Below are 59,336 nucleotides of genomic sequence, written 5' to 3' on the forward strand. Positions count from 1 at the left end.
AGTGGGAGTGTGCGCGAGGGACCCACTGAGCAGGTTAGGGACCGAGCCCCGCCGGAAGCCTGGCTTCAAGCCCACCTGCTTTGGAGCCTGCCAGCGTAGAACCTGGGGCAAGTTGTCCGACGTCCCCGCGTCTCCTTTCTCTTATCGGAAGGGTGGGGACGCCAACAGTACGTGGTGACTTGATTGCTTACGTTAGATTATCGGCTCGAAGCGTCCGGCAAGTACTTGGTACCTGCCAAAGGCTCTGTAACTCCTAACAGTCCTTTGCTTCTTGCCCCGGGAAGCAGCGATATTACTGACTCCCGTGTGTCTGGGACTCCCTGCCTCCCCTGACAACATTTCCCTTCTTTGCACTGCTGGCTGAGGTTGGGACCAGCTGCACCCAAGCAGTGTGCCAGTGAGTAGAGTAAGCAGGGAGAACTTTGTGGTTGTTGTTTTTTTTTAATCTTTGAATGTTTATTTTTGAGAGAGAGAGCGGGGGAAGGGCAGAGAGAGATGGAGACACAAAACCCCAAGCAAGCTCTAGGCTCCCAGCTGTCAGCACAGAGCCCGACCCGGGGCTCGAACCCATGAACGGTGAGATCATGATCTGAGCCAAAGTCGGAGGCTTAACCGACTGAGCCACCCAGGCACCCCAAGCAGGGAGAACTCTGTCACAGAAGCGACCGGAAGTAGTGAACTCCTTGTCCCTGAGGGCTGCTTGCAGCAAGCAACTGGTTGGTAAGAATCCCAGTTGCTGTCACAGATTGAATGTATACCATGCAGCGCACCACGCTTGGCACTTCGTGTGTGTTTGATACACACTCACTGAGTACCTAGCAGAGCTGGGATTTGAACTCAGGCTGTGATTTTAGCAGTTTGTTAGGTTCCTTCCCTAATCCCGTAATAGTAATGATGATGAAGCTAATCATGGAGCTACTGTCACAGCTATTGTTCCTTGAGCGTTTTTTATTCTGAGCTAAGTGTTTTTTAAGCACCGTCTTGTTTAATCTGCCTTACAAGGCATTGTAAAGCTTGGTGCAGTAGTAATTAATCCATTTAAAGAAGAGATGTGGGGCGCCTGGGTGGCTCAGTCGACTAAGGGTCCTGAGGGGTAAGGGTCCTAAGGGTCCGGCTCTTGAGTTCAGCTCAGATATTGACCTCACAGTTTCTGAGTTTGAACACCGCTTCCGGAGTTGCGAGCCCCGCGACAGGTTCTGCAGGGAGAGCTCAGAGCCTGCTTGGGATTCTCACTCTCTCCCTGTCTCTGTGTGCCCCTCCCTCCCCTCTCAGAATAAATAAATAAACTCCAAAGAAAATAATTTTATGAGAAAGAGACAGCTGAATCTCATCATCCAGCTCTCAGGAGTTGAATTCTCTGTTGCAGTACACAGATGTCTGTTAAGGTAGTGTTTATAATTACTGCTGCCTTCAGAAGAGGTTCATGTTTTGGGAGGAAATCTAAGTTTTAGGGTCTCACCAAGTAATATAGTTCAGAAAGCATGTTCTAAAAACAATCACTCCTGGGACCGCCAAGGGTCCAGATACAACTTTCCTCAACAGCAGCAACAACAAAATAATCTGGGATCCCGGAAGATGTCCACCCAGGTTCTGAGGCAATAATAAATAGAGTAACATACGTAGGTATTTTTATGTGGTTTCTATATATATGAGTATGTGTGATGTTTTATGACATTGACTAGGACAGAGAAATAGATGCTTAAGAATCACATACATCGTTGGGACTGGTCTTTGAGAAGCCTTTTGTCCCGCCTGTTTAAATACGGATCATTTCCTAAAATATGTTTTTAATGTCTGCTTTATTGAATTGTAGCGACGATTTTAACAAGCTTTGTGTTTGGAGGACGTTCAAAGGGAGCAAGGAGCGGGGACTCAGGGAAGCCTGCTGCCGCTTCCAGAACTCACCACAAACTCCACGTGCCTTTCTTATCCCTTCCTTCAGTGACCGGCCATGTCGCTGTCCCACTTGTACCGGGACGGTGAAGGCCACATGGATGATGACGAGGACGAGCGGGAGAACTTTGAGATCACCGACTGGGATCTCCAGAATGAATTCAACCCCAACCGGCAGCGCCACTGGCAGACCAAGGAAGAGGCCACGTACGGAGTGTGGGCAGAGCGAGACTCAGATGAAGAGAGGCCCAGCTTTGGAGGCAAACGGTACTGGGCGCGTGGGGCTGCTTTCCGTTGCTTTAGGGAAGTGGGGGGTGATGGAGAGGGAGTTGGGGGGATAACCACTAAACATACTTCTCTCCTGGCCTTCCTGAGTCCTGGAGCTGCAGCATCAGCCGGGGAGGCCCAGCTTCCTCTTTGGGCTGGAGGGCGGCTCCCTGCTGACTGAACCATCGGCAGGTGTTCAGTGAGCAATTATATGTAGCGGGTCTTGGGCCGCAGGTCCATTCCTTGCCTTCTGAGAACTCAGACACCAGAGCATGGAGACAGGCTGTGACTGACGACTCACACAGTGCAAGTTTGTGATTGACTTCGGACCTGAGAGAGAGTACGTTTGAGAGGACGTTTGACGTGTTCTGGGAGTCGAGGGAAGAGGTCCCTAGAGAGGTGATCCTTGAGCATATATGACCACAGAGGGTGACGGCATGAGGATACAGAGGTCGTTGAGGGGAAGCACCAGGTATCCACGAGGTATCCGGGTCTGAGAGAGCGAGTGGCTGACGTGGGCGCGCTTATGTTTGGAGGAGACCTTTTGGCGTGCAAAGTTGGCCCGGGGCCCCGGTGGAAGAGGGAGATGTGTGGGGCCGAGACTGGGTCCCTGCAGGCGTGGTGGCGGGGAGATGAGGACTCAGGCTGACAGTCTTCCGCCTCAGCGTGAAGTCACGTGGGCACTGGCCACGAGTCGCCTGACCGGCGTGTGTAGCCAGTATGGGTTTGTCTCTTTGGCCTCGACTGTGGCCTGTAGGCTCCGGCCCTTTGAGACTGTGCCTGTTTCACACGGTCTGGGGAGCCTGGGGGGAAAGAGTATGGAGATCGGTACAGCCCCTTCTCATGTGGCAAGAAATCTAAAAGTGGATGACAGATGGCTCAGAGGTCAAGGATTACTTAACCATAAGATGATCGTAGCCAAATAGCCAACATCTGTTGGCGCTTTACTTGTTCTGTGCTTTTTACATGGTTGGTATCATTTACCTGTGAGAAGGGTCCCCTTGTTACCATCCCATTTTCCACATTAAGAAACTGAGGCCGTGATCGCACAGCCAGGCTTCAGGAATCTGGGCCTCCCTCCTGAGTTTGGGCTCTTACCTGACTGCATCTTCTAGAAAAGAATCCTCTCAGTTCTGTTACTGCCACGGGGTTGTGCAGTGACTAGGCTGGTCATCTTATAAAGGGAGCTGACGTTTATGACACTGTAAGTACTGTCCTTGTGACCGTCGTGGTCGGCATCGATACTCGCCATCTCACGGAGTTCGTTTCTTCGTTATTACTTTAGTTTTCACATACAAATGAATGTAATGAACGCGAACTTCTTCTCAGAGTTTGATATAATTGTTAATATACTTTCCATTCATAGAATTTCTTTTACTGTGATGATTTTTTACTAGAATTTTTCTCGTTTGGTTTTTGTATTTGAAATAGCCTCCAAGACACATGGTTTTTAAAATAGCTTAATTTTTAAAAATGTAAAAGGAGGGGCGCCTGGGGGCACAGTCGGTTAAGCTTCCGACTCGCGACCTCGGCTCAGGTCACGATCTCACAGTTCATGAGTTCGGGCCCTGCATCAGGTTCTGTGCTGACAGAGAGGAGCCTGCTTGAGATTCTCTCTCTCACTCTCTCTCTCAAAAATAAGCATTTTAAAAAAATGTAGAAGAAAGTTGGGTTATATCATATTTTGCATTTTTTCCTTTCACTTTTACGAAGACGTAACTGATACACATACTGTATAAGATGACACTTTGCATTTTTAATCACCCTGACACTGACATCGATAACTGCACCCGCAGAATTGACTTGAACCCAGCAGGTAACAATGTTATTGTGATTACAGGATCTGGGGCCCTTTGGGTATAAGTGAATGTATTGCTCTTTTAAAACGATCCCTGGAGGTCCACCCTAAGGGGTTCCCTGGCCAGCACAGTTTCTACAAGGGATGGCTACGGAAGGTTCTTGACAGCCCCCTGGGGACCTTGTGTTTGCTCACAGGGCCCGAGACTACTCCGCACCAGTCAACTTCATCAGCGCCGGCCTCAAGAAAGGGGCAGCAGAGGAGGCGGAGCTGGAAGATTCCGACGACGAGGAGAAGCCTGTTAAGCAGGATGACTTTCCTAAGGATTTCGGACCCAAGAAGTTAAAGACGGTAGCATCTTTGCTTCAGGCTTGTGACCTTAGTAACGTCCTCGGAAGGTCATGCGGCCAGGCATCTGCGGGCGGGGGGCTTGTGTGGGTTTCTCCTCATGGCGGCAGGTTTCTGCGAGGTGTGACGTGGGCAGCGCGGGCTCTTTGCTCTCCTGACGCACGTCACAGAGCTGGTTTTGGTTTGTGTGACACTTTTTATAATGCTCTGACTGCCAGGCCATTTCCCCATCGTCCGAGTAAGCTTTCTTAGATTTTTCTTTTTTTTTCCCTGTCAACTAAGCTTTGGTTTTGTTTTTTTTTTTCCTCCTCAGGGTGGCAATTTTAAACCCAGCCAGAAAGGCTTTGCAGGAGGAACCAAGTCTTTCATGGATTTTGGCAGCTGGGAAAGACACACCAAGGGAATTGGACAGAAGCTTCTGCAGAAGATGGGCTACGTCCCTGGAAGGGGGCTCGGGAAGAATGCACAAGGTAGGGCGCGGGCACCCTGTAGTCTTGAGGGACGGAGGCAAGGCTTGCTTTTTCTCCTCTCCGAGTCCGTGGAGTCTGCGGCCTGGCCCGCTGGCACCTAACGGCTGTGCTCCTCACGGCTGTGCTCCTCGGCTGTCTGCTTTCTCAGACCCAAACGGAAGCTTGTCTGAGCAGGAGGAAGAGGCTCAGTCAGGCTGCAGACGAGAGGCTTCTTTAAGACTGAGCCTGTTGCCAGCATTTACAAATAAGATAATTTTACCTGACATTTTTGACTTTGTCTGGCAGGAATTGGTTTTAGCTGCCACAGACAGTGCTCGTGGCCTCGGGGAAGCAGTCTCCACCCCCTGTGGTCTTTGGTCCCGATACCCCTTACTTTATGTCAGCTTTCCTGGGCCCTGGAGGCATAGGAGTTTGTAGTCCAGGAATATCCATGAAACATTGTGTGTAGCTTTTTTTTTTTTTTTTTTTTTTTTTTAAGATAAAGAGTTTAGAGCATTGGGTTGTAGGCCCCAACTTTTTTGCTATTTTAAAGTTTATTTATTTTGAGAGCACGTGAGTGAGGGAGGGGCGGAGAGAGAGGGAGAGAGAATCCCAAGCAGGCACCGCACTATCAGCGCAGAGCCTGATGCAGGGCTTGAGCTCACGAACCATGAGATCATGACCTGAACCAAAATCAAGAGTCAGACACTTAACCAGCTGAGCCACCCAGGTGCCCTTTCGTGTAGCTTTTTTATGCGCCCTTGTGTGGCCGTACACTTGGCTGAGCAAATCCCACGTGGGGCCCTCTGTCCGCGCTCAGCAGCCCTGCCTCCTGTCCCCAGGCCCCAGCCCCGTCCAGACAGCTCCTCTCACACGTCCCTGTCTCCTTGACATCAAAGCCGCACAAGCCAAGCACTTGGGTTCTTCCTGCAGGAACCTGCTTTCTCTCTCCTTGTCCTGTTTCCCGTGAGCAGGCAGCAACTGGATGGAAACAGTAATAGTCTGTAAAGTCCAGGCTCCACTCCTACGTAGTTGTTCAGGTTACACCCAGCGTTAGCTGGAGGAAAAGTCATGAATCTCACGGAGCTGGCAGTGGTGACCCGGAAGGAGAACGAGGTCTGACTTGAGATTTCAGCAGTCCTAGCTGAAGGGGAGGCTGGGCAGTTTTCACTGAAGTGCGGTAGTCCTGTCTGTTGACTCTTAGAGGAAAATACTTATTTCCAAGGCTTACGCGTGCTATAAAGCAAGCAAAGTCCAGGAGACAGGAGCTACCCAGGAAAACTGACGGGGTCTCCTACTGAACTGCTGCTTCACCTCGCCTCATTCAGTCAGTATATTCTGCGAATAATTCACTCTCCTTACCGGAACCTTCTTCCAAGGAAAGTGTAGAATTTAGTACTCCAGAGTTCCCAGTTACATGTGAATAGTTCTTTTTTCTCCCAGTATCTCAAAAAGACAAATCCAAAGCAGATACGAAAATCTGTATTTAGGACATCGATACGCTGATGTCTGCATCCTCTTGTACCATAAATGCTTAGAAATTTCACGTCACAGGGGACTCAGACAGGGTTCCAGGGGCAGAGAAGAGCCCTCCTTCCTGGGCTGTGTTATTCTGTGTCAGGACTGAGGAAGGGTGGTTTCACTGAGTGCCTTGTTCGAATACAGGAATCGCTGTGACCATCTGAAATCTTTTTACCTTTTGCTGAAATCTGTCAGGTATCATTAACCCAATCGAAGCCAGACAGAGAAAGGGCAAAGGTGCCGTGGGCGCTTACGGCTCTGAGCGTACCACTCAGTCCCTGCAAGACTTCCCCGTGGTTGACTCAGAAGAAGAAGCGGAAGAGGTAAGCAGAAGTCAGGGGTCACGGGCGGGGGGTGTCTGTGCTGTTTCCCACCGTCGCTTGCTCGCTCGCTCGCTCATTCAGTCTGTCGGCCTTCAGAGGTCTGTTGCACACGTGACGTGTCACGCTGTGCTGGAGGCCGGAGGTTCCTCCACGAGGAACGGCTTAGAGCCTGGCGCCCAGACACAGCCAACAAGCAGCTGTGGTGTGGTTGCTGAGAGCAGTAGGTGCTGAGAAGGGTCAGAGTAGGAGGTGAGGTGGGGAGTGGGGGGCTGTGGAGGGGTGACATACTTAGGTAGGGCGGTCAGGGAAGGCCTGTCAGGGAGGAGACGCTTCAGTGGATTCCCGGCAGGAGAAGGCAGCGAGCGTGGGGCCAGTCGTGAGGCCAGAGGCCACCGAGCGCGCGTCTCCGAGCCTGGTGGCGGAGAGGCCGCGGAGGGGGCTGTGGTGGGAAGGCAGCACACGGAGCAGGGAGGGGACGAGGCGCATCGACTGGGCGGGTCACGGCACCGGCCCCGAAGGCCACTTGTAGGTGCTGGGCTTTCGTCTCCAGTGTCGCGGGGAGCCAGCTGTGAGCTGGGGGTCGCTCTGCTCTGGCCCCCGAGGGGCCGGCTGTCTGGACACCGTTTTTCCCCTTTGCGTTTATGAGGGACAGCGGGATGCTGCAGAGCCTCGTATTGTCACTGCTCGTCGCCGACCCTCTCCTTTTGCTGAGGCGGGAGACGTTGGATAGTGTGGGACGGCAGGTAGCAGGTGTGTAGCAGAAGCGAGTAGGCGAGCCGGGCGTGAGGCGGACGGGCCAGGGCCTCGCTGTCTAAAGAGGTAGAAGCTACTCAGGTCCGGGCGGTTGTTGCCATCGACCTGGCCCAGTAGTGCCTGATCTTTGGTTTTCCTGGAGTAGAAGTCCAGACATTTTTGGAAAAAACGAGTACAAGTTTTAAACCAGTGTAAGAAACAAAGAAGGACATGCACAAAACCCACTTCGGTGGGCTGGACTCTACTCTCCCCGACCGCGCTTCCTTCTCTATCTACCGTAGGCCTTCCTGTGGAAGAGGCTTGCAGACCTTGCTTACAGAAGGTGTCTTGGCCTTAATACTTAGGGACCTGTTTATTTGCCTTCATCTTAGATTAGAACCAAGGTTTCATGTACTTAAATCCCGTATGTTGTTTAAGTTTTACGTGAGGTGAATTTAAAAGTAGCGTAGTGCCTGCCCGCAGTGGGGGTGGCCGTTTCCTGGGTGTCCGGAGTACCTGCTTCCTGAACCTTCTTGTTTCTACGAGGGGCTGAGTGTCAGGGGCGTGTCAGGAGATAGTTTTAGTGTCCCTCAGGCACGCCGCTTGGCGCAGAACCTTGCGTATGTCTCAGACCGTGCCTAGCGAGTGTCTGCGAACGGTCTCAGTCACCCCGCCTGCTGTGAAAAGCGGCCTGCCTTGTGTCACTGGCCGCCTCCCCCTGCTTCAGGAGTTTCAGAAGGAGCTGAGCCAGTGGAGGAAAGACCCCAGCGGAAGCAAGAAGAAGCCCAAATACTCTTACAAGACGGTGGAGGAGCTGAAAGCCAAGGGCAGGATCAGCAAGAAGCTCGCCGCCCCCCAGAAGGAGCTTTCTCAGGTCAAGGTACGGGGCGGGGAGGGGGGCGCTGGGAAACACTGCCACACCCGCGTCAAGTCAATCACCCAGCGTTCTCTCGGATCCCGTGGGGTCTTCTGGGCTTGCTCTGTTCTGTTCGTTATCGCTCGGCGGTAGCGTGTGCCCCGCGAGAGCTGTCCCGCCCCATGCTGGGCGCTCTTCGTTACGCGGCAGCGGTGCAAAACCACTTCTCTCCGAAGCGCCCGGTCCGTGAACTTAAAAACATTTCCATTATGGAAAACCTGGCATGAACGTCACGTTTAGTGAGTGTGTGATTCCAGACAATGAAGTACTAGGCCACTTGGTCCTACCTCCGTCCTAGACCTTCAGCTTTTTCCTGGCTCGGTTCGGGCTGGCCGGTTTGTGTCAAGTCTTGTTTTTGTTTCGGACGTTTTGTAAGGATAGATCCTTAGAAGTACAGTCGCCAGGTTAAACACAGGAAGCTTTCTAAGGCTCCCGACTACTGGAAAGGGTGCACGAGCTCGCCCTGACTGGGAGCGCAGGACAGAGTCCTCAGGGCATACCAGCACTGGAGTATCTTCAGTTGTAAAAATGGATGGAATTTTCAGCCGCTGTTCCGTGCATCCAGTCCTGGGTTTTCTGTTACTCCCCTGAGTAGCCAGAGAATGAGGGTGGTGACAGTTGTCTGGTGCAGTTTGGCGTAGGACAGATTGTGTGTGTTACCGCGTGGGGTTCTCAAATGTCAGGGCGTCGTGCGCCAGCTGTGGGCGGGGAGGACTGGTAAGAAATGCCAATGTGTGGGTTCTCGTCGGAGATTTGGAGTCCGTGGATCGAGGCAGGGCATGAGAACTCTGTTCATTTTTCTCCAGCTGATTCTAATGCACGTGGTTCTTGGGTCGTACTGTTACTTCAAGTGCTGATGGGTCACTGTGTTTCAGTACGGTTTATATTCCAGTATAGACCAGTTTCCCCTATTTTCTCAAAATGCTCACCTAGGTTGCCTTGGTCCGGTAACTTTTTTTGACGTTTTGTTTTCAAATCAAAATACAACTTTTGTATTATTACGGAGCAGGGTGTGGTACCTTCTAGACAATTAGAAAATACAGAGGCAAAAGTATTCTTTTCCTTCCTTCCTATAGGCGACTAGTTTTAACATCTTGATGCACGTCCTTCTAGATCTGTCTGCCTAAATATGCATTTTTCTTACAGCAAGTGTGATATTTTGATCATACGTGTTTTATTACCCGCTTTGATCAGTACAGCCTCTACTATGCATGGCAATAGATTTTCACCTCAGCTGAGTTGTCTGCACTCCAGTTTCACGGCTTTTCCTAGAAAGCCTTGTCCATCTTGTCCAGAGGGACCGAGTCTGGAGCTGCTGGTTGCGCGCGGTGCTTCCGTCCCTGACCGTCCTGTCTGTGCGGCAGGGGCTCCACTGTGGGAAACACCGCCCTCCTGGCCTTGCCGTAGCGTGTGGTTCGTGAGCACCTGCCCCGGCGCCCTGCCCTCGCCCGGCCTGGCGCGCACTGTCCCAGGGCAGCGATGGTGAGCCTTGACCCGGGTCCCCCCTGCCGCATTCCCCCAGGTCATCGACATGACCGGCCGGGAGCAGAAGGTCTACTACAGCTACAGCCAGATCAGCCACAAGCACAGCGTCCCCGACGACGGGCTGCCGCCGCAGTCCCAGCCGCTGCCGCTGCCCGGCAAAGAGGCCAAGGCGCCGGGCTTTGCGCTGCCCGAGCTGGAGCACAACCTGCAGCTGCTCATCGACCTTACGGAGCAGGAGATCATCCAGAGTGACCGGCAGCTGCAGTACGAGCGCGACATGGTGGTCAACCTGTCGCACGAGCTGGAGAAGATGTCGGAGGTCCTGGAGCACGAGGAGCGGGTCATCGCCAACCTCAGCAAGGTCCTGGAGATGGTGGAGGAGTGCGAGCGGCGCATGCAGCCCGCCTGCGGCGACCCCCTCACCCTGGACGAGTGCGCCCGCGTCTTCGAGACCCTGCAGGACAAGTACTACGAGGAGTACCGGATGTCCGACCGTGTGGACCTGGCTGTGGCCATCGTCTACCCGCTCGTGAAGGAGTACTTTAAGGAGTGGGACCCGCTCAAGGTGAGTGGCTGGCAGGATGGGCCCGGCCTGGAAGGGCCGCACGGGGCAGGGAGCTCGGCTGACGGCTGCGTCTCTCCCCAGGACTGCGCGTACGGCACGGAGGTCATCTCCAGGTGGAAGAGCCTCCTTGAGAATGACCAGCTCTTATCTCACGGTGGGCAGGACCTCTCGGCGGACGCCTTTCACAGGTACTGGGCACGGGCGGGGGGACGATCCCACTGGGGAAGGCGGGGACTGGCCTCTACCGCCTCCTCCGCGCGTGCCGGCCCCGTTCCGGGAGTCCGCTCGCTCACACCGTGCTTGTCACGTGTCTGTCAGGGCCGTGCTGTGCCAGGTGGCGGCCAGCCTCAGTGTGCGGGGAATGGGAGAGGTAGGTGGGGGTAAGGAAGCGTACAAATAAAGCCGGGACACATGCCTCCTTGGGGGCCGGGAGTAGTTGGAGGTGGAGGTCTCTGAGAGGAGGGACGTTGAAGCTGTGACCCGAGAGGTGAGGCGTCAGAGCTCCAGGTGGGAAGGCCTGCAGTCCCTGGAGAGGGGACCCTTGTGCCCCCGCAGCATCGCTGCCGAGCAGGTGAGCTCTGCCGGGGAGACAGGCCTGGGGGGTGAGCAGGCGGCTGGCAGGGCAAGGGGGAGGCAGGCGCAGGTCCGGGCAGTCTGGGGGCTGGCCTGGTGGTTTGCTGTGCCTGGACGTCCGTGCCGCTTTCTTTCTTATTCTGGAGGGCTGCTGGCGGTGGACTTTGTCTGCTTTGAAACCCCATCGGTGCCGCCATCCCGCCCTCGCCTTTCCCCCGCAGGCTGATATGGGAAGTCTGGATGCCATTTGTTCGAAATATCGTCACTCAATGGCAGCCGAGGAACTGTGACCCGATGGTGGACTTCTTGGACAGCTGGGTGCACATTATTCCCGTGTGGATCTTAGATAACATACTGGACCAGCTCATCTTCCCCAAGCTGCAGAAGGAGGTAGGGCCCAGAGCCGCGGGGGGCAGCCGTCGGCAGGGACCAGGGGCACCTCTCCAGTCCCTCAGTGCTGTCGGAGGGCCTGGGATTGACAGAATCTGCTGACACAGCTGCTGTCCTGCGGGCAACTCCGGCCCTTTTGTCGGCACTTCTCCCCCAGAGTCCCCTAGCAGGGAATTCATCTCTTTGGTTTCTCTAATTAGAATTTGTGCTGTTTGTGAGACCTCCCGCAGTTGTGTGGGTGTGTCAGTTTGGTCGTGCAGAGGGGCCCGTGGGCCTTGGCCAGGGGAGCACTCGGCCTCCGTGCCACTGACCGCACGGCGCATCGTGAACTGCTCCCGCAGGTGGAAAACTGGAACCCGCTGACGGACACCGTGCCCATCCACTCGTGGGTCCACCCGTGGCTGCCCCTCATGCAGGCGCGCCTGGAGCCGCTCTACTCCCCCATCCGCAGCAAGCTGTCCAGCGCCCTGCAGAAGTGGCACCCCAGCGACTCCTCGGCCAAGCTCATCCTCCAGCCCTGGAAAGACGTCTTCACCCCTGGCTCCTGGGAGGCATTCATGGTCAAGAACATAGTGCCCAAGCTGGGTGAGCACACGGGGAAGGTGCGTTAGGTCCAGCGGCCGTGGCACCGCGGTGTCTGTGGCCAGCGGCGACGTGATCCGTGCCCTGTAAGGCCCGCTCTTGGAGCTCTGTGAGAGAGCCCGGCACATGGTGCTGCTTACCACAAGTGCCGCTTCGTGCACAGAGCTGGGATATAAACGTGCCCGGGGTTCTTCTGGCATCAGGGACATCAGAGCCCCCGTGCCTCTTGGTTCCTAACTGGTCTCGTTTGGGCTTCTGGTAACATGAGAAACGTTGGCGTTCTGCCTTTTTTTGTGGTGTTTGATTTTAAATATACAGTATTTCTGGGTTATAGAGGAAAATGGTTTTTAAGAGTTGCCCTATCAAGAGCTTGGGATTGATGTATAGAAATGGATTAACGACCAGTGTTGTCCGCTGGAGAGTTTGCCCTTTGTGCTTCTGTGGCTTTGCCTTAAAGACCGGGCTTCTTTTGCAGGGATGTGTCTTGGGGAATTAGTCATTAACCCTCACCAGCAGCACATGGATGCTTTTTACTGGGTCATCGACTGGGAAGGGATGATCTCCGTCTCCAGCCTGGTGGGGCTTCTCGAAAAGCACTTCTTCCCCAAGTGGCTTCAGGTACACCCTGCTTTGCTGTGTCTTCTGAGGGATGGGCTGGAGGCAGAGAGGCTTCAGTTTTCTGCCAAGGTCTGACTAGGAGCTTGATCCTTGGACAACTGTCAGATGACAGAGCTGTGATATGTAACAGAAATAAGCAGGAATAGTAAAACCAGCATTTACTGGACGCTTGCCATGTGCCAGATGCAAAGTACTTGATGTGCGTCACCTCCACTCCTCACACAGAAACTCGGGGGTAGGGACTGGCGTCTTGTTTAGACGGGCGGATGCGGTTCAGGGAGTTTACGTTCAAAGCACTTAGCTGCCAAGCTGACTCCAAATTCCACCGTCTAAATGCCAGACTGTTCAGCCCCTATAAACCCCTACAAGTGTCACCAGCTTGCAGGACCACAATCAGAACAAAAGTAAAAGGTCCCTTTGAAGTTATGCCTAATGGATGCATGGTTCCTGTTGTCTTTTTGGCAGGTGCTGTGCTCTTGGCTTAGTAACAGCCCAAATTACGAGGAGATCACCAAGTGGTACCTGGGCTGGAAGTCCATGTTCTCAGATCAAGTGCTGGCACACCCATCCGTCAAGGACAAATTCAACGAAGCGCTCGATATCATGAACAGGGCAGTGTCCTCCAACGTTGGTGAGTGGAGAGTCCGCTTTGGACATCCTGGCCCTGAGCGCCGTGCTTCTGATCACGTAAATGACGCGGAATCAAGTCCCTGTGGGCGGCCCGCTCCAACGCGGACACTCGCCCAGCAGACCCTGTTACACGGTTAGCCAGCACACGCTGCCCAGCTCTCCCGGCACTGGGAGGGGCATCTGCCCCTGACCCGAGTCTGACTGTGGCTGGATTCACTGTAGGGGGGCCTACCTCTGGGGCCACCCTCGCGATCACTGCCGTGTGGCTTTTCACGTTCGCCGGCATGCCTCCGTGAACAGCTGTGTGTGCTGTTCAGGTGTGATGGCCCCCCGACCAGGAGCCGGAGCACAGCCTGACACGTAGCAGTTGCTAAGCCCGCCTGGCCCATTCTGTTTCCTTGTGAAACAGGCCGAATGCGCACTTCCAGGGATGGAGTGAGCTACAGTGTGCGTGTCGCACTTGGCGGGCGGGGTCTCTGCTGTCTCCGCAGCAGGCAGGTGCCTGTCCACTTAATATCCGTCCCCAGCTCCCGACCAGGTCCGTCAGTCCTGTGTCAGTGTGCTTGAGTCTCCACGTGAAGGCCACCAGAGGACCCAGGCCAGCGCTGCCTCCCAGATAAGCTCCTCAGGGCCGAGAGCTTGTTCAAGGTTACCCAGCCAGAGTGACAGCTAGGGTTGTAGTTTCTATTTCCTGAGCCTTTAATCCTTTGACTGAGTCTGTTCCACAAAAATTGAGTTCGTAGGTTATACGTTCTGTTTAATGAGGTGGGTGTACTTCTGTGCTCTTTACTTACCCAGGTCCTTCAGGGGGCTGTTCCCTTCTCCACCCTCTCTAGAAACTCTTCCTCAGCCACCCCAGGCCCAGGCCACCTCCCAGAGCCGTTCCCGTCCACACCCCTCTGCACCGGGCATTTGGGGCCCCGTGCTGTCCTTCAGCAGCTGTTTTGGCTCCCCAGTTGCATTCTGAATCCTTCCGGGGCCGGGCCTGTATGGAGACGTTGAAAATAGAACTAGGCTAGGCCGTGTGCTGTCAAGGTTTCCGGCCCTGGGAGGATGAATCTCTTGTGGTATTTTATGTTCAGCATCTCTCTGGTTATTACACATCATTCCAGTTTTCTTGTGGCGGCGGACAGCTGCCCGAGCTTCCCGGAAGGTGCTTAGTGTCCGTCTCAGTTCTCTGTGCCCCCAAGGCCCCGCCACCCTTCACAGAGTCACAGGCAGGTTTTGCCAAAGCAGTCTCTGTTTCTCTGTGTGTCGCAACACCTGTCCTCACTCCCCCCCTCCCCTCCCGTCTCCCAGGTGCCTACATGCAGCCCGGGGCACGGGAGAACATTGCCTACCTCACCCACACGGAGAGGAGGAAGGACTTCCAGTACGAGGCCATGCAGGAGCGACGGGAGGCTGAGAACATGGCCCAGAGGGGCATCGGTGTGGCCGCCAGCTCTGTGCCCATGAACTTCAAGGACCTCATTGAGACCAAGGCCGAGGAGCACAACATCGTCTTCATGCCGGTCATCGGGAAGCGACACGAAGGGAAGCAGCTCTACACGTTTGGCCGCATCGTCATCTACATCGACCGCGGGGTGGTGTTCGTCCAGGGCGAGAAGACCTGGGTGCCCACCTCCCTGCAGAGCCTGATTGACATGGCCAAGTAGAGGGCAGCAGGCTGGACACATGCACTGGAGACGGACGTGGTTATGAATAAACAGTGTTTGAAACCGGCCTTGAAAGAGTACTTCCTCTCCATCCGGGAGTATTCCCTATCGGGTCAGGTTGCCAGCAAAGGACATAAGACACACGCTCAGGAGGTGCATCTTTATGCCGAGCCCTTCCACAGCACGTCCTCGTCTAAGGGGGAGAACCGAATGGAATATTCCCGGTGCTCTGCAATCTGGCCCACTGCAAAGAAGGGGGCTGTCGGCACTCCCTCTGTGGAGCCTCCCCCGTCCTCTCCAGGGGCAGCTGCTTCTGCCTCGGCTGGCACCATGTCATGGCGACTTCAGGTCAGCAGCCGAAGGACCTCTTGTCTTGTTCCTGATGATTTCAAGGTCCTCACAGTCCCCATAGTCTGGTTCTTCCCGAAATGCCCACGTGTCCGTGGGGAGCTGTTCCAGCTTCTGTACAGGGAACCAGTGGACGGAGGTGTCGTTGAATACGTCCGCGTACTGTGGCGTCTCCGGCAGCCCAAGCTCCTCCAGTCCCTGCATAACCTGAGCAGGAACATTCAGATGTAAAATGTACAAACCGGACGGTCACAGTAAACCCCACGCTCCTGTGCGTGATGTTAGTCACCCCATGTTACCTTAAAAAAAATAAAAGGACTAGGATATTTTAACTCAAGTGCTTTTGGTGATGAACCGGAAGGTCCAAGGGCAGTGAGTATGTAGGGCTCGATACTGAGAACGAAGGGCAGGTCATCGCTTTCTGTGACACAGAGCGATGGAGAAAGCTCAGCGGGCGCGGTACCGTCACCGCGCCCTCCGTGAGCCCCTCGTCAGCGTTCTCCCACGCACGTCCAGGCAGAGTTCTTCACAGGAAGGGAGAAGCGGTCTGGTCCCACACCCTTTCCCATCCCCGCCCCTTTGTTTAGATACCTTTGCGACGTAGGGATAATTTTTCTGCAGAATCCTTGCCAGCAACCTAGAAATTAAAACAAAACCCGTCACGACTAGGAGGAATGAGAGCGTATTACAGGAAGGCAAGGCGGCTTAAAGGCAACAAACGTTTTAAAAAGGAGGGGGACTGTGGAACAGGTGCAGTATTCAGAGAAAGCGTGAGCCCCCCCTACCCCCCCTTTCATCAAGGGAGACGTGGCGGTGGACACCCGGGCGTGTGTAGGTGTGAGCAGCTGTGGGAGAGGTCGGTTTCCCCCACTTTCGGAAACTTGTCCGTCATAAGGGAAGGGAGGGAATCTTGGCAAAAGACTCCTTAACTCGTGCCGCAGCCCGACTTGGGGTTCACACCCCCCCCCCCTGAGCCCGTCCGGGTTCCTACGGAAAAGTGTCTCTGGGCACGAGAGTCATGGCAACGTCTCCCGCTTGCGGGTCCGTCAGGAACGGGCACGTCCCCGTTCCCCGCTCACCTTTCCTCAAGGCCCCTGAAGCTGTTCCCGATGACGACCATCTTGGAAAGGGCGTCTACCGACCAGTTGCTCCACAGGACGTTGTTGTACAGGGCCGTCCCGCAGTGGGGCATGTAAAAGACGGTGGGCTCGCCCCACACGCTGCGTCTTCCCTCCTGGGGGCGCCACACACACAGTGTAAACCCCTCCGCTCTGAGCACGAGGGGAGGGGGAGGGGAGGGCCAAGCTGAGCGTTCTCACCACAAAGTAAATAAAAGCGGACGAGTGTGAGGGGACACGTGTGGTAACGAACCTCGCTGGAGTCGCTTCACAACGGACACGTGTGTCTGATCACCCCGGATGCCTTCAACCCGTATTCCAGGTTGGGTCAGCCTCGCTGGAAAGAACAGTGAGCTGCGGGGAAGGCAGGCTGACCTATCCCCTGGAAACAGATGCCCCCCTCTCCGGAACACTTCTGTCCTAATGTAGCACGACTGAAATCTATACAGCGACATGGGGCTACAAGTCTGGAAATCACGATGTCCAGAAAGAACCTGTGTCGACTGAATAAATGTGTGTCCTGTGAACGCAGCTCTGGGTCCGCAGAGGGGCCTTTGGGTCCGTGACAGTAAGGGCAGGATGGAGGGCAACGGTTACTGTGCCCGTGGACTGTGCTTGGTGAACTCCAGGCCTCCTGTGTCCCTTTCTGCAGACCCCTATCACAGTCGGTCCTTTGCAGCTGTCCCCCGGGGGATACAACTGTCCCCTCTTTGAGAACCGTGGCTCCATAGCCAGACCCGCGGCAGGGACACAGGCCCTCCCCCTGCTGCCTGGGCCTGCCTCCCCTGGGCCTCTGCGCTCCGTCCTCTTCTCCCTTGTGTTCACGAACAGGCAGTGGCTCCCCAACAGCCGCTCTGCACAGGCGGCCTGTGCCCCTGCCTCAGTCCCTCCAGCAGACACCCCGTGGACCTCCGGTCCCGGCTCGGCCCTGACCCAGGACTCCCTCCAGCCGGCGCGGGGTGCTTTCCCCCCTCGGCTCCAGATCGTGGTGGCTCCCCCTCACTGTTCTGCTCGCCGTTTACTGGTTACAGGCCACACGCCTTGATGGGACCGTGGGCTCCCTGAAGACGGGGCCTGCATTTATCTTGGCCTCCCCCCAGATCTCGCCCAGCACGGGGCAGGCACTCAGAAAAGATGGGGTGAAGGGAGCGGCAGCGTTTCAGGGCCTCGGCAACACCGGCGAAGGATTCTCTTCTCTCAGCCGGGCCTAGCTTTCGAGTTTCGTAAAAAGCAAGGAGATGGCTGTTTTGGAACACAGGAATCAGAGGATTATTCTGTCTGCAATCCCCCAAACAAGGCAAAACTACTTGCAGAAGTCTGTGCCTGTATGCTGGCTTCTGCCCTCTGCCTAGGAAAGGACTATCTGTCCTCCAGGGCTCAGAAATTTTACATGCCAACCATTTAGGGCATGCAGGGCACAGCATCTACCTGCCACCCAGCCCGACGCTACGGGTGTGATGGCTACAGGTTCAGAGAGAGCTATTCTGTCCCCTTCCATAACCTCCCCTAGGATAGTCAATTCCAACCAGGAGGCCCTCATTGGAGGCACCGAGACTGTAGCCCTTCATTTTTTCATCCCACAGTAAATACCAATTTAGTAAATTACCATAGTTCCTGGACACACAATTCTCACAAGAATTTTGCAAACGGGCGCCTGGGTGGCCTAGTCAGTTAAGCCTTGACTGTTGCTTTCGGCTCAGGTCACGATCCCACAATTCGTGGGTTCGAGCCCTGCATTGGGCTCCATGCTGCTGGTGCAGAGCCTGCTTCGTTCTTGTTCGTTCTCTCTCTCTCTCCGCCCCTCCCCTTCTTGCACTCTCTCAAAAGAAATAAAAGGAATTTTGCAAATATAACAGGTTTCAGTTCATGCCACTTGTACGATTTTTCTGTAATGGGTACCACGTAGGCCACAACGTGGGTACTGACGGGTCCCACATTCCAGGCACCGGGAAGGCAAGTGTGTGGTGGGAAGGGATGACTGCTGTCTCCGAGCGAGGGTGTCCACATGGCACAGCCCGGGGTCCCGTCAGTTACACAGCTCCCCCCCCTCCCCTTCCCCTCCCCCACTCACCTCGTTCTCACTGAGGACAATCACACCGAGGCTATTCAGAACTGCAATTTCTAGTTGGCTAAACACAGGGTCGTACACCCAGCAGTGCCTTCTGGGAATCTGCGGGAGGGAAGAATGAGTCCCGTCAACCCGAAGATCCGTGTGCAAGACCAGCGGAGGGGCGATAAAGAAGAATCCAAAACTTTACCTGGCACTTTTCCAGGAAGAGAAGCAAAAATGTTAGCTGGTTTCTAGCCATGACGCAGGTGGCAAAGTTCCCAAGGCCGTAGCATACACACTTCAGACGGCAGGTTCCTGGCACCACGGTCTCTCCTGGGAGGGAGCCGGGGGCCGCATCCGACTCATCTGGCGAGGAGTCGAGATGCAGGTTTCCAAAGACTTCCGAGAGAGTCCCCACTGGGGCCTTCAGTTGTTCCAGATGTTTTGTCAGACAGCCGTTGATGGTTTCTGAAAGAGCAGGCCCGGAACAGTGTCAGCGGGCATGCTCTGGCCCCGTGAACCCAACCATCCACGTGAGGCCACAGCCCCAGGGAGAAAAGGAGGTCAGCAAAGGCTTCAGCTCCTCAGAAAGAAGGCTGCAGGCCTCGCTCCCAAACATGCCTGGGGCCTGCGGCCACGCCCGCCCACACAGACAGGCTGTCCTGGTCCCTGCATGCCCACGGCCTGCAACCCCACAGATGTTTCCAGCAAAAAATAGGTTTCGTTTATGGGCACAGTTTCCACCTAAAGCTCTAATGGGAGCTCATTCTAATTTGGTGGGAGGTGCCTGGTAAGTGCGGGCTATGCTCTGAAGTACATACTTTTTTGATGATAACAAAGAACCGAGGAGCAGAGCTCTCAACATCGTGTAAAAAGTTCAAAGAATAAAAAAGGTAGACTGGGGCTTTTGAGTCTAACAAAAAATAATCTGTTTACATCTTCTCCTACAGCAGTGGGTTCTCTGGTCTCTCATTTCACTGGCACTGAACTTACTTGAACAAACCTGCACCCGAAAAACAAAAGGCCCTATGTTTCCACAGCAAGACGGCAGTTTTCACTTCTTAGCAAAGAGATCTGTGAATGAGACCCCCGGCTGGGAAAGGGCACGTGAGGAACTGATTGGTAAAAGAAGTTCTGGAAAAACTTGACAACAGATATCAACTCAGTCACCGCCTTTTCACTGCATAATTCCTCTTCCGGGAAGATGTCCGAAGAGAATCACCCTACATTTGGTAAAAGCTTTATGCATAAAGGTGCTCCCTGCACCGTTATGTAGAATGACTGAAAAATGAAGGAATAAATAACTAAATGTCCCTCCATACAGACTGTGACTGCTGGTATGTTTGCCGCACATGTTAATATTCAGATGGCCACAGGTTCTGTTGAGGAGGAGGTTACACCAACCGCGTGGGGAAAAACAAGCCTCCACTGCAAAGTCGGGGAAAAGAGCTCGCTAAGTATACATTTCAACAATGACAGTGACAGCTGAACGTATGGTCTCCCATGCACAGGCAAACACTGTTCCAAGCACTTAACTGAATAGCCTCATTTAATCCTCAAAATTACACCACAGGGTGTGTACTTTGTTACCTCTCTTTCAAAGAAAAACTGAGGCTCAGAGTTAAGTGCCAAGGCATACGGTTATAAGTGGGAAGTCAGAATGAGAACCCAGCATGGACACCGCTCTGTGAAGAAAATATCATCCAATGAGGACTACGTTCCTTCCTTTGCCCACATTCAGGCTCTCCTCCCACACCTACCACCCCCAGCCTTCGCCAGGCGGTACCCACCTAGGGCCAGACTCCAGAAATCAGAGAGAAGCAGGTCCTCCCTGTTAAGAAAAAAAAGGCATGGTCATCTCCCAACCTTCTCCAGGCCGCCCCACCAGTGGCCCTCCTCCTGACCATGAGCTGGATGCGGGGATTCACAGTATGCATGTCCAGAGCCAGACCAGCACTGCCGGCACTCCGAGAGGGCAGAAGGGTGGCTGGAGGACGACCCAATTCCCAGGGACTGGTCTGAGTCAGTCCACACCACCGCCTGGCACAGATGCAGAGCTCCATAAATAGTTGCTAGCTGCCCAGGTTTAAGCTCTCTGAGTTTCAGTTTCCTCACCCTTACGATAGGGAAAAGAATCATACCTATCAAGCAGGATTATGAAAGGGATCAAATGAGTCAACACACAGCACTGTGCCTTGCATGCAGCAGGTACTCAATAAACCGTCTTTGCCTTATCACAACTAATTCCAAGGTGGAAGTAAAAGGAGAGACAAAAACAGTGTCTAGGCTTTCTTTATTCAGGTCTACCAGGTTATGCAAACCCAGAGCAAAACACTGTCAACAGTGATTTAAAACAAACTGATGAATTTGTCCAATCAAAAGATATACAATGACTGAAAACACCAACCCATCCATGCGATGCCCACAAAAGACGCACTTTGGACATAAGGACAACACAGACCAAAAGTGAGGAGACAGAAAAGATGTTCTGTGCGAGTGGAAACCAAAAGACAGCTGGGAGAGCTATACTTATATCAGACAAAATAGAATTTAACCTAGAGGCAGACCAACATTTTTGGGATGCTGCAAAAATGGTTCTAAGTGGTAAGTTTATAGCAATACAGGCCTACCTCAAGAAGCTAGAAAAGTCTGAAATAAATAGCCAAATGTTACACCTCACAAACTAGAAAAAGAACAAAGCCCAAAGTTAGTAGAAAGGAAATAACAAAGACCAGAACAAAAATAAATGAAATAGATTCCAAAAAAAGATAGGAAAAAAGATCAACAGAAGAGCAGATTTTCTGAATGAGGAACAAAATCGACAAACCTTTACCTAGACACACCAAGAACAAAAGAGAGAGAGGGGGGACTCAAAATCAGAAATGATAGAGGAGATATTACAACGGACACCACAAAAAACCAAAAGATCAAAGGGACTACTGTGAAAATACACAGCAACAATTTGGACAACCCAAAAGAATTGGCAATTTCAAACTTCCAAAAAGACAAAAGGCCAGAACTAGACGGCTTTAATGGTGAATTCTACCATTCAGAGAATGAATACTGATCCTTCCCAAGCTTCCCCCTAACCAAAATAAAAAACAAAAACAAAAACAAAAAACCCAAAACACAGAAGAGGGAATGCTTCCAAATTCATTTCTGGGGCCAGCATTACCCTGATGCCAAAACCAGACAAGGACACTACAAAAAAATTACAGGCCACTGTCTTTGATAAATTTGGATGCAAAAATGCTCAACAAAATACTAGCAAACCAAATTCACCCACATGCTAAAAGAATCATACACTATGATCAAGCGGGATTTACTCCAGGGATGCAGGGATAGTTCACACATGCAAATTAATGAACAGGATACACCACATTAACAAAATGAAGAATAAAAATCATATGATCATGTTGAGAAATGCAGGGAAAGAATCTGACAAAATTTAATATCCATTTATGATGGATATTACCCAAAAAGTGAGTATAGAGGGAACATACCTCAACATAATAAAGGCCACATGTGACAAGCCCAAGGTAACATCACATTCAATGGTGAGAAGTTTCAGCTGTTATTATTTTCTCTAATATCAGGAATAAGATAAAGATACCCACTTTTGCTACTTCTGTTCAATATACAATTAGAATCCCAGCCAGAGCAATTACCAAGAAAAACAAATAAAAGGCATCGAAACAAGAAAGGAGAGAAGTACAACTCGCTATTTGCAGATGACATATGTGGAAAACCTTAAAGACTCCCCCCCAAAACCTGTTCAAACTAATAAATGAATTCAGTAAAGTTGCAGGATACAATATCAATACACAAAAGTCTGTTCCGTTTCTATACACTAATAATTAACTATCAGAAAAAGAAATTTAGAAGGTGATCCCATTTGAAATTGCATCAAAAAGAATAAAACACCGAGGAATAAACTTAACCAAGGAGGTGAAAGCCTATATACTGAAAACTATAAGACATTAAGGAAAGAAATCGAAAACACAGGTAAATGGAAAGGTGTTCCATGCTCACGCATTGGAAGAACAGTGTTAAAATGTCTATACTACCCAAAGCCACCTACAGACACAACACAATTCCTATCAAAATTCTAATCGCAGTTTTCACAGAAATAGAAAAAAGGATCCCCAAATTGGTATGGAGTCATGAAAGACTGAATAGCCAGAGCGATCTTGAGAAAGGAAAACAAAGCTAAAGGCATCACACTTCCTGATTTCAGATTTCTACTACAAAGCTACAGTAATCAAAACAATATGGTATTGGCATTAAAACAGACACACAGATCAATGGAACAGAAGAGAAAGCCCAGAAATAAACCCAAATATATAGGGTCAAACACCTTATGACAAAGGAGCCAAGAATATACAAGAGGGAGAGGACAGCCTCTTTAACAAATGGTGTTGGGAAAACTGGACAGCCACATGCAAAGAATGAAACAACTATTTTACACCGTACACAAAAATTAACCCAAAATGGATTAAAGACTTGAATGTAAGACCAGGAACCATAAAACTCCTCATAGAAAACAGAGGGGAAAAGCTGCTTGACATAGGTCTTGGTAGTGATTTTCAAAATTTGATTACCAAAAGTAAAAACAAAAGCAAAAACAAACATGTGGGACTACATCAAACCAGAAAGCTTCTGCACAGCAAAGGAAACCATCAACAAAATAAAAAGGCAACCCATGGTATGGGAAAACGTTTGCAAATCATGTATCTGATAAGGGATTAATACCCAAAATATGAAGAACTCCTACAACTCAGTAACAAGAAAACCCAAGCAATCTAATTAAGAAATGGGCAGATCTAAATAGACATTTTTCCACAGAAGACATATAGATGGTCAACGAGTACGTGAAAAGATGCTCAACATCATGAATCACAAGGGAAGTGCAAATCGAAACCACAATGAGATACCACACCACATCTGTTAGGATGGCTATTTTCAAAAAAACAAGAAAGAACAAGTGTTGGCAAAGATGTAGAGAAAAGGAAAACCCTTATTCGCTGTTGGTGGGAATGTAAATTGGTGCAGCCAACTATGGAAAAGTGTAAGGAAGTTCCTCATAAAAATTAAAAATAGGGGCACCTGCGTGGCTCAGTCAGTTTAGTGTCCAACTTTGGCTCTGGTCATGATCTCACAGTTCACGAGTTCGAGCCCCACATCGGGCTCTGCGCTGATAGCTCAGAGCCTGGAGCCTGCTTCGGATTCTGTGTCTCCCTCTCTCTCTGCCCCTCCCCTGCTCACGCTCTGTCTCTCTCTCTCAAAAAGAAATAAACATTAAAAAATAAAATAAAAATAGAACTACCATATGATCCAGCAATTCCCCTTCTGAGTATTTATCTGAAGAAAATGAAAACGCTAACTGGAAAAGGTACATGCACCCCTATGTTCACTGAAGCCTTATTTATGAATGAAAATATAGAAACAACCTAAGTGTCCACCAATGGATGAATGGACAAAGAAACTATGGTGCATATACACAATGGAATACTACTCAGCCATAAGAAAGAATGAAATCTTTCCATCTGCAATATGGATGGACCTTACGGTCACTGTGCTTAGTAAAACAGACCAAACAGAAAAAGAGAAATATTCTAAATAACTCACATGTGGAATCTTAAAAAACAAAAACAAAACACCGAAACAAAACAAAAAAAACAGAACCAAAAAACCGAGCTCACGGATACAGAGGACAGATGAGTGGTTGCCAGAGGTAGGGGGTGGGAGGTGGGAGAAATGCCTAAACGGGTCAAAAGGAAAACAAGTCCAATTATGGCATCTTCTTCCTTTTTTTTTTTTTAATTAAGTAAACTCTACCCTGCAACCTGGGGCTCGAACTCAGGACCCCGAGATCAGGAGCTGCATGCTCCACTGACTGGGCCCGCTGGGTGCCCCCAATTATAGCATATCTTTTGATGCTCAATTTTTTGTGAAAGGTTCAAATAATTTAATCTATGGGGGCACCTGGGTGGCTCAGCTGGTTAAGCGTCTGGTTCGCTTTCCACTCAGGTCATGATCTCATGGTTCCTGGGACTGAGCCCCCCGTGTTGGGCTCTGTGCTGAACGTAGAGCCTGCTCGGGATTCTCTCTCCCCCTCTCTCTCTGCCCTCCCCCCCACTTGTGTATGCTTGCTCTCTCTCTCTCTCTCTCAAAAGAAATAAACATTAGAAAAATTAAAAAAAAAAAATCTTCTCCTGAACATCTGGTTGTTGCATAATCATCACGAGCATTGTCACTTTTCGTATCTGGACAGCACCTCATAGTTCACAAAGCTCTTTTATACACACTCTCTTATTTGAGCCTGGGAGAAGAATTTGTTGTTTCTATTTTACAGAGAGAAAAACAGACTGAGAGAAGAAGGGGTGTGCTTTGTTCCAGGTTGCACAGCTAACAAATCATCTTCTGATTCTCAGTCCAATGAAGGAGGGAAAAGAAAAACCCAAACATTGTAATTCAAGCCAAAGAAGAACATTATGTGATAAAGGAATCGATCTAACAAGAGGATGTAACATTTGTAAATATTTACGCACCCAATTTTAGGAGTAACTAGATACGTAGAGCAAATATGAGCAGACCTAAAAGGAGAAATCGACAGCAGTACAAGAATAGTAGGGGATTTTAACACCTCACTTACATCATTGGATAGACCATCCAGACAGAAGATCAGTAAGGAAACATCAGCCTCAGACAACAAGTTAGACCAGATGGACTTAACAGGTACATTTAGAGCTCTCCATCCAAAAGCAGTACGTGGAACACATTCCTCTCGAGTGCACATGGAACATTCTCCAAGACAGATCACATGCCAGGCCACAAGACAAGCCTTAATAAACTTGAGACTGGAACTTTCTAAAATGATCACTGAAATCATATCCAGCATCTTTTCTGACCCCAGTGGTATGGAACTAGAAATCAATTCTAAGAAGAAAACTGGAAATTCACAAACACGGAGCTTGCTGAGCAACCAATGGGTCAATGAACAGATCAAAAGAGAAACCAAAAAATACCTCACGACAAATGAAAGTGGAATACAACTTAGCAAAATTTATAGAATGCAGCAAAAGTGGTTCTCAGAATGGCACACCTGGCTGGCTCACAGCGGAGCGCGTGACTCTTGATCTCATGTGGTAGTGAGTTCGAGCTCCACACTGGGTGTAGAGCTTACTTAAAAAAAAAAAAAAAAGTAGTTCCAAGGAAGTTTATAGTGAAACAGGCCTACCTCAAGAAACAAGTAGAGTCCCGATAAGCAACCTACCTTTACACATCAAGGAACTAGAAAAAGAACAAAGGAAGCCTAAAGTTAGCAGAAGGGAGGAAATAAGTGAAAATACAGACTAAAAAGACAATGGAAAGATCAACAAAAGAGCTGACAAACTTGTAGCTAGACTCACCGAGGTTAAAAAAAAAAAACAAAAACAACGGAGGCCTCAAACAAATATAATCAGAAAAGAAACAGATATTACTGCCAATACTATATACACAGGATCATAAGAAACTACTATGATCAGTTTCACCCCAAATAGTTGGGCAATCAAGAAGGGTAAATTCCCAGAAACATACAACCTTCCAAGACTGAATCACAAGGACAGAAATTCTGAACAGACCAATCACCAGTATGCAGACTAAATGAGTCATCAAAATCCTCCCAACAAACAAAAGTCCAGGACCAGATGGCTTCGCTGGTGAATTCTACCAAATCTTCCAAGAAGAATGAATACCAATCCTTCTCCAGGAAGGAAAGTCCTTTTCCAGGACTTTTCCAGGAAAAACAAGAGGAAGGAATGCTTCCCAACTCATTTTATGAGGCCAGCATTGCCCTTGTCCAAACCAGCCAAGATGCCATAAGAAGAGAGGCCTCCAGGCCAATATCTGTCATGAACATAGATGGAAAAGTCCTCAACAAAATATCAGCAAACTTAACCCAATACAGTAAGAGGACCATATGCTATGATCAAGTGGGATTTATTCCAGGAATTAATCAAAATAATATACCACATTAACAAAATTAAGGATAAAAAGCATATGACCTCTCAACAGACACAGAAAAAATATGTGACAAAATTCAACATCCATTTTGATAAAAGCTCTCAACAAAGCAGGTACGAGAGAACGTAACTCAACATAAGAAAAGCCACATATGACAAGCCACATCGTACTCGATGGTGAACGCCGAAAGCTTTTCCTCTATGACCAGCAACAAGACAAGGATACCTACTCTTGCCACTTTTATTCGACATACAATTGGCCCTTGAACAACACAGGGGTTAGGGGTGCCAAACCCCTGTGCAGTCGAAAATCTGAGTATAACTTCTGACTCCCCCAAGATGTAACTACTAATAGGCTACTGTTGCCTGGAAGCCTTACCAATAACATAAAAAAGTCAGGGGCGCCTGGGTGGCGCAGTCGGTTAAGCCTCCGACTTCAGCCAGGTCACGATCTCGCGGTCCGTGAGTTCGAGCCCCGCGTCAGGCTCTGGGCCGATGGCTCGGAGCCTGGAGCCTGTTTCCGATTCTGTGTCTCCCTCTCTCTCTGCCCCTCCCCCGTTCATGCTCTGTCTCTCTCTGTCCCAAAAATAAATAAAAAAAAAAAAAAAAAAAAAAAAAAAAACGTTGAAAAAAAAAAAGTCAATGAACACTACTTTGTATGTTAGATGTATTAAATACTGAATTCATACAGCAAAGTAAGCTAGAAAAAAAACGTTATTAGGAAAATGCTAAAGGAAAACACATTTACAGCACTGTATTTATTGGAAAAAAATTCACGTATTAAGTGGACCACACAGTTCAAACCCATGTTGCCAAGGGTCAACTGTAGTATTGGAAGTCCTTGCCAGAGCAATTACACAAGAAAAATAAATAAATAAAAGGCATCCAGATTGGAAAGGAAAAACTAAAACGGCCACTATTTTCAGATGACATGGTATTTTATAAAGAAAACCCTAAAGACGACACCAAAAACTACTAGAATAACAAATTCAGTATAAGGTGCAGGATAAAAAATACACAAAAATCTGTTGCATTTCGATACACTAATAATGAACTATCAGAAAAATAAATTTAAAAAACAGTCACATTTTGGGGTGCCTGGGTGGCTCAGTCAGTTAGGCATCCAACTCGACTTTGGCTCCGGTCATGATTCACAGTTCGTGGGACTGAGCCCTGTGTTGGGCTCTGCACTGACGGCGTGGGAGCTGTGCTTGGGACTCTCTCCCTCTCTCTCTGTCCCTCCCCCGCTTGTGCATGTGTGCGCGCGCACACACACAGACACACACTCTCAAAATAAATAAACTTAAAAAACAAAACAACAATTACATTTACAATTGCATAAAAAAAAACACTTAGAGATAAATTTAACCAAGGAGGTGAAAGACCTGTATACAGAAAACTATAAGCCGTTAAGGAAAAAAAATTGAAGACAACACAAATAAATGGAAAGACATTCGTGCTCAGGGGTTAGAACAGTGTTAAAATGTCTACACTACCCAAACCATCTACACATTCAATACAATTCCTATCAAAATTCCTATCACATTTTTCACGTAAGACAATCTTTAAAATTTGGAGTCACAAAAGGCTCTGAACAGCAAAGCAATCTTGATAAAGAACCAAGCTGGAGGCATCATGCTCCCTGGTTTCAAACTCTATTACAAAGCTATAATGATTATTGGCATCCTGGCATAAAAACAAACACACAGATCAACCGAACAGAAGAGAGAGCCCAGAAATAAACCCACACATATATGGTCCGGTACCTTATGACAAAGGAGCCAAGAATATCCTAGGGGGAAAGGACAATTTCTTTAATAAATGGTGTTGGGAAAACTGGACAGCCACATGCAAAAGAATGAAAGTGCACCACTATCTTATAACATACACAAAAATGAACTCAAAATGGATTAAAGACGTGAATGGAAGACCTGGAACCATAAAACTCTTACCAGAAAACATAAGCGGCAAGCTGCTTGACCTAGGTCCTGGCTTTGGATCTGACTCCAACAAAGGCAAAGGCCTGGCTTTGGATCTGACTCCAGCAAAGGCAACAAAAGCAACAATAAAATAAGCAAAACTACACTGAACTAAACAGCCTCTGCCCAGCAAAGAAAACCACCACCAACAAAAAAAAAACGGGCAACCTACTGCATGGGAGCAAAGATTTGCACATCACATACCTGATAAAAGGTTAATACCTAAAATATATAAAGAACACATACAACTGAATAACAAAACAACCAAACAATGTGATTAAACAATGGAATTATCCAAATAGATATTTATCCAGAGAAGACATACCAAGAGCCAACAGGTACGTGAAAAGATGCTCAACATCAGTAACCATCAGGAAAGTACAAATCAAAACAGTGAGATCTCACCTCACACCAGTTTAGAAGGGCTCGTATCAAAAAGACGAGAAATAACAAACTTTGGCAAGAGTGTGGAGAAAATGGAACCCTGATGCACTGTTGGTAGGAACATAAGTTGGCAGAGCCACTATGGGAAACAGTATGGAGGTTATTCAAAAAATTAAAAATAGAACTACTCTACGACCCAGCAGCTTCTCTTCTGGCTATTTATCAACAAAACAAAACAAAACCAAACCAAACCAAAAACACCTATTTGAAAAGATATGTGAACCCCCATATTCATTGCAGCATTATTTACAATAGCTAAGTATGAAAACAGCCTATGTGTCCAGGGAGGGATGATTCGAGAGAAAAGATGAAATACTATTCACCCATAATAATGAAATCTTTCCATTTGCAAAAACAGGGATGGACCCTGAGGGCCTTATGTTTAGCGAAATAAGTCAGACAAACACTAGATGACATCACTTAAAAAAAAATTTTTTTTTTTTTAACATTTATTTATTTTTGAGAGACAGAGAGAGAAGGAGACACAGGATCCGAAGCAGGCTCCAGGCTCGGAGCTGGCAGCACGGAGCCCAAATGCGGGACTCGAATGCACAAACCGCGAGATCATGATCTGAGCCAAAGTCGGATGCTCAACCGAATGAGCCACCCAGGCGCCCCTATATGACATCACTTTTACACGGAATCTAAAAAACAAAAATACTGAGCTCCTAGATAGAGAACAGATTGATGGTTGTGGAGGGGAGGATGGGTGTGAAATGGATAAAGGGGGTCAAAAGGTTAAAAACTTATAGGTATAAAATAAATAAGTTATGGGAATGTAATATACAGCATGGCCCCTATAGGTAATAACACTTGGAAGCTGCTAAGAGAGTAGATCTTAAAAGTTCTCATAAGAAAAAAAAAATTTGGGGGGAGGCGCCTGGGTGGCTCAGTCGGTTAAGTGTTCGACTTCAGCTCAGGTCATGATCTCGCGGTTCGTGAGTTTGAGCCCCGCTTTGGGCTCTGTGCCGACAGCTCAGAGCCTGGAGCCTGCTTTGGATTCTGTATCTTGCTCTCTCTCTGCCCCTCCCCTACTCGCGCTCTGTCTCTCTCTGTCTCAAAAATACATACTAAAAAAAAAGAAAAAGGAAAAAAAAATTTAAACAAAATTGGATTTGAACAGACAAGCCACACACCAGCGTTTACCACACAGAATTGAAAACATCTGCCCGAGGCTGCCCTCATGTTCATCACAGAGGGTACAGGAGAGCTCTAATGTACTGGGAGTGCTTTGGAAACTGGTGAGCTTGCGCACAGAACAGCGTGTAAAGTGCTGGGCTCCTCTCTACTCAGAGCAGTGGGGTCTGCACCACATTTATGGGTACAAGAAGAAGCAGGGAGCTCCCAGGAAGGGAGGGGGGGGGATACCGGAGAAGTTGAGGAAGAATAACAATGCAAGGTGTAGGGAAAGTGCCTTAAGGGTTTTCCAAATCCCTGGGCACACTCCTTCTCAGAGACGTCTTCCAAGATCCTAGAAAAAGTCGCTGCTGTTTGTTTACTCAGGCTCGATCAACTGGTCAGCCAACTCCTTTCTATTCAGTGGTAACCTCGGAGTCAGCAACTGTCTCTTGACCTTAATTCTGGGGGAGAGGAGCATATAAAATTAGTCTAATTTCCCCCAGTTGTTGATCTGAAGCACTAACAAAAGCTGTTATTTACTGGACCCTTAAAGGACTGCAAATAAATAATGGCAACAAAAATAAGTAACAAAAATAGGTAACATTTATTAAAGTGCTTCCTCTGTTAGGTACTGTTCTAAACTGCAAGGTGCAGAGCAAAGCATGGAGGGATGAGGGTCTGGGCTAAGCCCGAATAATGGAGAACTTTGAAGCACAGGTGTTGCAGCTGCAAAGCTATGGGTTTCAAATCTGGGTCCATACATTACCGGTGTCTCTAAGACTCTGAGCCCTGACAGGATCCTAGCTGTCTGAGATGTTCAAATTGATAAAGATGTATTAAGTAGAATGCATGAGCCAGCGGCAGGCACACAGCAGCTCCTCAATTAACTAATGATGATCACCATGAAGATGTCAATCACGTTGGTGTTGCTTCCCTGGCGTCAGCAATAACAATAACCAACACTCGTGTGATATTAACACCAAACACTGTTTCTGCACTTACCCCGCTCCAGGCACCGTGGTTTACACTTACATACATTTACTAATTCACTGAATCCTCAAAACAAGCCTATACGGGTACTATTTTCAGGGCCATCTCTCAGATGAGAAAACTGAGGCACAGAGATTATGGAACTTGCCGAACGTCGCGCAGCTGGAAGTGCAACAAGAGGAATGACGACCTTGACTCCGATTCAGTCTGTAATAAGCTCCTCACCTGCGTAAAACCCTCACAATAACCCTAAGGGTTTGCAGATATGCCCACTTTACAGGCGGCGAGACGGAGGCTCGGAGCGGTCCTCCCAAGGATGAAGACTCGGTCCCAGGGCCAACTCCGCACTCACCGGGCCTCCCGGATGCGACGAAGCACGACTCGGCCGTCCGTCTCTGGTTCGGCGTCCAGGCCCCCCGCCGCCGCCTCCCTCCCTCGCGGACGCCGCGCCGCCGAGCGCCTTTTCCTGCGCGGGGCAGCAGCCCGCCAGGGCTCCAACGCCGCCGCCGCCATGGCCCTCTGACGTCAGCGGCGCGCGCCGCCTGACGTCATCACCGCGCGCCAGCTCTCCGGGAATCGTAGGGGGCGGCAGGCGCTGGCGGCGCGTGATCCTCGGGCCTGTCCGCCTCGCGAGTAGGTACCGGGCGGGAGTCGCTGGCGCCCCGCTGCTGCCCACCCTGCGGGGCCCGAGCCCTGAAACCCCGGGCTGCCCGGCTATGCCGGCGGGTGGGCGGTGCAGGGACACCGAGGGGCGGGACCCTGGCCGAGAGCGCCTCTTGGCGGCCTCTCCGCGCGGCAATCGGCCCCGCTTGACCTCCCCCCTCGCCTTTGCCCACCAATTCCCGGCCCCCTGGAGCTGAGGGCAGACACTGCTCAGTGCCCTTAACCCGTTCCTTATCGCAGTCGTTAGCGCCCCTTTTCCTGGCCCGCTGACTCACTGAGGCCACTTCCTACACCTCACCTTCCTGCCTCCACTTCTTGGCTCCTCCGGGTCGTTACTGCAACTTCCCAGACTGCTGGAGCCTTCTCTGGTCGCATCCCAACACCTGCCCTACCCCGGGGACATTACCGGCCTCCCCTGGACCTTTTAGAGTTAGGAGGGTGGACCTTGGCAGCCTGGGGCTCGGTCCTAGGGGAACGAGGGATGGGGGTCTCAGGCTGCTGTCCTGGATTCCAAGAGCTGACATGCCCCAGATAATGCTTCAGAGAACACCATGCGTATGGCCTGTGGAGGCCTACCTCAAGATGCCTAAAGCTGAGGAAAGATAAGAGGTTTCACAGGCCTCAGAGAGTCAGTGGGGTCCTCTCTAGGTACTTCTAAGAAAAGAGCCTTAGGAAAACTACAGTATTCTCAGGAGGACGACAGATGGTGAGCAAGCAGTTGAAACCCTGTGGCTGAGACATCCAGCTTGGACAAAGTGACAATAGAAATAGAGTTCTGAAGGGACCACTCTAATTCTTGAGGAAGGATTAGAGACCCTGTTTTGTTTTCCTGGTGTGTTATCCAGACCGGCGTTGGGAGGTTCCTGGGAGGCCAGTTTTGGTTTGGTGGCAGGATAAAGTTAACACTACGAGCTGCCTGTGTCTCTGGAGGGAGTAGGCCAGGGACCAGCTAATTTTTGACAGTACGAGAGAGAAGCCTCAGGGTAAGATGCCGGGGTCCCTTCTGATTCTGAAATTCCATGGTGCTCTGTTGCCTGTTCTCTTGGAGTTTGAGAGCCACTTGTTAAACTCTTTTTTTGTTTTGAAAAACTTGCCCAGCTCTGGATTTAACGTTCAGATGACTTTTGAGCTGTCAAGGTGACAGTTCCTTAATTTGAGTTCCGTGATTACTGCAACAACCACCTTATTTGTATAGCTGTCCCTGTATAGTGTATACAAATAGGGACCTTATTTGTATAGTGTCCCTATTTCACACTACTTGTGTAGTTTTGTCTTCTGTGTGGCAGAACTGTTCAAAAAAAACTGAAGAACTTACTCTAAAGTCCTGCCCCACTCTCTTTTTTTTGTTCTGAAACACAATTTTCAACTTTCTAGAAGACTCTTTGAAGTATACCGTTTGCCTAACCCTGCTGGGTCACATGCTGTCTCATGGGTTTCTGAAATAATCTATTCCTTGTGTTTATTTTAGGACCAAGGCACTGATGTTTGAACAGGCAGCTTCACAATGTTTAAAAGAATCTTCCAAATGGCTTTGAATCAGACAAACTAGAAAATCGCTTCGGAACACCGCCTTCAGCATGCTTCTCCCCCCTTGGGCTTTCCTGGCCAGGAGCTTTTTGAAGAGTCCATTCTGCAGGGAGCCAGAATGCTGACCCTCATGGAACCAGCTTAGTGGATTTGACTTTTCTGGTAGATTTCTCTCGCTTTATTAGATTCTCTCCCAGAGTTCTAAGAGGCATGCGAAGAGCCTGCGAGGAAGGAAGTAGCACTTTTCATGCTGCGTGAAAACCAAGCAGGTGACAGTTGTGGCTGAAAACACTTAAATCTCTCACGTCTGGATTTACTGCTGGGGCGCAAGAGGCGATACTGGACAAGAAAACCCAAAAAAGTAGAATGAGGGCCACTGGCAAGTAAATGGCCACTTCTACCTTGACGGAGCCGACGTCAGCCTCCTGGTGAGTAGCAAGGCCTGTGTGGCTTGCCTCCTGCCCAGCTGCTGGACCGATGCCTTGGATGAACTGAAAATCCCCAGCCAGACCGTCTTGCTTTCTCTAAGGGTGGGGGGGAAAAAAGAAGGCATTTTTCTCAGAGCAGCCCAGTCAGGCATGTGAGCCGATGGTCTCTCTCCAGAGCTCAAACCTTGCAGTGTTCGAGCGAGTCGAGCATTACTGGTTGACTGCAGAAAAGCCGGCCGCGGCTGGGTCACGCAGTCAGCTTCGATGAGACCGTGGGCGTTGTAATCTTCGTTTGTAAGAGACAAGAAACGGTTACAGTGCAGAATTACACCACGAGAAGAGGTCTGGCCCGTCTGCCTCTTGAAGGCTATTACACAACGTCTGCTTGAAACTCCGTTCCCTTCTCAGCCCCACACGGGTTAAGCCTCTCTCCCAATTTGGCTCAGCAAACGTTTCATTGAACAATGCAAACAAAAGGGCTGGTTTAACTAGGAGCAGGATTCAGTGACCAGTTATGTGTGTGGAAGGCACAAAGAGGGAGCAGTCCATTATGACGCCCAGGGTGTCTTTTGCATTGCCAGAAAGCGTGAGGGTGCTTTTGCCCCGACGACGTAAGGAGAGGGTCAGTGGGGCCCGGCAGTGGGATTTCTGAATTGGGTTTGACACGTTTTTGAGGCTTTTTGATCTGGGCTTGCCCTGCAGGTGGTTCCACATCTGGTTCTACAACTCAGGAAAGCAGACTGTGGCTGGAAACAAGAGTTAGCCTTGTCATCAGGAAGAGAAGCTGGGAGCCAGGGAGGGTGGTAGGGGGAGGGTGTAGCTTCAGGGAGAAGAGCGCAGGTGGCAAAAGAGTGGTCACAGTTCCTCCTTATGCTCTAGCTTGATGGGTGTGCTTTTGGAGAGGTAAAACCCAGGTTCAGCCTTTGGGGGGGTCTGCTTTGTGGTCTTAAAAAGGTAATTATACTGCAGAGTAGACTAGAAGAGTCCTTAGCAAAGAACAGAGGGTTCTGGAAGGAAATCAGAAGTTTGATGACGGGTCGTGTTGGAGTTAACACACCGTGAAGGCAGAGAGGGGTTTGGGGCGCCTCTGTGAGCTCTCATAAGCCCCATTTTCCTGTTATAGACTCACTGTCCTGTGTTGAAATGAAATGTTTACAGTCTCTCTTTTAGCGCCATGGCCCCAGGGTTGGCAAAGGGGAGAGCACACTGTCGCCCTCATTGTTTGTTAAATGAACGCGTGGATTTCTGGTCAGAGGGATATTTCCAGAGACTGTGGTGCCCAGCAGTTGCAGGGCATGTGGCTAAGACGTCCCCAGCTAATTTGGTTATCAGAGCCTTAAATGACAGTGTTCCAAACCACGTGGTGGTATGGTTAAGGGTCAGTGTCTCAAACAAGAGATGTCCCTGGGCGCTCTGTCTCTCCCCCAGATACACTTTGGTCCTTTGGGCCAGACGGTCTGACGACGGGATAGAGGCATATTTTTAGTTGGACTCGACAGCACTTTCGAAGTGGTTTGTTATCTATTTGTAGCCACGGGATTTTTTTCTTCTCTGGGGCCACCAGAAGGCTCTTCAAATCCTGAGTAATGAGCCCTTCTCGCGCTGGGGCATAGGAAGCTGTGTTTTAAAATGCCTCGATCGCCGGATGAAAGGAAACATGGCTCCATTCTGTTCTCTTGCCAGGTGGAATTATTTTTTCCTTTATGATGGTTCAAAGGTGAAGGAAGAAGGCGATCCGACGAGGGCTGGCATTTGTTATTTCTATCCTCCTCAGGTGAGCGCCACAGCACGTTATTGTTCGGTGGAGATGCGGCTGCCTCAGCGTGGTGGCTTTTCAGAAGCAGAGCATTTACATCGGGACAGTTTGTAAGCCAGGCATTCTTGACGCTCCCTTGACAGCTCCGTACTTCCGTCCTCTCTGGCTTTCTGCCACCGTCCTGATTTTCTTTTTGGTTTGTTTTTTTTAAAAGTGTGTTTATTTATTTTGGGGGAGAGAGAAAGCGCGAGTGGCAGGAGGGCAGAGAGAGGAGACATTGAGAATCCCAAGCAGGACAGGCACAGAGCCGGACATGGGGCTCGAACTCAGGAACTACAAGATTGTGACCTGAGCCAAAGTTGGTGCGCTGATTTTCTGTCTGCCTCTCCTTGCTCCCAAGTTTTGATCGGCTCTTTTTTTTTTTTTAAGTTTATTTATTTTGAGAGAGAGAGAAAGAGAGCACAAATGGGGGAGGGACAGAGAGGGGGAGAGAGAGAATCCCAAGCAGGCTCTGTACCCGCAGTACACAGCCCAATGTGGGGCTGGAACTCAGGAATACTGAGAATCGTGAGATCATGACCTGAGCCAAAATCAAGAGTCAGACGCTTAACCAACTGAGTCACCCAGGCACCCCTTGATCGGCTCATCGAAAACACTTCCATGGGGTGCCAGGGTGGCTCAGTCGGTTAACTGCCTCTTGGTTTCGGCTCATCACGATCTCACGGTTCGTGAGTTCGAGCCCTGCATTGGGCTCTGTGCTGACAGCGTGGAGCCTGCTTGGAATTCTCATTCTCTCTCTTTCTCTCTCTCTCTCTCTCTCTGCCCCTCCCCCGCTCACTCACTCTCAAAAAAATGAATAAGCTTAAAAAAATTAAAAACAACGCCAACAACCACAAAACAGTCTCATTCAAACATATACAAAAGCAGAGAGGAGAGTGTCATGGACCCTCCTGTGCCCATCACCGGTTAATTGGTCACAATAATCCCTTAATATCATGTGATACTATATTCAAATTTTGCCTTCCTGTTTTGATCTCTGCCCGATCACTTCCTCGTGGTGGATGTCACTTCAGGTCTTATTTCCCCTGTGTCTCCTTTACGCTCTTAGTAAGACGTAGAGCCTCGAGTAGATTCAAGCTCTTTTAGGCAGGACTTTTTCCTAGGTGGCGTGTACATTTTCTCTTGCGTCACACAGCGTCTGGCTGTCCTGCAGTTTAGTTAAGGCTCAGACGGCCTCTGCATTTGCTCATGTGATCGCGTTCCCGCTGGGGTAGTTGGGATTAGTCTAGGCTGCTCTGGCCACTCTGCAGGGGATCTGAATGGGATGAACGGCTCCTGCTCCTACGTGTGCAAGTGCCCCGAGTCCTCGGAACGAAAATGAAGTTCTGCCCAGTCACCTTATGCACGCAGCCGGGGACGTTCTGAGACAGCTCTGTTATCCCAGGCAGGGGTCAGCACACTTTGCCTGCAGAGGGCCAGAGAGTGAGTATTGAGGCTTTGCAGGCCATGTGAGCTCTACATCACACGTTCTTTGTTGTTGTCCTGACGGCCTTCAAATATCAAAACCATGCTTAGCTCCTGGGCCTTCTGAAACCAGGCAGCCCCCCCAGATCTGGCCTGCAGGCTGCAGTCTGCTGTTGCCCCAGCCTCTGCTCTAAGAAATGACACACGAGTGGGGCTGCCTGGGTGGCTCAGTCGGTTAAGCATCCGACTTCAGCTCAGGTCTTGATCTTGCGGTTCACGAGTTCGAGTCCGGCATCGGGCTGTGTGCCGACAGCTCAGAACCTGGAGCCTGCTTCAGATTCTGTGTGTGTGTGTGTGTGTGTGTGTGTGTCTCTCTCTCTCTCTCTCTCTGCCCCTCCCCCGCTTGTATTCTCTTTCTCTCTCTCTCAAAAATAAGTAAAACGTTAAAAAAATTTTTTTTAAATGAATGATACACGAGTTCAGCAGTTTCACCTTCCCCTCTGGAATTTGCTGCTTTCCCACAGACTCTGCTTGACCAGCAGGAGTTGCTCTGTGGACAGATTGCGGGCGTGGTGCGCTGTATTTCTGACCTCTCCGCCTCAGCTCCCACCCTCGTTCGTCTGCGGAAACTGAAGTTCGCCGTAAAGGTTGACGGAGAGTACCTTTGGGTAAGTTTGCCAGACAGAACCCGTGCCGACAGGGTGGCCATCTGCCTTGGTGATGAGTGTTGTGCTGGTAAGGTGTAGAAGGTAGTGCTTTCCGTGGCTCTGGAGCCTGGGACCCCCTCCACACCCCCAGGTGCCGCATGCAGTACGTCCACGCTTCCTGTGTCCCTCTCTGCAGGTGCCATCATAACTGAGCACTCTCCAGAACGTCTCTTTTTTATTTCTTTATTAGAGAGAGAGCGAGCACGGGCAGGGGAGAGGGGCAGAGGGAAAGAGAGAGGGAGAATCTTAAGCAGGCTCCACGCTAAGGGTGAAGCCCGACGTTGGGCTCGATCCCACGACCCTGGGATCATGACCTGTGCCAAAATCAAGAGTCAGATACTCAACTGACTGAGCCACCCAGGCGCATACTAAACCGTTGAAGGAATCTTACAGTGAACAGTCCTGTGTATTTCCAAGGTTCTGCAGTTACCATTTCATTACATGTATCATTTATAATTTATTATAGTCGCTTTATCACATCTCTCCATCCATGCCTTCATCTTCTGGCAATCCAGTTTTTATTTTAATGCTTGCCAAAGTTGCACACTCCAGTATACTCCTCCCCACCCCTAGGACCTCATTATGCATGACGTTAATTAGAGCTCAGTAGTGGTTTGTGTTGGTTTTTTGTTTTGTTTTGGGGTAAGATTTACATACCCTGAAACTCACAAATATTGAGCGTGCCACTTAATACATTTGGACGGATGACACCCTGCATGTCACGAATCCCCATCAAGGTGCGGAATGTTAGCATCGCTCCGGGCAGCTCCCTTATGTCCAGCTAATCCTTACTCGCGCGTCCCAGGCAACCATCGTTCTGATTTTTTCCCACCGCAGGTGAGCTGTGCCCGTTCTAGACTGTCAATAGGAGTGAAAGAGTACGTACAGTATCCCTCTCCGCAGGCTTCTGTCGTTCCTGTGACCTCGCTGGGCATCATCCACAGTTTGTTCTCTGTATTGTGGAACAGCATTGTCTGAATGTCCATTGTCTGAATATATCCCTCCACTCCCGCCCTTGCTTTTTTCTGGATACGTGAACCACCTCTAGTTAGGGGTAGTCAAGAATAAGGTTGCTAGGAGCGCTTCTATACGAGTCTTTTTGTGGACATCACTTTTCATTTCTCGTGGATAAATATTTAGGCGGAGATTCGCTAGGTCACGGGCTATGTGTAGGTTGATTTTATGAGAAACTTCCAGGCCTTTTCCCGAAGCGGTTGTTCCATTTTACAGTCCTGCCAACCGTGTGTGAGAATACCCGTTCGTGTACGTCCTTGTCAACCGTGCTGTCAGCCTGTTCGGTTTGAGCCACTCTGCTGGGGGTGTACTGATATCTCATTTTGGTTTGGGTTTCCGTTTCCCTAATGACCAATGCTGTGAAGTCTTTTTCGTGTGCTTAATGGCCACTGGTATGTCTCCCTTCAAGAAGTATCTGCCCAAAGTTTGTTTGCCCATTTTTTATTTTTACTTTTTTAAATTATTTTTCCTTGATGTTTATTTTCTGAAGAGACAGAGAGAGAGCGCACATGTGCACACAAGCAGGGTGGGGCAGAGAGCGAGGGAGACAGAGGATCCCAAGCAGGTTCTGTGCTGACAGCAGAGAGCCCGACGCAGGGCTCGAACTCACAAACCGTGAGATCATGACCTGAGCCGAAGACAGAGGCTTAACTGACTGAGCCACCCAGCCACCCGTTTGTCCATTTTTTAAATTGGGTTTTCTCTCTTTACAGAGTCCTAAGTCCTGTGAGTCTTTTATATATCCTGGATATCAGCTCTTTGTCAGATATATATTTTAAAGATATTTTCTCCCCCTTTGTGATGTGCCTGTCAATTTTTTTAATGATGTCTTTTGATGCGCAGAACATTGTAATTATTTTTCAAAGTTCACTTACTTATTTAATGTCTACACCCAACGTGGGGCTCGGTCTCATAACCCAGAGATCAAGAGTCACACATGCTACAGACTGAGTCAGCCAGGCACCCCCAGAATGTCTCAGTTTTAACTTAATTTTAATTCCTAACATACCAGTTTTATCTTTTGTGGTTAGTGCCTTCTGTATCCTGTGTAAAACCACTACCTATCCTACTGGAGAAGCTGCCTTCCAGTTTTTTTCTTCTGAGCTTTATAGTTTTAGCTTTGATTGTTTTTAAGTTTATTTTGAGAGAGAGAGCGCGCACATGTGCATTCACGAAAGCAGGGGAGGGAGAGAGAGAAGCCCAAGTAAGCTCCACACTGTCAAGGCGGAGCCAAACACGGGGCTCGATTTCATGACATGACCTGAACCAAAATCAAGCACTGGACCCTTAACCAGCTGAGCCAGCCAGGTGCCCCCGCAGTTGTAGCTTTTAAACTTAGGTCTGTAATCCCTCTTGGGTTATTATTGGTGCGTGGTGTGAAATAGAGTCAAAGGTCCTCTTTTTCCATATGGATATCCAGTGGTTCCAGCACCACTCTTGACAAAACTCTCCCGCTTGGCTTCTTTTGGCTCCTTTGTTGACGATCAGGTGACCACGTCAGTGGGGGTCTGTTTCTGGGCTCTGTTCTTTTCCATTGATCGATTGGAAGATCCCGTACGAGTACTGCACCGTCTGGAAATCAGATAGTCCACGTCCTCCAGCCTTATTCTTTTCCAGGGCAGCTTTAGCTATTTTATATTTTGGGTTTCAGTATGTCAGTTTCTGCCGGTGGGATTGTTAGAGTTGCATTCGATAGGTTAATGGATCAATGACGGAAGAAATAAGCACTGTATGCCAGACCGTGGTAAACCCTTGGGTTGCATCAGTGAACAAAGCAAAGATCCTGGCCTCAGTGGAGCTTACAGTCAGGAATTTGTTTGTCTTATGTCAGGGTTTGTTTGTTTCTTGGTTTCTGGTGATTCCCTTTGGAAAGATCCCTAGAGGTTGAATGACTGGGTCAAAGAATACAGACTCTTCTCAGGCTCTTTCAATATGCAGCCGGATTGCTTTTTGACGGAGCACATGTTTCTCTTCTGCGGAACCGAGCACCGCGGCACTCTGGAAGTCTAGAACTGTGTGATGATTGGTTTGCTTCCTCTCCCGAAGCAGTTGGTCCAGCTCGGGAGACGAGAACGCCATTCACGAAACAGTCGAAGTCTCGTCCAGCGTTTGTAACAGAACCCACATTAAACACCCAGTGTGCGACTAACAGTCCTGATAATATAAGGGGTCAGCAAAGAGGTCTGCATTGGTCAGAGTGACCTGAACAGGCACCGTGAAGGTGCTGGAATCTGCAGTGGGCGCAGAGGGGATGGGTGAGCCTTGGACAGACAGAGGAAAGGAGGACATTCCAGGTTGGACAACTTGAGTAGATACAAACAGCACTTCTTCTCTTGGAGACCAGCGGGGCTGGAGTGGACACGGTAGGCCTGGTGTAGACCCGTCCATTTTCAGCGGGTCAGTACCTTCTAGCCCTGTGGAGCCCTGGATGCCGGGATTCCAGGTTTGGACTCAGAGCAAAGGAAGATGCCTGTCTCCTGGTTTCCCTCTTTCTAGGTGCTGGGCTGTGCTGTGGAGCTCCCTGACGTTAGCTGCAAGCAGTTTCTGGATCAGCTCATTGGTGTCTTTAATTTCTACAATGGGCCCGTCTCTCTGGCTTACCAGGTATGAGGATGGTGGTGAGGAGTCACATGCGGACTTCTGCAGCAGGTCCAGGATCGCCAGTGCACAGCATTGCTCTAGGGTCTCTCGTACTTTTCATAAACACGTCACATCCAGCGGCAACGTCAAGGGCCCCGGGAGTCCCTCCTAGGTGCCTTTGCTCCCCAGTGGTGTAGGTCACATCCACTGCGAACGTCCGTCCCCATGTCCTCCTCCCTGGGACGGCTGGAAGACCAGGTTGCCCCCCACCCCCAGCACGAGCGCTGGGTCTGTGGTGGGTGAGTTATCGGGGTTGGGGGGGGGGGGTCCCGTGTGCCTGGGAAGTTTAAAACAGGCCCTACCTTCTGGCCAGTTTCCTGTGTCAGGAACGATTTTTTTTTTTAAGTTTTTATTTATTTATTTTGAGACAGAGCACATGGGAGAGGGGCAGACAGAGAGGGAGAGAGAATCCCAAGCAGTCTGCGTGCCACGAGCACAGGGCCTGGCGTTGGGCTCGAACCCATGAACCGTGGGATTGTGACCTGAGCCCAAATCAAGAGTTGGATCCTCAACCGGCTGAGGCTTCCAGGCACCCCATGATTTTCGTAGTAGTAGGGATCCTTGCCAAAGGGGGTGTCTCTCCATATCTCGGATGCTGACCTCCAGTGGTTTCTGTTGTAGAACCATTCTCCGGAAGACCTGCACGCTGCTTGGGACACCTTCATTGCTCAGGTCCTAAAGAACACCAGTGACCTGCACAAGATATTCAACTCCCTCTGGAACCTGGACCGAACTAAAGTAACACCCTCCTCCCCCTTACCCATTCTGCCTAAAGGAACAGAGCTTCTGGACATTTTCTTCTTCCCTTTCTGTGACCTCTCTATCCAGAGAAGAGACTAGAACGTGTCATTTCTCGGTGGGGAGGGGGAGGGTTATTAAGACCTGTGCTCTGCTTCCACGCTGCCACTCGCCAGCCGTGTAAACTTGGACAGCCCGGGTCTCCTCTCAGAGCCCCGGTTTCCCAATCTGCAAACTGCTGTCAGGATGCCCGCTCCCAGGACTGTTTTGAAAGTACAGCGAGACCATAGCTAAATTGGCACAAAGTAAATACTCAGTAAAGGGTGGTGTTATTTTGCTAGTGCCCCAGAAGTGTTGGACTCTGGCATCTGAAGGTCCCCACATCTTTTTTGATGTGAGTATGATACAGTTGACTTGTATTCTCACCATCAGAAATGCCCAGTGTGACTTTTAGTTTAGTTTAGTTTGAGAGAGGGAGTGCGTGAGCACACAGGGAAGGGGCAGAGAGAGAGGGGGGGAGAGAGAATCCCAAGCAGGCTCCGCACGGTCAGCACACAGGCGGATGTGGGGCTTGAACCCACAACCCATGGGATCTTGACCTGAGCCGAAGTTGGATGCTCAACCAACTGTGCCTCCCAGGCGTACCGCCCCCCCCCCCCCCCCCCCCGCCCCCAGTGGTACCATTTTACAAACAAGGTGTCTCTGTCTGGGAGGGAGTCCTTGGGAGCGTTTTGTCCCAGAGCCGCTCCATTGGCCACCGGTGTTCAGTGACACATAGGCAGCTTGCGTGGTTGGCCTGACCACCGACGCTGCCTGTTGCTCAGTGGCCTTGATCTTGGTGAACATCATGTCCTCATTGTCAAGGCCAAAGGGAGACGCGAGGCTGTGCCCCCTGAAGAATGGTCCTCCTGCACCCCAATACCTGAGGAGGCGTGTGGGCCGTGTCTCACCACAGGAGTTAAGAGGGTCCCGTCAATGGGCAGGTGGGGTCGTGGCTGTGCCTTCACAGAGCGTGACTCTGGCTGGAATCGGAGACGGGCTTTCCTGGCTCCGGTTGGAGGGATTTTCAGAGTTGGCCACAGAGCTTTGCGGAATGGCTGGCTGGGACCAGGCACTGTCTTGAGGCTTGAAAGAGCAAACTCAGCTCCAGAGCTTGCTCCCTTGGCACTGAACTCTGACCAGTATGGTGCTTGCAGGTTCTAGCTGTCGGCAGGTAATGGGAAGAAGCTTTTAGCTACTGCTGGCGACTCTTGACCGGGTTCAGATCCTCTTCCGGTATTCTTAGGGACTTCTAGGCAACGAACTCCTTGCAAGGAACGTCGAGTTGAGGATTATTTCCCTGAGTGAGAGACCTTGATGCTTTCATTTTATGTGACGGGACAGAGTTATGGGACTTGGTGGGACACGAAGCCAGCTCTGTGGCTTGTGCTTGAGAGGGAGGGGAGAGGAGGGGGTGTGTGGCTTTACCTGGTGCCACGCCATGTGTTTGAGGGGTGGGCTCCCCTCTCCCACTGCCTCCTGGTCTCAGCATCCGTAGTCCTTCTCCTGAGGGAGACCTACCTTGTCCCCACGAGTGGCCGTGTGCCGTATTCGCCGCACCTCCTCACTTCTGCAGAAGCCTCCTCGTTCCAAGAATTGGGCATTTCGTGTTGGCCGGGATTCCGGATGTAGAGAGGTGGAACATAGACCCAAGGCGTGACACGGATTTTACCACGTGGCACATTGTCCTTTTCCCCAGTTTTGGGTTAGGACCTGTCCACGTGTTCTATGAAGCCCCCTGCTCTCTCCACCTTTGCCGATGGTGAGCACGCTGATTTGTGGGTGTGCCTCTTGCCCTGCATAGGTGGAGCCCCTGTTGTTGCTGAAGGCAGCCCTCATTCTGCAGACGTGCCAGCGCTCGCCTCACATTCTGGCCGGCTGTATCCTCTACAAGGGACTGTGAGTAACGCCAGCGTCTCCCCCACACCCCAGCCCCCTGCCGCCGAACCAGACCGGCCCGGCCTCCTCCAGATCACGGGCCGGGAGCCCCATCCCTGGCCCGTTCCAAGAGGGCTGCTTTGGCAAATGTCAGATAGTCGAGATTTGACTTAGGGCACATACCTGTCTTTCGGCCACACTGGGAAATTGGCAATCATGTCCAGAAAAGGGCTAGGAATGTAAAAGGCACGTTTTAGAGAGATCCGCGTGAGTCTCATGATGGGGCGTGCCTTTATAGTCATCAGTCTACAAAGTGCTGACTCGGGGCGCCCCAGCTTGCCAACAGCACTGGAGGTGAAGGGGTGTGGGAGCCTGCTGCAGCCCCCTCCCGCTGCCTGGGGCCCTGCTGCCCTTCTGTGGCCGGTTCTGCACAGCACAGAGCGCCCTCACCTGCTTCTGCTTGGGCTCCTGCCTGCCGCCTGGCTGGGTCCATCTCTTGGCTGGCCTCTGAGATCTCCCCACACCTCTTCATGTGGTTGAGGGCATCAGAGCGAGCCCGAGTGCCTGAGGGTGTGGCCTGAGGCCACTCTCCTCATGGATGGCCGCTGCTTGCGTCCAGAGCTTTCTGATGCCTGGATGAATGTGTGACTGGAGAAGGTCTGGGGGCCTGACAGCCTGGTGGGTTTCCAGTCCTGGCCTCGGACAGGTTGCTTTTCGAATTTTCTCTACTGGGAAAGCACCTTTGTGGAGAATGAAAAGAGAGGGCAGATGTGGACAGACGGAGCACAGGCCCTGCTTTCCGGTGGCCCTTGGCACAGCAGACCCTCATGCTTTCCCCGTTTTCTCATTATGATGGCTCTTTAAAAAAAATTTTTTTTTAATGTTTATTTTTGAGAGAGAGCCAGAGTGTGAGTGGGGGAGAGGCAGAGAGAGAGAGGGAGACACAAATTAGAAGCAGGCTCCAGCATATGACCTGTCAGCACAGAGCCTGATGTGGGGCTTGAACCCACAAACTGCAAGATCATGACTTGAGCTGAAGTCAGATGCTTAACCAACTGAGCCACCCAGGCGCCCCTCTCATTATGATGGTTCCGAACCTGCTTGTGGTGCCCCCAGGCTCACCAGTGGCCTTGCATCAAGAATGGTATTTTCCCCTCATGTTGCATTTCTGGTGTATTTTTAAATCAGACACCTAATGCACGAACGCATTTTTGCTGCTGCTAGCAGTTTGATCTGTATCCTTTGCTTTTCCATGTGGTTCCAGTACAACGTCACATATGTTGCTTCTGTTTATTTTTGCTGCCTCTGTCAACGGACCCATACGGTTCCTCAACGTGTACAGTAGAGATTTATCAGTCCGTGCTGATCCACTTCATTCTTGTAATTGCCGCACGGTTTTTGGTATTACAGCTGTGCCGTGATTCACTTCACTGTGTCTTCTTTTCGATGGACATTTAGGTGTTCATCCATTTTGTGACTATTTTACCATTTTTTCTGTAGCACGTAACTCTTTTTTTTAAAGTTTATTTTTATTTATTTTGAGAGAGATTTAAATTTTTTAATGTTTATTTGTGTGTGTGTGTGTGTGTGTGAGAGAGAGAGAGAGAGAGAGCGTGAGCATGGGAGGGGCAGAGAGAGAGAGGGAGACACAGAATCCGAAGCAGGCTCCAGGCTCTGAGCTGCCATCACAGAGCCCAATGCGGGGCTCGAACCCATGAACCATGAGATCTTGACCTTAGCCGAAGTCAGATACTTAACTGACTGAGCCACCTAGGCACTCCTATTTTGAGAGAGATTTAGAGAGCGAACAGGGGAGGGGCAGAGAGAGAGAGGGAGACAGAATATCAAGTAGTCTGTAGAGTCTGATGTGGGGCTCGAACTCACGAACTGTGAGATCATGACGTGAACCGAAATCAAGAGTCAGATGCTTAACCGACCGAGCCACACAGGTGCCCCTGTAATGAATACTCTTAAGTATGCATCTTGGTACAAGGCAGGTCAAAGCGTTTGGACATTCTGAAGTTAAGTAGGAATGGCCAGAGTGCCCTCCATAAGGGCTTTGTCAGCTGAAACTCCCACTGGCTGCGTCCCCAAGACCCTCGCCAACATGGGGTGTTAAGAATCCTGCAGTGTATTTTGTCTCACGGTGTCCTTGTTTTTGTTCTTGCTCCTGTGACCTAGGATTGTTAGCACCCAGCTCCCACCGTCCCTCACGGCTAAGGTCCTGATCCATCCAGCTGCACCTCGGGACCAGGTATTGTAAAGTCCACCCACCTGGCTGGGATGCTTCGTCCACAGCGTTAGTCTTTCAAGCAGAAAAATAGAATTTTATATGCTGTGATTTCAAGGCATTTAAAAAAATGCATAACCTTGAAGGAAAATATACCCAAGATTAACAGTATTAGCTTGTGGGTGAGGGAATTCTATGTGATTGGGGAGCTGATTTTTGTCTCAAGTACAATTACATAACTTGAAACATAAGTTTTTTAAAAAGCCACTAAAAAAGAAAGAAAGCCACCATTTCTTAGGAGCAAAAGTCATACTGGCCGGAAGAGTTTTCGTTTGTTTTTTTGTTTTTTTGTTTTTTTTGTGGGTTGTTTGGGAACCTTTGGATGAATTGTCTGGAAAGCTCTTTTGAGAAAATTCCCAGTTTCAGAGAAAATTAGGCTTGTCACTTTGACTGTGAATCAGAATAAACGAGAGATCTAGCACAGCATTTGGTTTAGGTCACATCCTTTATCATGAGGGTCCCGGACGTTCCTGTATTTGTTACAGTGGAATGTGTGTGCGTTCCACGCCGGGGCTGCGGCAGGCGTGGGAATACCACGGCAGGTGAGTTCTCCCAAGGTGGAAAAGACACCGGGAATCCTCGCCCTCATTCCCAGAGGAGGGAAATAGATCAGACCGTGAAGCCTGATGTGTGTTTGCGGGGAGCCGTGGCCTGGGGAGGCGCAGGTTCTCGCCTGACCCCGGCCGTGGTGGAGAGCAAGCAGCTTGGGGGAGCTTCTGTGCCGTCTGCTTCGCTGCTGGCATGTGGCCGGGGCAAGCGTTCTGGGCCTGGCTACATTTTACGAGCAGATGGCACCACACAGTGCCGATGATTCGGTCCGGAGGAGAAGGCGGAACCCGGAGCCAACTTCTGTGTGTGTTTATTTTCAGAGAATACCTGCAGGAGGGGGTGCCCTGCAGGAACATGGTAAGTAGCAAGGTGCATTGCTGCCTCTTGAGAACATAGCCTTTTATGCCGCCTGTCCCTACATAAGTCACGGGAGAGGCCCAGCGGTCCCGTGCGTTACTTCCTGTGCTCAGAGATTAGGGAAACAGACTAGAGCTTTAAGAACAAAGTTACCCTGGGCGCCTGGGTGGCTCAGTTGGTCAAACATCCGACGTCGGCTCAGGTCATGACCTCACGGTTCGTGGCTTCGAGCCCCACGTCAGGCTCTGTGCTGACAGCTCGGAGCCTGGAGCCTGTTTTGGATTCTGTGTTTCCCTCTCTCTCTGCCCCTCCCCTGCTTGCACTCTGTTTCTCTGTCTCCCAAAAATAAGTAAATATTAAAAAAGTTTTTTTTGAAACTTAAAAAAAAGAACAAAGTTACCCATCAGAATCCTAGTTGTAAAGCTCCTGAGTCTACGTGTACCTTTCCAATCCCTGTTTTTAGATGCTCACCACCTCATTGTTAGGACTGCCCAAACGAGGTCCAGGGGATCATGCTTACAGGAGACCAAGAGAAACAGCAGTTGCCAGAAAGACCTTCTGCAGGATGTAGGGGCATCCCTGAGCGGGTGATTTTGTTTTAGTTTGAAGCATAAGTTAGGGCAGATCCCTTTTGTCAGTTGGAGGAGATTTTTCCAGTTTTTATTCTGTTTTTGTTTGTTTTTTAAGTGCCAGTGGCTTTTCTTCCCCCAAAAGTCACCTTTATCCACAGCAAGGAAGAAAGCTGCCCACAAGAGCTCCTTCCCCACCGGGCACAGAACTCTAGCTGCGGTTTTGCGTCTTTTGTTCTGGGCTGAGGAGTGTGTCGGGGGCGGCTCTCCCAAGTCGGCGTGTCATTTGGATGGGTCACCCCAAGCGTAGTTACTGTCCCTCCATCTTCCCGGCCCATGGCAGAGCCCTGTCTGTGTTGCTTTGTGATTCTAGGAGCGGCACTCCCCGCAAATGTCCAGATCCTGCCTGTGTTCCTGACCGAAGAGGAAGCCATCAGTCTCCACGAGTTCCCAATGGAGCAGGAAACTAGGTACAAACAAGGCCAGCCTTCCATCTTCCCCACGTTCTGCTATGGAAGGGGCACCTGGGGCGGCTGGCCTCGCGAGATGGGTGTGGGTTTCAGGTCCCGGCTCTGCCGCTTACCAGCTGTGTGACCTTGGGCAAGTCCATTCCCTGGCTGTAAATCGGACCCAGTAATAACCTACTTCATGGGCTCGGAGTCAAAATTGGAAATAGCGTACGTACAACATCTAGCGTAAGGCTCGACTCAGAGTAGACTTCCAGGCGGGGTGGCTCTCATTCAGCAGGGGTCCTGCCGTTGCCGGTACACGGTCTCGTAGCACCGCGTGAAGCCCCGAGGGCCAGACATCGCCTTACTTTTACTCCTGTGGATTGACCACGATGGCCTCTTGGGCTCTGTGGCCTTGGGCACCCACTTGGCACCGAGAGCCCTGCTCTTTAGAGAAGCAATGCTTCAGTCTCCCCCGGGGAAGGGCACCTGTCCTGCCCTCAGTCGGGTGCCCCTCCCTCCCGTCTGTCTGGTTTGCTAGCTCGGCTGCCCCGCCGGCCGGACTCCAGGAGCACTCAGCCCAGCGTTGGAGCACATCTGCCCCCACCGAAAACGCCACTGGCCACGTGGGATCTGCGGCCTGGACGTTGGCAACCACTCCCGAGCATCCGGGTCCTGACGTAGCATGGCCAGATGGCAAGGGGGAGAACAGGCCCTTGCCTGGCCATGATCTGGAGAATGTCAAGCCTGCAAGACAGCACAGCCCAGCCAGGGACAAAGGTCCTGGTCTCCGCGGCTCCCTGGCGAGGGAACCTCGTCTGCCCTGGGCGGAGGAGGAACCGGACTTGTCTGAGATCCACATTCCAGAAGCTCGGGAAACAGGAATGTGCCCGGGTTATTTTGCCCTCCCGAGTACGTGCACCCCAGATCGTGGCAGTCCTTGCTTTGAGGAATGTGCCAGTGACTCTGGCAGCCAGGAACCCAAGCCGCCTGATGCCCTCAGCAGCTTCCTGTCTCTGTCCACTCCTGAGATCCCCCCCCAGAACGGAGCCCTGGAGCGGCACAACGACCCTCCAGGGGACAGCAGCCCAGCCCCGTCTCCCAGGGAAGACCGCCTCCCTGGAAGGTCGAGCAGACCGTGGTCATGGCCTTGCTCAGACTCGAGGCAGGAAGGAACCACGCTTCCCATGGGCAAACGAGGCACAGAGCAGCCTGTTGGGGTTCGTGACAGCCGCTCAACACCCAGTGGCTCTGACTTGGCAGAGTCTCAGGATGATGGTCCCTCTGCAGACAGAAATGACCCGAGGTCAGCCTCCACATCCCGTGAGGGGCTTGTGCCGATGAACCTCTACACCCACGATGTCAACGGGCTGGTGCTGTCCCTGCTGGCCGAGGAGCCGCTGCTGGGCGACGACGCAGCCATCGAGGAAGTGGTGAGTGTGCACAGACCTGTCTGCTGGGAGGGGACGGGCAGGAAGGTGCTCCCCTCAGGGCGGCGCACAGGTGCCGCGTGACCTTGCGCCGAAGTCCCGCTCTACGAGGAGGGGATGAGGGTGGTACCTACGCCCTGGGTTCGGTGGGGACGAGTGCGCCCAGCGCAGAGCACAGTGCCGGGGGCTGGGGTGTCCAACAGGAGTCCGTTCTCTGGCCCTTCCCTGCTTCCTCCAGTTTCCCAGAGCGCAGGGCTGCGATGCTCTGGTTCCCCCTCGGCAGTGTGGGGGGTACTGGCAGGTGGAGACCGGGAGCACAGCCGTTGTCGTGCGTCCCCCCCCCCATCCCCCGGGGCCTCACTTCCCAGCCCCGGCACCTGGGTGTTCTGTGTCGGCTGGAGTCTGTCCTCTGCACGTGCCACAGCCCGGGTGCAGAGTGTTCTGGAGGCCGTAGTCTCCCTGCACCGAACCGCGGTGATCTGTAGCTCCTTCCTAAAGGACCTTGGGCATCTGAAATGCTGACTGGCTCCGGAAGGCTCCCCTTTGAGCATTCCAGCCCCTTCCCTGCTTGTAGCAGTGAACTGACCTGCTCCGAGCTTGGAGCTTAGGCCCACGCTGGAGATCCAGTTGCTATAGTAACAGTCTTGCCTTAGTTGGCAGAAGTTGCTGCAGGGCAGATGGTGTCCTGGGGCTTGCCTTGTTTTTGTTCTTAAATCTATATTATTCTAAGCTGATCTCATTAGCATGCAGGGCTGGCGACCCTCCATAAGTGAGCGGGTCACCTTGGAGCACAGAGCAAGGAGGGAAGGCAGCTTCCTCTGCACAGAGCCCCGAGGCAAGCCGCTGCCCCTCTCCAGCCCTGGCTGGCTTATCTCCCCGCTTCACAGACCCCGCAGTACCCAGGGGCGGCCTGTTCGCTTCCCGCACCCTCCTTCCCCACAGCTCTGAGTGACTTATCCGTCTCCTTCTGACACTGCACGGGGACGCATGGTGGTGGTTCTGTGGGCGTCCTCTCCCCGATGCCGTAGTTTTCATGGCCTCTTCTGCTCCGTGCCAAGCCGTAGACAGGTTGTTTTGAAGGCCCAGCATTCGGGTGCAGTGAAGTGGATATGATACCTTTACTTTTCCCCCACCAAAAAAAAAAAGAAAAAAAGAAAAAGAAAAAATAGCACAGGCTGCTCCTGAGGAAGGAAGTAGATTAAAATGTATTCTGCATTCACTATATGCTGAAGCCTTTACATCTGTTACTTCAGCCAAGCCTGAGAACAGCACTGGGGGTAGGCACTGTAATCCCCGTTCTACCAGGAAGAAAACAGCCTCGCCAGGAGACCCGATGGGAGTGGAGGGTCTGGAATTTTTGTTCGTTCCTCGTCTCGCTGCCCCTGCCTGTCTGTTCCCCCACTGATCTGACCCTGGAGGGGTCTGACTTGGTTTATCACGTGCAGGTCCTCCATATCAGGACAGCGGCCTCTGTGGGCTTTCATGCAAAGGAGAAACAGATGGGTGGGCCCCAGGAAAGAGAGGCAGCTTAATGAAGAAGAAAAACTCGTCTTTTCTAAAAAGGGTCAGGAATAACTAACTTTGATCGGCTTGCCGTTTTGAGAGCAGGTTTTGTTAACCAAGCCCAGAGGTTGCCTGTTTTATAATTGGGAGAGATGTTTTATTGCCTTTTTGTCCTGGGCCTGCATCCAAAACACTTGACCTGATTTCCCTCCAGACCCTCTGCTGCTGTCTAGAAAAGCCAGTCCCCTGAAGAATGGTAAACTACAGTTCAGATGTGGCAGTGAGGACACCCCCTCCCCCGCCCTCTTTGAAAGGGCTCCTTGGTCACGTTACACACCACCAGGTCATCCTCGTGTCATTTGCCCACTCGTCTTTCAGCAGATGATCTGCCACCTCTTCGTGTTTGCCTCGGCCAGGGGTGGGGAGCAGGTGGAAAGGGGTGTGGGGGGAGCCGCTAAGAGAGGTGGGGAATGGTTCAGAGAAAACGGAGTACGCTCACACCAGGGGGCAGCATAGAGCCACCAATAGTTTCCTTCTCAAAACCCAAGATAATCTCACCGACCTTCAAGTACAGTGATCAGATCAGTTATTCATCGCGACAGTAGGACTTTGAGCTGTCTGTGCACAGTAGATGAGGCTTGAGGTTAGTGCCACGGTGTTAGCACAAAATACCTCATGAAAATGCACCCGTCCCCCGTGAAACTAGTGCTTTGGGTGAGTGCATGTTAGTGCATCATTTCTTCGGCACTTTTTGGCACACGCTGACATTCAGGCCCCTTGCTTTACTGTGGATTGGAAGCTGGAGGGTCCAGGAATCAGCCCAGCTTTGTATATCCTGGGGCCGTCATGGGGATCACGTGTGTGTCAGCATATATCAGGGCTTGGCGAACTTGGAACGTAAAGCAAGACCTAGCACATATTTTCAGCTTTGTACAATTATTCGGCTTTGCTCCTGTAAGACAATGACAATCACAGACAATATGTAAATAAACGTAGTGGCTGTGTTCCAATAATACATTGCTCATGGATACGGAAATTGGAACTTCGTATGATTTTCATATGTCACAATATTATTCTTTTGATTTTTTTTTTTTTCCTAGCCATCTAAATTTGTAAAAACCATGCTTAGCTCTCAGGCTCTATGAAAACAGGAAATTGGCTGGATTTGGCACCTGGGCCATGGTTTGCTGACCCCTCATATAGATGACAGCATTGGTTCCCAGTAAAAACTCGTCTGCATATCATTTGACACAACATCGTGTGAATGTGTGTTTTTGCTTAAGTGATTTTACCTTGACTACAAGTTGGGCAGAAAATTCCAGAAGCAGAGTTCAGTACCCACAGGAAAAACTCGGGTTTTAGCACACCTCACTTTCTGTCCCCGTTATCCCCTCCTTTGGGCACCAGCTCAGGATGGAAGGGATGACGGTTACGAGGTTCCTGAGGTCCAGAAACTTCCAGCGAGTCTGTGGTCTGATTTCCTGGTGATGGGTTGTGCGGGCGTGTGCGCCCATCTATTCAGATAGGCTCGTTAGCATCGGTGAAGGGCTGTGTCTGTTATGCTATAGCGATGATCGGACCAGGAGATCCCTGAGTCTGGGTCCTTTGACTTTTTTACCACGCACCTCAGTTTAAACGCAATAGCCCGTAAGTGGGATGTGCTTGCATTGGATGTGCCCCTTTATCTGCTCACTGTGTTGATGTTTATCGCGTACCTACTAGGGGCCTGGCACTGTGCTAGGCGCTGGGGATATAAAGGTTGAACCCTTGTGTGTAGATGTATTGCCTTTGAAAATCACTTCTTTTTTTTTTTTTAATTTTTTTTTTTTTTTACATTCATTTTTGAGAGACCGAGCACAAGTGGGGGAGGGGCAGAGAGAGACGGAGACACGGAATCTGAAGCAGGTTCCAGGCTCCCAGCTATCAGCACAGAGCCCGATGCGGGGCTCGAACTCACAAACCACGAGATCGTGACCTGAGCTGAAGTCAGACGCTCAACCAACTGAGCCACCCAGGCGCCCCGCAAATCACTTCTAAGACACCCAGAGAGAAGAACTAACATGAGCCCAGTACACTTCCAACTCTGTACTTTTCACTTGTGCTTATTTTTCTACACGGCTGTTGAGTAACAGTCCACAGACGAGTGGTGGTTAAAAGTGCCCGTTAAAAAGATCCCTCTTCTTTGACGATAACTTTCGCTTTCTTGACTCTGTAAAAATGCCTTTCCCCTAGGGTAGCACTTTCAGAGCTTACAGTGGACTTTTATGTGTGTTATTTTCACTTACTGCACTCAACAGCCCTGTCGTCGTCCCATTTTGCAGATGGAAAAAAAAAGTGAGACACAGAAAATTCAGTTAACTTGCCCCTGATCATCTGGCCAGGATGAGCCACCTGCTTCCCTGGGGCGGCAGCGGCCTTCTCGTGGCCAAAGCAGCCTCAGGACAGGAGCGGGAGGGGGCCCTGCTTCAGACCGAGTCCCTCAGGCTGTGACCGATGTATTTGGTCAAGTCCAAAGCAGAACTCAAAGACTACCAGACAGCCGTTGGAGAATGACATTTGACGTTGCAAGAGAATAGTTTTAAGGACGGAGAGCATAGTTCATGCTGTATCATTAAGCTATAAAACTCATATCAATCGTTATTTATGGTTTGATCCCATTTTTATTCTATAAAGAAAGAATCCTACGGGGCGCCTGGGTGGCTCAGTTGGTTAAGCATCCGACTTCGGCTCAGGGCATGATCTCACGGTCCTTGAGTTCGAGCCCCACGTCGGGCTCTGTGCTGACAGCTCAGAGCCTGGAGCCTGTTTCAGATTCTGTGTCTCCTTCTGTCTCTGCCCCTCCCCTGTTCATGCTCTGCCTCTCTCTGTCTCAAAAATAAATAAATGTTAAAAAAAAAAACCAAGAAAGAATCCTACAAAATGGTGTAGTTCTGTGTTCTCAGCTGTACCTGCACGTGACTCGTCCTGGGAGGTTGTTTTAAAATACAGGTGGTTGGGCCTCCCCTCCCAGACAGCTTTCCTCAGCCAGATTCCTCCTCTGAACCACAGAGCACAGAAATCCATCTGACCCCTGTTTGGGGGTGTGGTTGGTAAACTATTCTAGACGCCCCAGAGAGAGGCAAACTCACTGCAGACGGTCGGGGGGGGGTGGGGGGGGGAGGGGCTTCTCAGCCCAGGCTCCTGGCGAGAAGCACTGGGGGTGGGACCGGCCACCCGTGCCGTGAAAATGTGTGCCCGGGCGGGAAAGTCACGGTCAGAAGATGTACCGAGATGCCAGCAGCAGCGACGACTGTGTGGTCGGGTTATGGACCATTTTTCTCTGCTTCCTTTTCAGCTTTTCCGTTCACCCCTGTCTTCTGATTTTTCTGCCATTTTAGGAAAACATCAAAACATAAGGGCAAGAGTTAGTACTTCCCTAAAAACCGGTAAAAACGCCGGTCAGAGTCCTTTCTTTTTAAGTTTATTTATTTATTTTGAGAGACAGTGTGTGTGCACACACGTGTACAAGCGGGGGAGGATCAAGAGAGAGGGAGAGAGGGAATCCCAAGCAGGTTCCGCACTCTCCACGTGGCGCCTGACTCAGGGCTTGAACTCCCGAACCATGAGATCACGACCTGAGCCGAAACCGAGCGTCGCGTGCTTAGCCGACTGAGCCGCCCAGGCGCCGCCCCAAGGGTCGTTTTTGCTCAATCGGATGACCGCGGGGATATCCCTAAGTCTCCGCTGCCCGTCCGCAGTACCACAGCAGCCTGGCGTCCCTGAACGGGCTGGAGGTCCACCTGAAGGAGACGCTGCCCAAAGACGCCGTTGCCTTCCCCAGCAGGACGTACAACTTCACGCATTATGACCGCATCCAGAACGTGCTGACCAGTAAGGAGAGGCGTGCGGGGCCGGGGTGTCTCCTCGCGGTGGGGGGTGGGGGTGGGGGGGGGGGGGGTTCATGCTCGGGGCCGGCGCCCCGTTGTTGGTGCTCTGCCCGGAGCTGTGGCCCGCGGTTAAGAGGCTGCTTTCTCGCTTGGAGCCAGCTCCCACTGAGTTTAGAATCCGCTTGGCAAACACTCCCTTACTCATTTGTCTTTTTTTGGTTGTTTCTCCAACATTTGGAGAGAAGCACACACATGTTCAAATATCTGTGATAAGGTCTGCCTCAAAGCGGTGGGATCCATGGGCGGAAACCCGGCGTCGCTCATTCACAGGGACAGCGCGTGCTGCGTCGCATGGTGGCAGCCGTAGGTGGCCGGCACCCTGGGCCCCTGCGCCCATGGCCGCGAGCCACACGCTCTCCCAGCCTACGGTGCCGGGGGTGGGCCGGTCGGCCGGGGGAGTCCCCTGCCACAACCTCTGTGTCCTCTTCCGCAAGCGAACCTGCCACAGGTGGCCACCGCCCAGGACCGCCGCTTTCTCCGGGCCGTCGGCCTCATGCACTCGGACTTTGCCCGGCTGCCTGCGCTGTATGAGATGACCATCAGGTGAGCGTCCCCCAGGGTCCCTCTTGAAGTCCTGCACCCAGAGTGGCCTTCCCAGGGGTCCGGGCCACAGCCTTACGCATCACGAGATGAAGAACACTCCAGTGCTTCTCCTTGGGTCCGCTCCCCTGTCCGCCGTCACCTCCTGTCACGCTTTCCTACGTCCTATATTTTCTGGGGACTTGCCTGGGGCTCGGACCTGTTTAGACGATAAGCTGCAACAGTGAGGAAAGCTGAGGTCCCCACCGCCTTGCGGGGACAGGGGGCCTCTGTCCCTTGCCTGGAGCGATGCCTGAGTGCTATTGCTGCCATCTGACCTGAGTCACGTGCTTACAGCAAAACAGACTGACCCGAATCTGTGAAGTAAAACATTCGTCTCCCCTCACCCGCCACACACCCAAAAGATCCCCACAGATAATCGTTTGGTGTCTCGTACTCCAGGTTTTGTTGTTTGGGGTTTGCTTTTTTGCTTATAAAACATAGACGGTCAGTATTTTCATTATGCTAATAGCTTTTCTTCTAGAAAACAGGATCACACTAACGTGCTGTTTTTATAAGTTTCTTTTTTCATTTTATGACGTATCCTACCCATCGCCACGTCGGTAGGTATAGCTCCATAAATTAGCATTGTAATTTATAGTATTTAACCAACTGAGTTCTCCTTTCTCTCCCTACATGCTTCTCTTATGAAACCGGTAGGAGAACATAAGGCAAGTTAGAGGGCAGAAGGGGAGGGCCCACTGTGTGTCTGTGATTCCACCAAATCCTGGCAACGATTTGGGAAAGTGCGTTTTTTCCTCTTCATTGTATAGATGCGGATACCGAAGCACAAAAAGGATCAGCAACTTGTCCCAGGGTCACATTCTGATTAAGGGGCAGAGCCAGGATTTGAACCCACGTCTCTCTGACTCTGAAGTGCCCATTGTGTCCCCATATTTCCAGTTCAGGGGCGGGCAGGGTGGTCGAGAGGGAGGGGCGCGGGCTCTGGACTCCCACAGATGCACACGGGGGCCTCGGCCGTCATGGTGACGTGGTGCTAATGCCCTGTACCTGGGGGTCAGTATTTCAGGATATTTTCCCATAATAAATGTGCCTCCTCTGGCTTTAAGTCAGAGCTGCCCCAAGCTGGCAACCTAGAGGGACATTTACAGTCACTGGTTTGGGAACCGATTGTGTCAGGGTGTGTTTTGGGGGGGGGGGGGGTTGTTTAGAGAGGGATGGAAATGAGTCAAATGTCAGCTTGGGATGTATTAACCACCTTGTGGCCCTGCGGTATTTTGGAGCCAGGTGGGGTTTTGTGTTGGCATCCGTGGCTTATTTTAATAGTAACAGAAACAGCTGCCACCATTTCTTAACCACTCACCATGTACTAAGCAGTTTCTGTGTGTTTTCCTCATTTAGTCTCAAGAAAAATCTCAGCAATGGGATTCACTGTTGTCATATCCACTTTGCAGATCTGGGACTTAGAGCTGGGACTCAGGAGGAGTAACTTAGCCAGGGGCACCCAGCTAGGAAGCCACAGGGCTGCGATCATGCGTGTGTGAGCCCAGCTCCAGGCCTGTAGCCACCAGGCCGCGGTGCTCCCTCCGGGTGCCTGTGAGGACTCGCCCGTGACTCATCCCGCTGTCCAGCGAGTGCCACAAAACACGTAGGCCAGGTGGACCCTTCTGGCCCCTTGAGGTCCCAGAGGGGGGAGCTGGAGGAAGACGGGATTCTCCTCCTACCTCCCCTGGAAGCAGCGATCCCAGTGAGCTGGGCCCGGGGGTCCCTGACTCCACTCCCTTTTACTAGACTTGGAGAAACTAAGGCCCAGCAGGGAAACAGTCCGAGACAGGCAGGATCAGGGAACCAGGTGGTTGCCTGGCCCTGGAGTCACTTCCTCCCTAGTGGGTCCTCCTTTGCCCGGGCCCCTCACCCCTCCCTCCGCTTCTGTGACGTTTCCTGTCACTTGATTTCGCAGCCCTCTTCTCTGCCCTCACTGCCCCCACTCATCCAGCCGCCTTCCGTGGACATTGTCCGTGCTCGTCATCCTGGCGGCATCGCCCAGCCCTATGCCTCCGGGTGCCCTCACCGCTGCTGCGTAAGGCTGGGCGGGGACTGAGCCAGGCTGCCCAAGCGCACTTGGCGGAGCTGCTCTGCCGTCAGCCAAACGTGCACCCGCCAGCGCAGTCCTGCACTTACCCTAACCTCGGGCTCTGTGGCCGGGGCCGCCACGGACGGCGCCAGCCTCCAGTGAGTCAAAAGGAAAGAAGACGGCTCTTGGCACCGAAGCCTGGAACTCGAGTGTGCAAGTCGAACCCAGAACCGCAGCAGCTGCCCTCCCCCCCCCTCCCCCCCCCCAGCATTTGGTGTCGCTGGGCCCCTGCCGAGCACCTCCTGAGGTCTCTGTGTGGTCAGAGGCCTGCCCAGGCAGCCTGGGACCGTTGTCTTCTTTCTTCCCCCTCAGAAACGCCTCCACGGCCGTGTACGCCTGTTGCAGCCCCGTCCAGGAGACCTATTTCCAGCAGCTGGCGGTGGCGGCGCGGAGCTCCGGCTTCCCGAGCCCACAGGACGGTGCCTTCAGCCTCCCCGGCAAAGCCAAGCAGAAGCTGCTGAAGCACGGGGTGAACTTGCTCTGAACCGGGCCGCGGCAGGAAGTTCATCACCCCAGGAGAGGATGAGCAAGTTGAACAGCACAGAAGTTGCGCCTTCTTGAAAGTCCCTGTGTTCTAGTTTCCTCGGCATATTCCCCTTGTAGGAACATGATGATACGTGCGTGCGTGTCACTCCTTTTGTAGGCTGGGGCTTGAGCGGGTAGTTCTTCGGGGCAGCGGACCTAGAGCACGCGATAAAGGGCTTTGTTACGCTGGCCAGGTTGCGGCCGGGCCGGGTGCTTTTGGCTCCCAACCAAAGAGGGGCAGGGCCAGGTAGTTGACCCGTCACACGTGGTCTTGGGCACCTGCCACTTTTCGCTGCTGTTGCATCTGGACCCTAACTAGTACCATGAGCATTTTCTCTGCAACCCTGTTGTCCTGAGTCCAGGGGGCGGTGTGAGGCAGGGCTGCAGGGGGTGGGATTTGTCAGCCAGCAGACTGAACCCCCACACCTCAGGTAGGTGTTCTTTGGAGTGGCCCCCCTGGGAGGTCTGGACGCGCAACGCAGGGAGGCAGGCAGGGATGCCAGAACCACCTCGTTTGCATGCTTCTAGAACTATATTCAAAACCAGGAGTTCTGTTCTTTGGAACACCCACAGTGGGGGCAAGTCTTGACAAAATGGGTGGGAGCCTGGGGTTCTAAGGCAGCCGTGAGCCCCGGGAACTGGGTGATGGCACACTGGGCCATGCGGCTTTGGTGCGACGTGGGCCATCCAGCTGGCCCCTCTCCAGTGAAGGTCCTCAAACAGGAGTTCTCAAAACGGGGCAGAAGCCAAGATGTGCTTTCCAGCGGTGGCTGCATGAAAGGGAGCAGCGTTCATCCGTGTTCCCGGGCCCATGCTCCAGGCAGAAAGTTTACAATAATGTGATACAGAACACAGGATGAGATCTTTACCAGGGTCTGAACTGTTTACTGGGAGTACCTGAGACTTCCGTTTGGAAACTGCAATGTTAATAGTTTCATGTCGGTGAACAAGTGCCTAATGTTTGTGACCGTGTCTTGTCTTGAAAGGAGTTGCCCAGGGCTAAAAATAAAACAGCCCCAGATGCTATTGAGTTGTGAGTCATGGTGACCTCTCTAGTGAGAAAGTTAAGGTAAAGATATTTTGTGTGTGTGTGTGTGTGTGTGTGTGTGTGTGTGTGTGTGTGCACGCACATGCACCCATTTGGCACGGATGCGGTTTGCCATGCCTGAACCGACGCAGGCAGGTGAGTGCAGGCGCACTTCAGAATGGTCTGTCCGTGAGGGTGACCGGCCGCAGCTGCTGTGTCAGCGTCAGCGTGGCTGGCCCCGCACACCAGGCCCAGCCACCCTTCCTTCCGCCTCTCCCTGGAGTCCCTGCTGCCACTGGCCGGCCTACAAGGGTCCTGTTCCCAGATGGAGGAGGACCATTCCCCAAGCTAGGGCAGACATGTACTGTCCTACTGCTCCGCTAA

General features: G+C 51.2%; 3 protein-coding genes across 6 annotated transcripts; 2 read left to right on the plus strand and 1 right to left on the minus strand.

The window, feature by feature from the left end:
- Window positions 1-1,951: 1,951 nt before the first annotated feature.
- On the plus strand, window positions 1,952-15,425 carry TFIP11 (tuftelin interacting protein 11). 2 transcript variants are annotated; one of them, XM_060612872.3, is made up of 12 exons: window positions 1,952-2,160; window positions 4,156-4,309; window positions 4,620-4,776; window positions 6,472-6,599; window positions 8,059-8,211; window positions 9,770-10,297; window positions 10,379-10,485; window positions 11,092-11,260; window positions 11,602-11,845; window positions 12,318-12,460; window positions 12,926-13,091; window positions 14,390-15,425. In XM_060612872.3, the coding sequence occupies exons 1-12, from the start codon at window positions 1,952-1,954 to the stop codon at window positions 14,743-14,745; spliced, it is 2,514 nt and encodes an 837-aa protein (XP_060468855.1). In that variant the 3' UTR covers window positions 14,746-15,425. The 2 variants fall into 2 exon arrangements, with proteins under 2 accessions (XP_060468855.1, XP_060468857.1); XM_060612874.3 differs by having other exon boundaries at window positions 8,059-8,205.
- Window positions 8,455-31,345, minus strand: SRRD (SRR1 domain containing). The gene is made up of 7 exons (XM_060612877.3): window positions 31,152-31,345; window positions 20,052-20,092; window positions 18,470-18,729; window positions 18,283-18,381; window positions 16,173-16,327; window positions 15,685-15,730; window positions 8,455-15,300 (listed from the first exon to the last, which is right to left on the minus strand). Exons 1-7 carry the CDS (start codon window positions 31,310-31,312, stop codon window positions 15,079-15,081), a joined length of 984 nt encoding a protein of 327 aa, XP_060468860.1. The 5' UTR covers window positions 31,313-31,345; the 3' UTR covers window positions 8,455-15,078.
- HPS4 (HPS4 biogenesis of lysosomal organelles complex 3 subunit 2) lies at window positions 31,334-58,955 on the plus strand. Of its 3 annotated transcripts, none has more exons than XM_078435584.2 (14): window positions 31,334-31,436; window positions 32,931-33,417; window positions 35,101-35,191; window positions 37,162-37,305; window positions 40,855-40,962; window positions 41,620-41,736; window positions 43,580-43,674; window positions 45,835-45,907; window positions 46,813-46,849; window positions 47,792-47,888; window positions 48,409-49,300; window positions 54,538-54,670; window positions 55,161-55,269; window positions 57,713-58,955. In XM_078435584.2, the coding sequence occupies exons 2-14, from the start codon at window positions 33,377-33,379 to the stop codon at window positions 57,882-57,884; spliced, it is 2,109 nt and encodes a 702-aa protein (XP_078291710.1). In that variant the 5' UTR covers window positions 31,334-31,436; window positions 32,931-33,376; the 3' UTR covers window positions 57,885-58,955. The 3 variants fall into 3 exon arrangements, with proteins under 3 accessions (XP_078291710.1, XP_078291712.1, XP_078291711.1); XM_078435586.2 differs by having other exon boundaries at window positions 55,966-57,758; XM_078435585.2 differs by having other exon boundaries at window positions 31,349-31,432.
- The last annotated feature ends 381 nt before the right edge of the window (window positions 58,956-59,336 follow it).

The sequence above is a fragment of the Panthera onca genome, chromosome D3, assembly GCF_046562875.1.
Source record: "Panthera onca isolate mPanOnc1 chromosome D3, mPanOnc1 haplotype 2, whole genome shotgun sequence".
NCBI lineage: Eukaryota > Metazoa > Chordata > Mammalia > Carnivora > Felidae > Panthera > Panthera onca.

What these genes read in the sequence shown, in the direction of transcription:
- TFIP11 (XM_060612872.3), top strand. Translation starts at nt 1,952, where the DNA reads ATGTCGCTGTCCCACTTGTACCGGGACGGTGAAGGCCACATGGATGAT. An exon ending in GCTCGGGAAGAATGCACAAG is followed by an intron (nt 4,777 to 6,471) that starts GTAGGGCGCGGG and finishes GAAATCTGTCAG; the next exon opens with GTATCATTAACCCAATCGAA. An exon ending in TCTTCCCCAAGTGGCTTCAG is followed by an intron (nt 12,461 to 12,925) that starts GTACACCCTGCT and finishes TCTTTTTGGCAG; the next exon opens with GTGCTGTGCTCTTGGCTTAG.
- SRRD (XM_060612877.3), bottom strand. Translation starts at nt 31,312, where the DNA reads ATGGCGGCGGCGGCGTTGGAGCCCTGGCGGGCTGCTGCCCCGCGCAGG. An exon ending in TTTCTGGAGTCTGGCCCTAG is followed by an intron (nt 18,730 to 20,051) that starts GTGGGTACCGCC and finishes CTGCTCTTTCAG; the next exon opens with AAACCATCAACGGCTGTCTG. An exon ending in TCTTCCTGGAAAAGTGCCAG is followed by an intron (nt 18,382 to 18,469) that starts GTAAAGTTTTGG and finishes TCCCTCCCGCAG; the next exon opens with ATTCCCAGAAGGCACTGCTG.
- HPS4 (XM_078435584.2), top strand. Translation starts at nt 33,377, where the DNA reads ATGGCCACTTCTACCTTGACGGAGCCGACGTCAGCCTCCTG. An exon ending in TGTATCCTCTACAAGGGACT is followed by an intron (nt 43,675 to 45,834) that starts GTGAGTAACGCC and finishes CCTGTGACCTAG; the next exon opens with GATTGTTAGCACCCAGCTCC. An exon ending in ACGCAGCCATCGAGGAAGTG is followed by an intron (nt 49,301 to 54,537) that starts GTGAGTGTGCAC and finishes GCCCGTCCGCAG; the next exon opens with TACCACAGCAGCCTGGCGTC.